The 64,932-nt window shown below is 39.4% G+C and overlaps 3 non-coding genes and 1 pseudogene across 3 annotated transcripts; 3 read left to right on the plus strand and 1 right to left on the minus strand.

The window, feature by feature from the left end:
- The first annotated feature begins 3,788 nt into the window (after nt 1-3,788).
- On the plus strand, nt 3,789-3,862 carry TRNAI-AAU (transfer RNA isoleucine (anticodon AAU)). Its single transcript has one exon. It is a non-coding gene; the product is annotated as a tRNA-Ile (tRNA).
- A 14,157-nt stretch (nt 3,863-18,019) lies between these two features.
- On the plus strand, nt 18,020-18,093 carry TRNAI-AAU (transfer RNA isoleucine (anticodon AAU)). The gene has a single exon. It is a non-coding gene; the product is annotated as a tRNA-Ile (tRNA).
- Nucleotides 18,094-41,636: 23,543 nt separating this feature from the next.
- Nucleotides 41,637-41,710, plus strand: TRNAI-AAU (transfer RNA isoleucine (anticodon AAU)). Its single transcript has one exon. It is a non-coding gene; the product is annotated as a tRNA-Ile (tRNA).
- Nucleotides 41,711-42,128: 418 nt separating this feature from the next.
- Nucleotides 42,129-44,251, minus strand: LOC135680333 (sphinganine C4-monooxygenase 1-like; annotated as a pseudogene).
- Between the last annotated feature and the right edge of the window lie 20,681 nt (nt 44,252-64,932).

Genomic DNA, 64,932 nt, shown 5'->3' on the forward strand with positions numbered 1-64,932 from the left:
GTCCTTAGACTTGAGACACCAAGGATGTCCTGTATGAGTGCTCCACTCTTTGATACCAGACTTATAGGTTTGGCTGTCCCAGATCTAGTACAACTGGTCATTGAGAGTGGTAGTCGACCTTACGAGGGCTATTGAGTGTCGATAGAGGATCATCCACTCTCGGCATCATGAGAGGAATATCCTATGTGTTCTTGCTCAGACAAATCCCTGGCCAGGGTCATTCGGGTTGAGAGAGAAAGAGTTCTCCGAGAGAATCTGATTAGAGCGAGACTCGAGTAGAAACCGTATGGGTCTGACAGCACCATGCTTGATATACGGTCTCTGGGATATTAGATGGATGAGGGATTATAGGTACACGGTAACTTAGGACAGACAGGTCCAATGGATTGGATTCCCCTGTATCGTTTGGGGACTACGGCATAGTGGCCTAGTACTTCCGTAGTCGATGAGTCAAGTGAATTATTACAGAGATAATAATTCACTGAGTTAGAAGGAGTTCTGACAGGTATGACTCACGGCCAGCTCGATATTGGGCCTAGAGGGTCACACACATATGGTAGGCATTGCGATGAGTAGAGGTTCGGATATGAGATATCCGACGGAGCCCTTGTCTTATTGGATGCAGATCCAATACCCACTAGGGGAGGACCCATTAGGGTTTGACAGAGGACCTCTATAAATAGGAGGGATTCAGAGCCTCATAGGCTAGAGCCTTTGCTTGCCTTTCCTATTCTCCTCTTCCTCTCCACCTCAGAGTAGGCATGGAGTCTTGAGGAGCGTCGTCCCAACCCTACTGTGTGGATCACCGCTAGAGAGGAGGACGCTTGACCTCCTTCACCCTCTCTTAAGGATCTGCAAGGAAATATAGATATACGATCTCCCTAGGTAACACAATCTACTCTTTACGTAGTTTCATATTTCACGGATTTTTGCGCACCAATCTTCGCACGACGACGAACATCTTTTGGGAATCGGGGATTTTGTTTTCTTGTTCTTCCGCTGCGCATGTGATGTCGCCCCCAAGATTTCCCAACAAGTCTGGCATGTCATCTATTTATATAGCCGTGAACAACAAGGGCTTACCCTTGCATAAGTCAAACATCAACCTTGACCTATCCCCTCTTTTCCTTGAATAAGATCGGGAACTTCGAGGACCCTTTGAAGGTGCTAATGCTATGAAGGTAGGAGGCTCCTTCTCTAGACCTGGTTCCTCGGTTTCCCCACCCCTTTGGGGGTGAGGCACCTTTCTCATGATAACCTTCTACTTCTTTCTTGGCTTGTCAGTGCTACCATGGTAGTTATACTAAGTCAGACTCGAAGCCTTGAGCGATGACTCACAAATAGTGGCCGAGGCCGAAGAGGCCACCGCCATGCCCAAAGAGGATCCAAGCATCTTCCTCTTCAAGGAATGTATATTCATGTCCATAGAAGATCACAATCACAAGGCTATAGTGGATTAAAAAGATAGATGAAGTAAAGTGATATGATGTTTAGGTTATACCCTAAGGAATCGAGAAAACCTAGCCTACATGATGAGAAATCCATCACGATAGAGGCATAATATCAAATGTGCCTAAGGCTTGTGAGTCCGGAGAACTTTACTTGCATGAAGAGAAATTCATCATGGCAGAGGTATGAGGCTAAATATGCTCGAGGTGCGAGTCTAAAAAACCTAACCCACGTGAAGAAAAATCTATCACAATGGAGGCACGAGGTCAAATGTACCCGAGACATGATTCGAAAAAACTCAACCCATATGAAGAGAAATCCACCATGGCAGAGGCATAAGGCCAAATGTGCTCGGAAAAACCTGACTTGAGTGAAGAGAAATCAACCATAATAAATGCACAAGGCTAAATATGCCTGAAGTGCGTAATTCAATAAAACCCGACCCACATAAAGAGAAATTTATCATAATGGAGGCAAAAGACCAAATGTGTTCGGGGTGCATTTATAATCAGAAAGGTAATTGGAAGCATCCTTCTTACTCTTTACGATTAGGTATAAAGGCTCACCTTTAATATAGAGGAAAGGGGGATTATTTGGACCTGCACTTATACACCTCGAGTCACTAACTTGGACATCGTAGGGATGGAAAATCTTTTCCAACCTCAATCTTCGTATAGGTAGCACCTTAGGAGCTCATCATTTCTATCTTAGAGGCACCTTATATAACCCTAAAAAAAGGGTAGATTAGGAGGTCGAGAGAAATAAAAGTAGGTGGCGCTACCTAATATCTTTCCAATGTAAGCAGATCCAGATATAGAAAATATGCCCAATATGGGTGTAACAGAACTCCAAGAGATCTCTTCCTAATGTGGACAAATTAGGAGAAAACAAGGGGAATTACTACAATCAATCATATTAGTTCAATGTGATTTCTCCAGCTCTATCATAGGCCCCACTTTCCCTGAGTAGGCAGTTTGATAGGTTGTAAAGTTCTCCCTACTCGATCCGTGTGAGTCAGTATTATCATAGTTAATTGACAAAAGTCTCACTAACCTAACGATCATCGTTCGGTTTTCCTTTGCAATGTGGACGGGTCAAGCGTGCTAAAAATCTCCCAACCTAATATTGGTAGGTTAGACTCAAAGTATAACTGATTGAGACCTAGCATAACAACACTTGGTCTATGGCCAATCCTCTCCTAAGAGGTATGAATATTGCATTTCGTTTGAAAAGTCTTCCACGATGAAACACAATGAGGGGACATGTGATATGAATAATGTGGACTGCCCAAGGACCAACACATGGACACCTCCACCTCATCAATGAGGGTCACAACTTCAACAATTAGGCAACATGCTAGCATAACAATTGATTGAGCCATGTCAATAGACATTACGCCACCTTAACAAGTGGTTGAGCTACATAAGTAGATGTTATGCCATATTTTTAAGTGGTCGAGCCATATTAACAAACGCTATACCACCTCGATAGATGGTTGAGTCACATCAACATATATTATGCCACCATAATGAGTGGTTAATCCATTTCATTGAGGGTTGTTCCACCTCAATTGCCATCTTAGTATGTGGTTATGCCTCCTTATAACTACCTAACGGTTAAAACTGTCACAAGTGATTGGGTTTAAATACCCTCTTTTCATAATTTCTTGAGCTTTTCCACATCCTTATTTTCGATATATATCATACAATACTAACTTTGACCATCAGATGGATAAGGGTCAGGCAACCTCGATATCAATTTTTTACGAGATTTCGGATAACACATTAAGTGATCAATCAAAATCCAAATTTATTGCGCCTTATTCCTTCTCCGACCATTCTTAGCTTCTCAGGATCACATGCATTGTCCATCATCGAGCCCAAATCGAGTTGGGTCATTCCTCCCTCTTGTCATAGGGCAACCAACCTCGAGTTAGGAAATTTGATGCTAAAAAAAACGCATACGCCATGGCTAATAAAAAATTTTAATTTTAGAATATTATTATATAAATAATATATTAAAATTTTCAATCTATTGAAAACAACAATCATTATACTTTTTATTTACAAAATGAACTTAGTTGGTTTTGGCTTAATGGGATATACAAAAATTTAATTTTAAAAATATCAAAGTAAGTTACATTTTAATCAAACCAAAATATAATTGAGGAATTATTATTTATTTAAGAAATATATCGATCTATTAGCTCATTCGAGGTGAGATAAAAATTAATAACTAAATAAATAAAATATTGTAAAAATAATGATATTAAAACGTAGACATCTAGTAGTCTATATTAATATTAGATTAATTAATTTAACTTACAAATAAAAAATATTGGCCTATTAGCTCAGTTGGTTAGAGCGTCGTGCTAATAACGCGAAGGTCGCAGGTTCGAAACCTGCATGGGCCATTAGTTTTAATTTCTATTTTATTAATATAATAATATATTTTTTAATAAATATAGTTTGGTAAAACAAAATATCTTATTAACAATGTAACTCGGTGTTAAACGATCACAGTTAGTGAAGCTTCGAATCTGCTTGATTACAGAATATTTGTATTAATATTTTAAAAGTTATAAATAAACTTAATAGATAAAGAATAAATAAATAAAAATATAGATTCGGACAATCTTACCCATTGATCCAAACATCAACTGTGAATGTCGAAGCTTCCAATCTGCTTGATCAAATCCAAACATCTTTTTTTTCTTCAAATTAAAATACAATAAAAATATAAATAAACTTATTATATTTAAAAAAAAAAAAATCTACAAACAAATAAATAATCTAGATTCATACGATCTTAATCATTAATCAAAACATCTTCTTCAGAACCTTTTATTTTTTTTCAAACTAAAATATAATAAAAATCATCCACTTGTCAAGTTTCCATTGCATTGACAATTTCATCCTATCATCAATTATAAAAATATAAAAACGAGGGACAATGGTTTACTATAAGAATCCGCATATCAATTATATCATTATCCTGGTTTGGTGATACACAAAAATTGATTGTAAAGGCAAATAAACGTGATGATTTGGTGATAGAAGAAAGATGATGGAAGACAATCGATAATTTGATATGCGAATCGGTGAAGGGATTATTACTTATAGTGAACAGGAGAAGGGAAACAACAATTTAGACACCTTACTACAATTATGAAAATACCCCTAGGAATTTAGAAATTCCGTATATGTCCATGATTTCAAAAAATATAATTAATTAAAAGGTTTATTTGATTATTATTTTATTATTATTATCTAGTAGTCCTACATGATAATGATTTATACATATAATGTTTGATATGTAGACGGATGATCATAGACCGTGTGATTTGTGTACTTGTGATTATTATTATTGAGATCTACGAGCCTCCATTATATTTCTCATCTATTATCGAGTCTGTGTGCCTATGATTAAGTTGTAAACACATGAGGAGGCACAGCGGGAGCGTGGATGCGATAGTGGGACCCACGAGACGGACGATCGCGATGCATAAAGATGCATCGATATATCGACGGAACCAACGAAGACGAGATTGATGATCATAGGGCATGGAGATGCACCGTTGCATACGTAGATTTTGATGTGAGTGATTAGGCATACTGGCTCGGGTCTGATCATATTAGGTTGTGGTCCATGATCATCTGGTGTGATTGCTTATACACATACTAGATATGTATATATATTTATATGCGATGTAGATATATATTAAATATGTATATGTGTGACATGTCATATTAGGAGACCAAATCATAAAAACCTCTCTCTCTCGATATTATTAAGTCCGTAAACGTGAGGTAATTAGATTGACCCACATGGCCTTCCATCGTTACTTGACTCTAACTGAACCAAAACAACTCAATAAACAATTGAACTAAACGGACTCAACAAATATTAAGTCCGTAAACGTGAGGCAATTAGATTGACCCACATGGCCTTCCATCGTTATAGGTAGGAACCGATTCCCGGTATATGTTGAGTTGATCGAGTCTCTCGAGACTCACCTATATCGCGATTCGCTATCTTGCTTACGACATAGAGATGTCACCGGTGACTTGAGGACATGGTATGCTTGGTCGAGTCCCTCGAGGGTATATCATCAAATTAGATTCATCTTGTAACGAAGGTGTTGACTTAACCGAACATCATGGTTGGTCAAGTCCCTTGAGACTATGATGATTAGGAGGCTAAATAAGACGGGAATCACAATGAGTTATGATTGACAAGAGTTACCTACCTTTTGAGATTAGTGTGATTGGTCCAGTTCTTCGAGGTTACACTAAGATGCTGATTGGATACTGATCCCCACTAGAAGTCTATCGGAGACTTCCGTTTCACGTGCTGAGGGTGTCGTATGACACGCTAGTAAAATAGTGGGAGCATATTAAGATAGAAGTCCATATCTTGATTGTTTATTTATAAAATCTGCATGTTATTTATTTTTATTATATTTTTATTTTCAGAAAATGTCGGTTTCAAATCCTAAATGATGGATATCTAGATCTATACGACTATGAGTCATATGCAATTTGCGAGCCTTGCCTTCGGGGAAAATTGACCAACTCACCATTTAGTGGAACTAGAGAGAGAACCACTGAGCTGTTGGAACTCGTACTTAGTGAAGTATGTGGACCCATATCAATTAATGCCATTGGTGGTTACTCCTACTTCATTATTTTTACTAATGATTTTTCAAGGTATGGATATGTATACTTAATGAAGTACAAGTCCAATATCTTTGAGAAATTTAGAGAGTATAAGAATGAAGTGGAGAACCAGACTGGAAAGAGTATCAAGACTCTTTGATCAGATTAAGGAGGTGAGTACTTAAGTACAGAGTTTACTCAATTCCTCGAGGACCATGGGATATTATCCCAATGGACACCTCCTTATACACCTCAGTTTAATGGTATCTCTGAAAGGCGAAATCGTATGCTATTAGATATGGTACGGTCCATGATGAGTTTCGCTAACCTACCCATCTCATTCTATGGATATGCCCTAGAGACCGTAGCTTACCTTCTAAACAGAGTTTCAACTAAGTCGGTAGTGTCTACACCATATGAGATATGAAAAGGGAAGATAGAGAACCAAGCTCATGCACCACTCTATAGCCCGAGTCTATTCAAGTACTTAACACACAAGTTTCAACTTTATATAAGTCTGGTAGAGTATCTCATCCTCTTGAGAGATATGTGGGACAAATTAGAGGAGAAGATGTTGAGGACATTGATCCTCAAACGTATAAGGAGGCTATTATGAGTATAGACTCCGGGAAGTGGCAAGAAGCCATGAATTCTGAGATGGATTCTTTGTACTCCAACAAGGTTTGGAACCTAGTTGATGCACTCAATGGTATTGTACCCATCTGTTGTAAGTGGATCTTTAAGAAAAAGATCGGAGTAGGTGGAAAGATAGAGACCTATAAAGCAAGGCTAGTGGCAAAGGGGTATTGTCAAAGACAAGGTGTTGACTATGACGAAACCTTATCACCCGTAATAATGCTAAAATCCATCCGAATTCTATTGGCCATTGTAGCATACTATGATTATGAAATCTGACAAATGGATGTAAAAACTGCATTCCTCAATGGGAACATCTAGGAGGAGGTGTATAAGATACAACCTGAGATATTCATGTCGAAGAAACTGCCCAGATAAGGTTTGCAGGTTGCTTAGATCCATTTATGGACTAAAAAAAGATTCCCGAAGTTAGAATATAAGATTTGATGAGGCAATCAGATCTTATGATTTTGTTAAGAATAAAGACGAGCCTTGTGTGTATAGAAAGGTAAGTGGGAGCGCTATCACCTCTTTGGTGTTATATATGGATGACATCTTGATCATTTGGAATGACATAGGAATGTTATCCGTAGTAAAGGCTTGGTTATTTATACACTTCTCCATGAAGGACTTAGGGGAAGCATCCTATATCTTGGGGATTCGGATCTATAGAGACAGATCCAAGAGGATGCTTGGCTTGTCCCAGTCCAAGTATATAGAAACCATTGTCAAAAGGTTTGACATGAAAAATTTCAAGAGAGGTCTCATACCGATGAGACATGGGATATCGCTTTATAGGAGTATGTCCCCAAAGACTCCAAAAGAAAGGGCGAACATTGATATGATACCTTATGCCACAACGATAGGGTCTATCATGTATGTCATGCTATGTACTAGGCCTAATATATCGCATGCTCTGAGTGTCACGAGCAGGTATCAAGCGGATCCAGGCTTGGAGCACTGGAAAGCAGTAAAGTGTATCCTTAAGTATTTGAGAAGGACTAAGGATCTTTTACTAGTATATGAAGGTAGTAGCCTTAGGGTTGAAGGCTACACAGACTTAAGTTTTCAGTCTGATGTCGATGATAGCAAGTCGAATTTGGGGTATGTGTACACCTTGAATGGAGTAGCAATGTGCTGGAAGAGTTCCACGCAAGATACTACTGCTGACTCGACCATAGAGGCAGAGTGCATTGATGCAGTAGATGTAGCAAAGGAGGGAGTCTAGGTGAAGAAGTTCATCACAGATCTAAGAGTCGGGCTAAGTAACGAGGAGCTAATTCCTTATATTGCGACAACTATGGGGAGATTACTCAAATAAGGGAACCCGGGTCTCATCAGAAGTGTTCTGAGGAGGTTCCAACTTATTTGAGAGATTATGACATGAGGAGATATAGTAGTGGAAAGAGTTAAATCTGAATATTACATTGCAGATCCACTTTCAAAGTCATTGTCTCAGATTATCTTTAAGCGTCACAAGGGTCTGTTGAGGATTAGACACATAAGTGATTGACTTTAGGTCAAATGGGAGATTATTAGTTATAGGTGCCTAACAAGCCAATCATGTGAGTGATGGCACGTGTGACTTGACACGAAATCATTTTGCTTATTATATTTTGATATTTATCACTTTATTTTAACTATTGCATATATGCATATATATATATATTATGATATTGTTGGATCTATATAATGGGAATCGGATCGTGATGAGATTATGTTAATGAGATCGATTAACCTTTAAACACAGATCCTAAATAATCCCGATCATAGGTTACACGAGAGGGACATCGTGATTACCGGATAGACTGGTGTGTTATATACCCATCCATATGATGGATGCAGCTGGTCTCATAGCTGCTCATGTGGGGACACTAAGGATACAGTACAGGTGCTTATTGAAGAATGAGTTCACTGATTGATTCGCTTATGGAATGTTGGATGGTTGATGATGCCTTATTATCAAACAACGACTCCGTAGTCCTAGTGGTGTATCTGGTCATTAGACTTGAGACACCAATGATATCCTATATAAGTACTCCACTCTTTGATACCAAACTTATAGGTTTGGATATCCTAGATCTAGTACAGCTAGTCATTAGGAGTGGTAGTCGACCTTACAAGGGCTATTGAGTGACGATAGAGGATCATCCATTCTCAGCATCATTAGAGGAATATCCCATGTGTTCTTACTCAGACAAATACCTAGCCAGGGTTATTCGGATTGAGAGAGAAAGAGTTCTCCGGGAGAATCCGATTAGATCGAGACTCGAGAAGAAACCGTATGGGTCTGTTAGCACCATGCCCAGTATACGATCTCTGGGATATTATATAGATGATGGACTATAAATATACGGTAACTAAGGACAGACAGGTCCAATAGATTGGATTCCCCAGTATCGTTTGGGGACTACAACATAGTGGCCTAGTACATCCGTAGTCGATGAGTCGAGTGAATTATTATAGAGATAATAATTCATTAAGTTAAAATGAGTTCTAACAGGTATGACTCACAACCAGCTCGATATTGGGCCTAGAGGGTCACACTCATATGGTAGACATTGCGATGAGTAGTGGTTCGGATATTAGATATCCGTCAGAGCCCCTATCTTATTGGATATCCAATAAACCCCTGAATTATTAGATCCCATAGATGAGATCCAATAAGAGCCCATGAGAGATTATTGAATAGAGATTCACTAATATAAAAGGCTTGGATAATTGGATGCAGATCCAATACCCACAAGGGGAGGATCCATTAGGGTTTGATAGGGGACCTCTATAAATAGGAGGGATTCAGTGGTTCATAGGCTAGAGCTTTTGCTTGTCTCTCCTATTCTCCTCCCCCTCTCCACCTCAGAGCAGGCCTGAAGTTTTGAGGAGCATCGTCGTAGCCCTACTGTGTGGATCACCGCTAGAGAGGAGAACATTTGACATTCTTCACCCTATCATAGAGATCTGCAAGGAAATAGGGATATACGATCACTCTAGGTAGCACAATATATTCTATACACAGTTTATTTCACGGATTTTTACGCACCAATCTTCGCACGATGACGAACATTTTTTTAGAAAATTGGGGATTTTGATAACCAAGCCTATTGTCGGGTCTACGTGCTAATGATTAAGTTGTAATCACATAAGGAGGCACGGCGGGAGTGTGGATGCGATAGTGAGACCCACAAGATGGACGATCGCGATGTATAAAGATACATCGAGATGTCGACGAAACTGACGAGGATGAGATGGATGATCATAGGGCATGGAGATGCACCATTGCACACATAGATTTTGATGTGAGTGATTAGGCCTATTAGCTCGGACCTGATCACATTAGGTTGTGGTCCATGATCATTTGGTGTGATTGCTTATACACATACTATATATATATATATATATATATATATATATATATATATATATATATATATATATATATATATATATATATATATATATATATATATATATATATATATGATTATATGCAATGTAAATATATATTAAATATATATATATATATATGTGTGATATGTCATATTAGGAGACCAAATCATAGAAACCTCTCTCTCTCTATAATATTAAGTCGGTAAACGTGAGACAATTAGATTGACCCACGTGGCCTTCCATCGTTATAGGTAAGAACCGACTCCCGGTGTATGTTGAGTTGGCCGAGTCCCTCGAGACTCACCTATATCGCGATTCGCTATCTTGCTTACGACATAAAGATGTCACCGGTGACCTGAGGACATGGTATGCTTGGTCGAGTCCCTTGAGGGTATATTATCAAATCAGATTAATCTTGTAACGAAGGTATTGACTTAACCGAACATCATGGTTGGTCGAGTCCCTCGAGACCATGGTGATTAAGAGGCCAAACAAGACGGGAATCACAAGGAGTTGTGATCGACATACCTTTTAAGATTAGTATGATTAGTCGAGTCCCTCATGGTTATACTAAGACACTGATTGGATCCTGATCCCCACTAGAAGTCTGCCGGTGACTTCCGTTTCACGTGCTGAGGGTGTCGTGAGGGTAGTTGGAACATAAGATTTGATGAGGCAATCAAATCTTATGACTTCGTTAAGAATAAAGATGAGCCTTGTGTGTACTGGAAGGTAAGTGGGAGCGCTATCACCTTTTTGGTGTTATATATGGATGACATCCTGATCATTGGGAATGACATAGGAATGCTATCCGTAGTAAAGGCTTGGTTATATAGACACTTCTCCATGAAGGACTTAGGGGAAGCATCCTATATCTTAAGGATTCGGATCTATAGAGATAGATCCAAGAGGATGCTTGGCTTATCCCAGCCCAGGTATATAGAAACCATTGTCAAAAGGTTTGGCATGAAAAATTTCAAAAGAGGTCTCGTACCGATGAGACATGAGATATCGCTTTCTAGGAGTATGTCCCCAAACACTCCAGAAGAAAGGGCGAACATAGATATGATATCTTATGTAACCACAATAGGGTCTATCATATATATCATGCTATGTACTAGGCTTGATATAGCGCATGCTCTGAGTGTCATGAGCAGGTATCAGGAGGATCCAAGCTTGGAGCATTAGAAAGCAGTAAAGTATATCTTTAAGTACTTGAGAAGGACTAAGGATCTTTTACTAGTATATGGAGGTAGTAGCCTCAGGGTTGAAGGCTACACGGACTCATATTTTCAGTCTGATGTCGATGATACAAAGTCAAATTCGGGGTATATGTACACTTTGAATGGAGGAGCAGTGTGCTGGATGAGTTCCAAGCAAGATACTACTACTGACTCGACCATAGAGGCAGAGTACATTGCTGCAGCAGATGCAGCAAAGGAGGGAATCTAGGTGAAGAAGTTCATCATAGATCTAGGAGTCGGGCTAAGTAGCGAGGAGCTGATTCTTTATATTGCGATAACTATGGGGAGATTACTCAAATAAGGGAACTCGGGTCTCATCAGAAGTGTTCTGATGAGGTTCCAACTTATTGGAGAGAGTATGACCTGAGGAGATGTAGTAGTGGAAAGAGTTCCATCCGTAGATAACATTGCAAATCCACTGACAAAGCCATTGTCTCAGATTATCTTTAAGCTTCAGAAGGATCTGGTGAGGATTAGACACATAAGTGATTGGCTTTAGGTCAAGTGGGAGATTGTTAGTCATAGGTGCCCAATAAGCTAATCATGTGAGTGACAACATGTGTGACTTGACATGGAATCTGATAAGACCCTAAGTTCTTAACGTAAAAGAAATCGAAGAAATGGGGATGCTCTGATACCAAATGATAGGACCCTAAGGTCTTATCTAGAAGAAATGAAAGATCGTAGAAGAAATGGAAGAAATGAGGATGCTTTGATACCAAATGATAAGACCCTAAAGTCTTATCGTCGCTCTGATACCAAATGATAAGACCGTACGATCTTATTGTGGAAGAAATGGGAGAAAAGGGAATGATAATGATAGCTTCGAGGGGATCGGCCTCCTTGATCGCTTCGAGGGGATCGACCCTCTTTGATCACTTCGAGGGGATCAGTCTTTCTTGATCAATTCGAGGGGATCGACCTCCTTGGGTTTGGCCACAGAGTGGAATAATATTTCATTGATTGATTGATTGATTTCGAAAAGAAAGGATTACATCACTATTTATAGCGTTCCACCCAAAGTCCACTTGGACTTGGACTCTAATAATAAATAAATATTAAATAAACCTCTACCTGTCTCTAATTGAACCAAAACAACTCAATAAACAACCGAACTAAATGGACTCAATAAACATTATTCAAAAGCTCAGAAAAAGGGTCCTAACAAAATTTTTTGCTTATTATATTTTGGCATTTATCACTTTATATTAACCATGGTCTGTAGTACCGGACTGTACCGCCCGGTACATACCGGTCCGACAGGCTTCCGGTACGCGGACCGCCTCGTACAGGTCCGATACTGTAGCAGCACTGTAGCACAGCTATAGTGCTCGGCACGCCTGAATATACCGCTCGGTACACCTGGGTGTACCGCTCGGTATACCGCACCGTATCGGTACCGAGCCCAGGTCGAAACTCCGGTACGGTACGGTATTGCGGACCTTGATATTAACTATTACATATATGTATATATATATTATGATGTCCTTGGATCTGTGCAATGGGAATCGGATCATGGTGAGATCACGATAATGAGATCGATTCACCTTTAAACACAAATCCTAAATAATCCCGGTCATAGGTTACTCGAGAGGAACATCATAATAACCGGATAGACTGGTGTGCTATATACCCATCCATATGATGGATGCAGCTGGTCTCATAGTTGCTCATGTGGGGACACTAGGGATACAGTGTTGGGAAATCTTGGGGGCGACATCACATGCGCAGCGGAAGAACAAGAAAACAAAATCCTCGATTCCCAAAGAGATGTTCGTCGTCATGCGAAGATTGGTGCGTAAAATCTGCGAAATTGAAAAACTGCGTATAGAGTAGATTGTGTTACCTAGGGAGATGGTATATCCCTGTTTCCTTGCAGATCCTTAGGAGAGGGTGAAGGAGGTCAAGCGTCTTCCTCTCTAGCGGTGATCCACATAGCAGGGCTGCGACGACGCTCCTTAAAACTCCAAGCCTGCTCTGATCTACATCCAATAACCCAAGCCTTTTAGATTACTGGATCTCTATCCAATAATCTCTCATGGGCTCTTATTGGATCTCATCCAAGGGATCCAATAATTCATGGGCATATTGGATATCCAATAAGACAAGGACTCCGTCAGATATCCAAGTGATATATGCCAAAATATAATAAGCAAAAAGATTCTTTATCAAGTCACATATGCCATCACTCACGTGATTGGCTTGCTGGGCACCTATGACTAGCATACAGTACAGGTGCTCATTGGAGAATGAGTTCACTGATTGATCCGCTTATGAAATGTTGGATGCTTAATAATGCCTTATTGTCAGACAGCGATTCTATAGTCCTAGTGGTATATTTGGTCCTTAGACTTGAGACACCAAGGATGTCTTGTATGAGTGCTCCACTCTTTAATACCAGATTTATAGGTTTGAATGTTCTAGATCTAGTACAGTTGATCATTGGGAGTGGTAGTCGACCTTACAAGGGCTATTGAGTGTCGATAGAGGATCATCCATTCTCGGCATCATGAGAGGAATATCCTATGTGTTCTTGCTCAGACAAATTCCTAGACAGGGTCATTCAGATTGAGAGAGAAAGAGTTCTCTGGGAGAATCCGATTAGAGTGAGATTCGAGAAGAAACCGTATAGGTCTGATAGCACCATGCCCGATATACGATCTCTGGGATATTATATGGATGAGGGACTATAGGTATACGGTAACTGAGGACGGACAGGTCTAATGGATTGGATTCCCCTATATCATCTAGGGACTATGACGTAGTGGCCTAGTACGTTCGTAGTCGATAAGTCAAGTGAATTATTATAGAGATAATAATTCATTAAGTTAGAAGGAGTTATGACAGGTATGACTCATGACCAACTCGATATTGGGCCTAGAGGGTCACACACATATGGTAGGTATTGCGAGAAGTAGAGGTCCGGATATTATATATCCACTGGAGCCCCTATCTTATTGGATATCCAATAAGCCCTTGAATTATTGGATCCTATGGACGAGATCCAATAAGAGCCCATGAGACATTATTGGATAGAGATTCACTAATCTAAAAGGCTTGGGTAATTAGATGCAGATCCAATACCCACTAGGGAGGATCCATTAGGGTTTAACAAGGGACCTCTATAAATATGAGGGATTCAGTGGTTCATAGACTAGAGCTTTTACTTGCATCTCCTATTCTCCTCCCTCTCTCCACCTCAGAGTAGGCTTGGAGTTTTGAGAAGCATCGTCGTAGCCCTGTTGTGTGAATCACCACTAGAGAGGAGGTCGTTTGACCTTCTTCACCCTCTCCTAGAGATCTGCAAGGAAACAGGGATATACGATCTCCCTAGGTAACACAATCTATTCTATACTCAGTTTGTTTCGTGGATTTTTGCACACCAATCTTCCACGACGACGAACATCTTTTTAGGAAATTAGGGATTTTGTTTTCTTGTTTTTTCGTTGTGCATGTGATGTCGCTCCCAAGATTTCCCAACACACTCTACACCTTCTGCTCCTCACGCAAACCCTCCCATCTCGGTTGTAGTGGAGCTCATAGGGCCAAGTCTGACATGTCATCTATTTATATAGCTGTGAACAACAAGGGCTTACCCTTGCATAAGTCAAACATTGACCTTGACCTATCCCCTCTTTTCCTTGAATAAGATCAGGAACTTCGAGGACCCTTTGAAGGTGCCAATGCTATGAAGGTAGGAGGCTCCTTCTCTAGACCTAGCTCCTCGGGTTCCCCACCCCTTTGGGGGCGAGGCACCTTTTTCATGATAACCTTCTACTTCTTTCTCGACTTGTCAGTCCTACCATGGTAGTTATACTAAGTCAGACTCGAAGCCTTGAGCGATGACTCACAAATAGTGGCCGAGGCCAAAGAGGCCATCGCCATGCCCAAAGAGGAGCCAGGCATCTTCCTCTTCAAGGAATGTATATTCATGTCCATAGAGGATCACAATCACAAGGCTATAGTGGATTAAAAAGATAGATGAAGTAAAGTGATATGAGGTTTAGGTTATACCCCAAGGAATCGAGAAAACCTAGCCCACATGACGAGAAATCCATCATGACGGAGGCATAATGTCAAATGTGCCTAAGGCTTGTGAGTCGGGAGAAATAAAAGTAGGTGGCGCTAACTAATATCTTGCTAATATCTCGGCTTGTCAGTGCTACCATGGTAGTTATATTAAGTCAGACTCGAAGGCTTGAGCGATGACTCACAAATAGTGGCCGAGGCCAAAGAGGCCATCGCCATGCCCAAAGAGGAGCCAGGAATCTTCCTCTTCAAGGAATGTATATTCATGTCCATAGAGGATCACAATCACAAGGTTATAGTGGATTAAAAAGATAGATGAAGTAAAATGATATGAGATTTAGGTTATACTCCAAGGAATCGAGAAAACCTAGCCCACATGATGAGAAATCCATCATGATGGAGGCATAATGTCAAATGTGCCTAAGGCCTATGAGTCGGGAGAACCCGACTTGCATAAAGAGAAATTCATCATGGCATAGGCATGAGGCCAAATATGCTCGAGGTGCGAGTCTGAAAAACCTGACCCACGTGAAGAGAAATCTGTCACGATGGATGCACGAGGTCAAATGTGCCCGAGGCATGATTCGAAAAATGCATAAGGCTAAATGTGTCTAAGGTACATGAGTCAGGAAAGCCTGATCCACATAAAGAAAAATTCATCATAGTGTAGGCACAAGGCTAAATGTGCCTGAAGTGCGTAATTCAAGAAAACCTGACCCACATAAAGAGAAATTTACAATAATGGAGGCATAAGGCCAAATGTGTTCGAGGTGCATTTATGATCAGAAAGGTAATTGGAAGCATCCTTCTTACTCTTTACAATTAGTTATAAAAACTCACTTTTAACATAGAGAAAAGGGGGATTATTTGGACTTGCACTTATACACCTTGAGTCACTAACTTGGATATCGTAGGGATCAGGTTGGGAAACCTTTACCAATCTCAATCTTCGTATATGTGGCACCTTAGGAGCTCACCATTTCTATCTTAGAGGCACCTTATATAACCCTAAAAACAGGGTAAATTAGGAGGTCGAGAGAAATAAAAGTAGGTGGCTCTAACTAATATCTTGCTAATGTAGGCAGAACCAGATGTAGAAAATATGCCCAATATGGGCGTAACAGAACTCCAAGAGATTTCTTCCTAATGTTGACAAATTAGGAGAAAAAAAAGGGGAATTACTACAATCAATCATATTAGTTCAATGTGATTTCTCCAGCTCTATTGTAGGCCCCACTTTCCCTGAGTAGGCAGTTTGATAGGATGTAAAGTTCTCCCTACCCGATCCGAGTGGGTTAGTATTATCGTAGTTGATCGACAAAAGTCTCACTAACCTAACGATCATCATTCGGTTTTCCTTTGCAATGTGGATGGGTCAAGCGTGCTAAAAATCTCCCAACCTAACATTGATAGGTTAGACTCAAAGTATAACCGATTGAGACCTAGCATAACAACACTTGGTCTATGGCCAATCCTCTCCTAAGAGGTATGAATATTGCATTTCGTTTGAAAAGTCTTCCACGATGAAACACAATGAGGGGACATGTGATATGAATAATGTGGACTGCCCAAGGACCAACACATGGACACCTCCACCTCATCAATGAAGGTCACAACTTCAACAATTAGGCAACATGCTAGCATAACAATTGATTGAGCCATGTCAATAGACATTACGCCACCTTGACAAGTGGTTGAGCTACATAAGTAGATGTTATGCCACATTTTTAAGTGGTCGAGCCATATTAACAAACGCTATACCACCTCGATAGATGGTTGAGTCACATCAACATATATTATGCCACCATAATGAGTGGTTAATCCATTTCATTGAAGGTTGTTCCACCTCAATTGTCATCTTAGTATGTGGTTATGCCTCCTTATAACTACCTAACGGTTAAAACTGTTACAAGTGATTGGGTTTAAATACCCTCTTTTCATAATTTCTCGAGCTCTTCCACATCCTTATTTTCGATATATATCATACAATACTAACTTTGACCATCAGATGGATAAGGGTCAGGCAACCTCGATATCAATTTTTTACGAGATTTCGGATAACACATTAAGTGATCAATCAAAATCCAAATTTATTACGCCTTATTCCTTCTCCGACCATTCTTAGCTTCTCAGGATCACATGCATTGTCCATCATCGAGCCCAAATCGAGTTGGGTCGTTCCTCCCTCTTGTCATAGGGCAACCAACCTCGAGTTAGGAAATTTGATGCTAAAAAAAACGCATACGCCATGGCTAATAAAAAATTTTAATTTTAGAATATTATTATATAAATAATATATTAAAATTTTCAATCTATTGAAAACAACAATCATTATACTTTTTATTTACAAAATGAACTTAGTTGGTTTTGGCTTAATGGGATATACAAAAATTTAATTTTAAAAATATCAAAGTTACATTTTAATCAAACCAAAATATAATTGAGGAATTATTATTTATTTAAGAAATATATCGATCTATTAGCTCATTCGAGGTGAGATAAAAATTAATAACTAAATAAATAAAATATTGTAAAAATAATGATATTAAAACGTAGACATCTAGTAGTCTATATTAATATTAGATTAATAAATTTAACTTAAAAATAAAACATATTGGCCTATTAGCTCAGTTGGTTAGAGCGTCGTGCTAATAACGCGAAGGTCGCAGGTTCGAAACCTGCATGGGCCATTAGTTTTAATTTCTATTTTATTAATATAATAATATATTTTTTAATAAATATAGTTTGGTAAAACAAAATATCTTATTAACAATGTAACTCGGTGTTAAACGATCACAGTTAGTGAAGCTTCGAATCTGCTTGATTACAGAATATTTGTATTAATATTTTAAAAGTTATAAATAAACTTAATAGATAAAGAATAAATAAATAAAAATATAGATTCGGACAATCTTACCCATTGATCCAAACATCAACTGTGAATGTCGAAGCTTCCAATCTGCTTGATCAAATCCAAACATCTTTTTTTTCTTCAAATTAAAATACAATAAAAATATAAATAAACTTATTATATTTAAAATAAAAAAAAATCTACAGACAAATAAATAATCTAGATTCATACGATCTTAATCATTAATCAAAACATCTTCTTCAGAACCTTTTATTTTTTTTCAAACTAAAATATAATAAAAATCATCCACTTGTCAAGTTTCCATTGCATTGACAATTTCATCCTATCATCAATTATAAAAATATAAAAACGAGGGACAATGGTTTACTATAAGAATCCGCATATCAATTATATCATTATCCTGGTTTGGTGATACACAAAAATTGATTGTAAAGGCAAATAAACGTGATGATTTGGTGATAGAAGAAAGATGATGGAAGACAATCGATAATTTGAGATGCGAATCGGTGAAGGGATTATTACTTATAGTGAACAGGAGAAGGGAAACAACAATTTAGACACCTTACTACAAAGGGAAACAACAATTTAGACACCTTACTACAATTATGAAAATACCCCTAGGAATTCAGAAATTTCTTATATGTCCATGATTTCAAAAAATATAATTAATTAAAAGATTTATTTGATTATTATTTTATTATTATTATCTAATAGTCCTACATGATAATGATTTATACATATAATGTTTGATGAGTAGACGGATGATCATATACCGTGTGATTTGTGTACTTATGATTATTATTATTGGGATCTACGAGCCTCCATTATATTTCTCATCTATTATCGAGTCTGTATGCCTATGATTAAGTTGTAAACACATGAGGAGGCACAGCGGGAGTGTGGATGCGATAGTGGGACCCACGAGACGGACGATCGCGATGCATAAAGATGCATCGATATATCGACGGAACCAACGAAGACGAGATGGATGATCATAGGGCATGGAGATGCACCGTTGCATACGTAGATTTTGATGTGAGTGATTAGGCATACTGGCTCGGGTCTGATCATATTAGGTTGTGGTCCATGATCATCTGGTGTGATTGCTTATACACATACTAGATATGTATATATATTTATATGCGATGTAGATATATATTAAATATGTATATGTGTGACATGTCATATTAGGAGACCAAATCATAAAAACCTCTCTCTCGATATTATTAAGTCCGTAAACGTGAGGTAATTAGATTGACCCACATGGCCTTCCATCGTTACTTGACTCTAACTGAATCAAAACAACTCAATAAACAATTGAACTAAACGGACTCAACAAATATTAAGTCCGTAAACGTGAGGCAATTAGATTGACCCACATGGCCTTCCATCGTTATAGGTAGGAACCGATTCCCGGTATATGTTGAGTTGATCGAGTCTCTCGAGACTCACCTATATCGCGATTCGCTATCTTGCTTACGACATAGAGATGTCACCGGTGACTTGAGGACATGGTATGCTTGGTCGAGTCCCTCGAGGGTATATCATCAAATCAGATTCATCTTGTAACGAAGGTGTTGACTTAACCGAACATCATGGTTGGTCAAGTCCCTTGAGACTATGGTGATTAGGAGGCTAAATAAGATGGGAATCACAAGGAGTTATGATCGACAAGAGTTACCTACCTTTTGAGATTAGTGTGATTGGTCCAGTTCCTCGAGGTTACACTAAGATGCTGATTGGATACTGATCCCCACTAGAAGTCTGTCGGAGACTTCCGTTTCACGTGCTGAGGGTGTCGTGTGACACGCTTGTAAAATAGTGGGAGCATATTAAGATAGAAGTTCATATCTTGATTGTTTATTTATAAAATCTGCATGTTATTTATTTTTATTATATTTTTATTTTCAGAAAATGTCGGTTTCAAATCCTCATGTGGCATACTTGATGTCAACCGCCTCACTGGTCTAAATTATACTGATTAGCTCCGCAACTTGAGAATTATTCTCATGGCGGAGAGAATCGCATACGTCCTTGATACAGTGATGCCTATGCCCGAGGAAGGGGTAAGTGAGGATGAGATCGCTCGCTACATGAAGTATATTGATGACTCTACTCTTGCTCAGTGCTACATGGTAGGCTCTATGACTCCTGAGTTATAGAGACAACATGAAAAGATGGATGCCAAATCCATTCTCCTACATGTCCATAAATTGTTTGAGGAACAGGGAAGGACCAGATATGAGATATCCAAGAGCCTCTTCTACGCTAAGATAACTGATGGGACACTAGTTCAGACCCATGTCTTAAAGATGATCGAGTGGATAGGGAAACTCATAGGACTAGGAATGGTCCTAGAGGATAACTTATGTGTGGACATTATGCTTCAATCCATAATAGATTCATTTTCACAGTTTATAATAAATTTTAATATGAACAAGTTTGAGGTGACTCTCATAGAGCTCTTCAATATATTGAGGTTGGCAGAGAGTACTATTAAGAAAGAGAAGCCAATTCTCTGCACTTGTGAGACCAGAAAAAAAAAGGAAAGCAGAAAAGTCCCTTAAGAAGGGTAAGGGCAAGGGCAGACCAGGTAAAAGCAAAGGTTGCTAAGAAAAACCCGACAAAGGACAAAGACCAGTGCTTCCACTATGGCAAAGATGAGCACTGGAAGAGAAACTACAAAGAGTATCTTGCAGAGAGGGTGAAACAGAAGCTTGGAGAAGCTTCAGGTATATTCACGATCAGTCTCCATTTGTTAGACTCTTATAATAACACATGGGTATTGGATACCGATAGTTCTTATCATATATGCAATTTATTGTAGGTTCTAGCAAGGCCTAGGAGACTAGAGAGAGATGAGATGGACCTCAAGATGGGCAATGGAGCAAAATTTACTGTAGTAGCTGTTGGCGAGGTCGCCCTACATCTGCCTGATTGAGCTTTTATTGCATTAGATGCATGTTATTTTTTTACTTCAATTATCAAAAATAATATCTCTATTTCATGTTTGATAGTTAGTGGATATAAATTAGTTTTTAAGAACAATGGTTGTTCGATATTATTAGATGATGAAATCATTATGAAAGGAATATTGCATAATGGTTTATTTATGCTAGACACTACTCCACATATCATGAATGTAAGTGTGTCTAAGCGGAAATGAGATGAGGTGAACAGTGCTTACCTGTGTCATTGTAGGCTAGGTTACATCCATGAGGAAAGGATTCAAAAGTTACTAAATGATGGGATATCTAGATCTATTCGACTATGAGTCATATGCAATTTGCGAGCCATGCCTTCGGGGAAAATTGACCAACTCTCCATTTAGTGGAACTAGAGAGAGAACCACTGAGCTGTTGGAACTCGTACATAGTGAAGTATGTGGACCCATATCAATTAATGTCATTGGTGGTTACTCCTACTTCATTATTTTTACTAATGATTTCTCAAGGTATGGATATGTATACTTAATGAAGTACAAGTTCAATGTCTTTGAGAAATTTAGAGAGTATAAGAATGAAGTGGAGAACCAGATTGGAAAGAGTATCAAGACTCTTCGATCAGATTGAGGAGGTGAGTACCTAAGTACAGAGTTTACTCAATTCCTCGAGGACCATGGGATATTATTCCAATGGACACCTCCTTATACACCTCAGCTTAATGGTATCTCTGAAAGGAGAAATCGTACGCTATTAGATATGGTACGGTCCATGATGAGTTTCGCTAACCTACCCATCTCATTCTAGGGATATGCCCTAGAGACCGTAGCTTACCTTCTAAACAGAGTTTCAACTAAGTCGGTAGTGTCTACACCATATGAGATATGAAAAGGGAAGATAGAGAACCAAGCTCATGCACCACTCTACAGCCCGAGTCTATTCAGGTACTTAACACACAAGTTTCAACTTTATATAAGTCTGGTAGAGTATCTCATCCTCCTGAGAGATATGTGGGACAAATTAGAGGAGAAGATGTTGAGGACATTGATCCTCAAACGTATAAGGAGGCTATTATGAGTATCGACTCCGGGAAGTGGCAAGAAGCCATGAATTCTGAGATGGATTCTTTGTACTCCAACAAGGTTTGGAACCTAGTTGATGCACTCGATGGTATTGTACCCATCTGTTGTAAGTGGATCTTTAAGAAAAAGATCGGAGTAGGTGGAAAGATAGAGACCTATAAAGCAAGGCTAGTGGCTAAGGGGTATCGTCAAAGACAAGGTGTTGACTATGACGAAACCTTATCACCCATAGTAATGCTAAAATCCATCCGAATTCTATTGGCCATTGCAGCATACTATGATTATGAGATCTGACAAATGGATGTAAAAACTGCATTCCTCAATGGGAACATCTAGGAGGAGGTGTATAAGATACAACTTGAGAGATTCATGTCGAAGAAACTACCCGGATAAGGTTTGCAGGTTGCTTAGATCCATTTATGGACTAAAGAAAGATTCCCGAAGTTAGAATATAAGATTTGATGAGGCAATCAGATCTTATGATTTTGTTAAGAATAAAGATGAGCCTTGTGTGTATAGAAAGGTAAGTGGGAGTGCTATCACCTCTTTGGTGTTATATGTGGATGACATCTTGATCATTGGGAATGACATAGGAATGTTATCCGTAGTAAAGGCTTGGTTATTTATACACTTCTCCATGAAGGACTCAGGGGAAGCATCCTATATCTTGGGGATTCGGATCTATAGAGACAGATCCAAGAGGATGCCTGGCTTGTCCCAGTCCAAGTATATAGAAACCATTGTCAAAAGGTTTGACATGAAAAATTTCAAGAGAGGTCTCATACCGATGAGACATGGGATATCGCTTTATAGGAGTATGTCCCCAAAGACTCCAGAAGAAAGGGCGAACATTGATATGATACCTTATGCCACAACGATAGGGTCTATCATGTATGTCATGCTATGTACTAGGCCTAATATATCGCATGCTCTGAGTGTCACGAGCAGGTATCAAGCGGATCCAGGCTTGGAGCACTGGAAAGCAGTAAAGTGTATCCTTAAGTATTTGAGAAGGACTAAGGATCTTTTACTAGTATATGGAGGTAGTAGCCTCAAGGTTGAAGGCTACACAGACTTAAGTTTTCAGTCTGATGTCGATGATAGCAAGTCGAATTTGGGGTATGTGTACACCTTGAATGGAGTAGCAATGTGCTGGAAGAGTTCCGCGCAAGATACTACTGCTGACTCGACCATAGAGGCAGAGTACATTGCTGTAGTAGATGTAGCAAAGGAGAGAGTCTGGGTGAAGAAGTTCATCACAGATCTAAGAGTCGGGCTAAGTAACGAGGAGCTAATTCATTATATTGCGACAACTATGGGGAGATTACTCAAATAAGGGAATCCGGGTCTCATCAGAAGTGTTCTGAGGAGGTTCCAACTTATTTGAGAGATTATGACATGAGGAGATATAGTAGTGGAAAGAGTTCAATCTGAAGATAACATTGCAGATCCACTTACAAAGTCATTGTCTCAGATTGTCTTTAGCGTCACAAGGGTCTGTTGAGGATTAGACACATAAGTGATTGACTTTAGGTCAAATGGGAGATTATTAGTTATAGGTGCCTAACAAGCCAATCACGTGAGTGATGGCACGTGTGACTTGACACGAAATCATTTTGCTTATTATATTTTGATATTTATCACTTTATTTTAACTATTGCATATATGCATATATATATATATATATATATATATATATATATATATATATATATTATGATATTATTGGATCTATATAATGGGACTCAGATCGTGATGAGATTACATTAATGAGATCGATTAACCTTTAAACACAGATCCTAAATAATCCCGGTCATAGGTTACACGAGAGGGATATCGTGATTACCGGATAGATTGGTGTGTTATATACCCATCCATATGATGGATGCAGCTGGTCTCATAGCTGCTCATGTGGGGACACTAGGGATACAGTACAGGTGCTTATTGAAGAATGAGTTCACTGATTGATTCGCTTATGGAATGTTGGATGGTTGATGATGCCTTATTATCAAATAACGACTCTGTAGTCCTAGTGGTGTATCTGGTCATTAGACTTGAGACACCAATGATGTCCTATATAAGTACTCCACTCTTTGATACCAGACTTATAGGTTTGGATATCCTAAATCTAGTACAGCTGGTCATTAGGAGTGGTAGTCGACCTTACAAGGGCTATTGAGTGACGATAGAGGATCATCCATTGTCAGCATTATTAGAGGAATATCCCATGTGTTCTTACGCAGACAAATACCTAGCCAGGGTCATTCGGATTGAGAGAGAAAGAGTTCTCCGGGAGAATCCGATTAGATCGAGACTTGAGAAGAAACCGTATGGGTTTGATAGCACCATGCCCGATATACGATCTCTGGGATATTATATAGATGAGGGACTATAAATATATGGTAATTGAGGATAGACAGGTCCAATAGATTAGATTCCCCTGTATCGTTTGGGGACTACGACATAGTGGCCTAGTACATCCGTAGTCGATGAGTCGAGTGAATTATTATAGAGATAATAATTCATTAAGTTAAAATGAGTTCTGACAGGTATGACTCACAACCAGCTCGATATTGGGCCTAGAGGGTCACACTCATATGGTAGGCATTGCGATGAGTAGAGGTTCGGATATTAGATATCCGTCAGAGCCCCTATCTTATTGGATATCCAATAAACCCTTGAATTATTAGATCCCATAGATGAGATCCAATAAGAGCCCATGAGAGATTATTGAATAGAGATTCACTAATATAAAAGGCTTGGATAATTGGATGCAGATCCAATACCCACAAGGGGAGGATCCATTAGGGTTTGATAGGGGACCTCTATAAATAAGAGGGATTCAGTGGTTCATAGGCTAGAGCTTTTGCTTGTCTCTCCTATTCTCCTCCCCCTCTCCACCTCAAAGCAGGCCTGGAGTTTTGAGGAGCATCGTCGTAGCCCTACTGTATGGATCACCGCTAGAGAGGAGAACATTTGACCTTCTTCACCCTCTCATAGAGATCTGCAAGGAAATAGGGATATATGATCTCCCTAGGTAGCACAATATATTCTATACGCAGTTTGTTTCACGGATTTTTGCGCACCAATCTTCGCACGATGACGAACATTTTTTTAGAAAATTGGGGATTTTGATAACCAAGCCTATTGTCGGGTCTACGTGCTAATGATTAAGTTGTAATCACATAAGGAGGCACAGCGGGAGTGTGGATGCGATAGTGAGACCCACAAGATGGACGATCGCGACGCATAAAGATACATCGAGATGTCGACGAAACTGACGAGGATGAGATGGATGATCATAGGGCATGGAGATGCACCATTGCACACATAGATTTTGATGTGAGTGATTAGGCCTATTAGCTCGGGCCTGATCACATTAGGTTGTGGTCCATAATCATTTGGTGTGATTACTTATACACATACTAGATATAGATATATATATATGTATATATATATATATATATATGGTTATATGTAATGTAAATATATATTAAATATATATATATGTGTGTGACATGTCATATTAGGAGACCAAATCATAGAAACATCTCTCTCTCTATAATATTAAGTCGGTAAACGTGAGGCAATTAGATTGACCCACGTGGCCTTCCATCGTTATAGGTAAGAACCGACTCCCGGTGTATGTTGAGTTGGCCGAGTCCCTCAAGACTCACCTATATCGCGATTCGTTATCTTGCTTACGACATAAAGATGTCACCGGTGACTTGAGGACATGGTATGCTTAGTCGAGTCCCTTGAGGGTATATTATCAAATCAGATTCATCTTGTAACGAAGGTATTGACTTAACCGAATATCATGGTTGGTCGAGTCCCTCGAGACCATGGTGATTAAGAGGCCAAACAGGACGAGAATCACAAGGAGTTGTGATCGACATACCTTTTGAGATTAGTGTGATTAGTCGAGTCCCTCAAGGTTATACTAAGACACTGATTGGATCCTGATCCCCACTAGAAGTCTGCCGGTGACTTCCGTTTCACGTGCTGAGGGTGTCGTGAGGGTAGTTGGAACATAAGATTTGATTAGGCAATCAGATCTTATGACTTCATTAAGAATAAAGATGAGCCTTGTGTGTACTGGAAGGTAAGTGGGAGCGCTATCACCTTTTTGGTGTTATATATGGATGACATCCTGATCATTGGGAATGACATAGGAATGCTATCCGTAGTAAAGGCTTGGTTATATAGACACTTCTCCATGAAGGACTTAGGGGAAGCATCCTATATCTTGGGGATTCGGATCTATAGAGATAGATCCAAGAGGATGCTTGGCTTATCCCAGCCCAGGTATATAGAAACCATTGTCAAAAGGTTTGGCATGAAAAATTTCAAGAGAGGTCTCATACCGATGAGACATGAGATATCGCTTTCTAGGAGTATGTCCCCAAAGACTCCAGAAGAAAGGGCGAACATTGATATGATATCTTATGTAACAGCGATAGGGTCTATCATATATATCATGCTATGTACTAGGCTTGATATAGCGCATGCTCTAAGTGTCATGAGCAAGTATCAGGAGGATCCAAGCTTGGAGCATTAGAAAGCAGTAAAGTATATCCTTAAGTACTTGAGAAGGACTAAGGATCTTTTACTAGTATATGGAGGTAGTAGCCTCAGGGTTGAAAGCTACACGGACTCATGTTTTCAGTCTGATGTCGATGATACAAAGTCAAATTCGGGGTATATGTACACTTTGAATGGAGGAGCAGTGTGCTGGATGAGTTCCAAGCAAGATACTACTACTGACTCGACCATAGAGGCAGAGTACATTGCTGCAACAGATGCAGCAAAGGAGGGAGTCTGGGTGAAGAAGTTCATCATAGATCTAGGAGTCGGGCTAAGTAGCGAGGAGCTGATTCTTTATATTGCGATAACTATGGGGAGATTACTCAAATAAGGGAACCCGGGTCTCATCAGAAGTGTTCTGAGGAGGTTCCAACTTATTGGAGAGACTATGACCTGAGGAGATGTAGTAGTGGAAAGAGTTTCATCCGTAGATAACATTGCAAATCAACTGACAAAGCCATTGTCTCAGATTATCTTTAAGCTTCAGAAGGATCTGGTGAGGATTAGACACATAAGTGATTTGCTTTAGGTCAAGTGGGAGATTGTTAGTCATAGGTGCCCAATAAGCTAATCATGTGAGTGACAACATGTGTGACTTGACATGGAATCTGATAAGACCCTAAGTTCTTATCCTAAAAGAAATCGAAGAAATGGGGATGCTCTGATACCAAATGATAGGACCCTAAGGTCTTATCTAGAAGAAATGAAAGATCGTAGAAGAAATGGAAGAAATAGGGATGCTTTGATACCAAATGATAAGACCCTAAAGTCTTATCGTCGCTCTGATACCAAATGATAAGACCGTACGATCTTATCGTGGAAGAAATGGGAGAAAAGGGAATGATAATGATAGCTTCGAGGGGATCGACCTCCTTGATCGCTTCGAGGGGATCGACCCTCTTTGATCACTTCGAGGGGATCGACCTTTCTTGATCAATTCGAGAGGATCGACCTCCTTGGGTTTGGCCATAGAGTGGAATAATATTTCATTGATTGATTGATTAATTTCTAAAAGAAATGGTTACATCATTATTTATAGAGTTCCACCCAAAGTCCACTTGGACTTGGACTCTAATAATAAATAAATATTAAATAAACCTCTACTTGATTCTAACTGAACCAAAACAACTCAATAACAACTGAACTAAATGGACTCAATAAACATTATTCAAAAGCTCAAAAAAAGGGTCCTAATAGTTCCTCCCTCTTCAAATCAGCCTTGTCCTCAAGGCTGAGCAGCATCAATCTCGAGGAGCTTCTCTTTCAGCGCTTCAATCATAGGCTATCTGCAATGCATCATAACCCATTGATCAAGTAAGTATAGTCTCCACTTTTTGACAGTGTAAGCAACAGGTCGGTCTTTCAGTATAGTAATCGTTGCAAGAATCTCTTAGCCTTTGCTATCACAAGTTAAAATCCATCCATCAGCAATCTTTACTTCGAATCTGTCACAGCCTTCAATGTGGTAAGCTAATCGGGCTACAACTTTCCTGTCCATAAAATTATTAGTGTTGCACATATCAATCAACATAGTGACTGGTTGATGCTTTAAAGATTCTCTGATTTTCATAGTTTGTGTGTTAGCATAGCCAGCCAATGCATGCACTGTATTTGTGATGGCTTCAATATCTTCATAAGTTTCTACACCTTCATAATCGAAGTCCAACTCTTCTGCTTTCGGTTCCTCTCCAATTGGCTCAATCATCTTATGCTGCCTTTATTTACATTGGTGCTCAATACTCCACTTTTCATCATAGTACAGACCCTTTGTTGATCTTTCCTTGAGTTCTTCTTGAGTTAGTCTTTGGGTGTCAAGGCTTTGGTTGGGAATAGATGGGGTGGGTGGCTTACTGATCATCTGGTTGTTGTTGTTAGTTTGGCAAGTCCCATAGTCCCACATCGGGAAAATCAGACTTGTTGTCTCGTCTTGGAACTATAAATAAGGGCCTGAGCTTTGATGTTAGACACACCACGAGAAGTACCACAGACACCACAAGAAGTACAGCAGGCATCACAAGAAAACCTGCTTATGGTTTGAAGTCTTCTTGTTTAGGAAGCTGAAGGTGTTTTATGGCCTAGGAACATTTCCTAAGGCATTTGTAAGTGTCCCTCTTTTATAATAGTAATTTGCTCCTCTTTCTTCCGTGGATGTACGTCAAAGTCATTTGACCGAACCACGTATATCTGGTGTTCTGGTGTTTTGTTTGTTCTTGTCGCTTTTATTATTTCCGCTTTATTGTCTTTGTTGTGTTGCCAAAATTACCCTTTGGTAAATATCCTGGGGCTAGCTCTAACAAACTGGTATCAGAGCCTGGTTTTGGGATCTTTTGGCAACGATGACAATAACAAAGATTGTTGTCGAGAAATTCGACAGAAATGTCAACTTCGGCATGTGGCAACTCAAGATGGAGGCCATTCTGGTTCAAGACGGAGTTGATTTGGCACTTCAGGGTGCTGAGAACATTCCAGATGGTACGTCAAAGGAAGATCTTGCGGGTATGGATAAGAAGGCCCGATCCAGCATCATTCTAAACCTCTCTGACGAGGTTTTACGGGAGGTAGCTACGGAGACTACGGCTAAGAGCATATGGGACAAGCTTAAAGCCTTGTACATAAAGAGGACAGTGGAGAATCGTCTCTACTTGAAGCAGATTCTATATATGCTTCGGATGACTGAAGGTACATCTATACTCTCGCATCTTGATAAGTTTGATTCTTTGGTTATGGATTTGGAGAATATAGATGCAAAAATTGATGATGAGGATAAGGCTTTGTTGCTCTTGTGTTCTCTTCCCCAATCTTTTAAGCATTTCCGTGATACTTTGATTTATGGAAAAGAAACAGTTTCTTATCAAGAAATTAAATCTGCACTGAAATCTAAGGAGCAGATAGACAAGAATATCACTGGGGAAAGTAGAGAGAATCAGACTGAGGGTCTGGTTGTTAGGGGGAGAATGGATAAAAGAGAATTTGACAGTAGTAGATCTAAATCTAGATCTAAATCCAGACATAGAAATTTGGAATGCAGATATTGTCATAAAATGGGGCACATTAAATCTGATTGCTTTAAATTGAAAAATAAATTAAAGCAAAAGGAAAAATTTGTTGAGAAAACTATTGAATCCGCTGAAGCTAGTGTAGCATCTGATGAGAATTTTGGAAATATTTTCTTTGCTATTGATGACAGGACAAAGTCTAAAAATGAATGGATTTTAGATTCAGGTTGTTCTTATCACATGTGTCCCAATAGGGATTTGTTTTCCACATATGAATCTTGTAATGGTGGAATTGTTTTGATGGGCAATAATGCCGCATGTGATGTTGTTGGTAGAGGAACAATCCGAATTAAAATGCATGATGGTATTGTGAGGACGCTCACTAATGTTAAACATGTTCCTGATTTGAAAAAGAATCTCATTTCTTTATGCACCCTAGAGGCCCTTGGGTGTAAATACACAGCTGAAGGTGGAGTTATGAAAGTTTCTAGAAATGCCCTTGTTGTTATGAAAGCTTGTAGGTCTGGTAGCTTGTATATTCTGCAGGGAACTACTGTCACAGGTTCGGTTGCAGTTTCGTCATCATCATTGTCTGATTATGACATCACCAAATTATGGCATATGCATTTGGGTCATATGAGCGAAAAAGGTTTGAGCATATTGAGCAAAAGAGGTCTACTTTGCGGATAGAGTACTGGGCCACTGGACTTTTGTGAACACTGCATTTTTGGAAAGCAGAAAAGAGTCAGCTTCAATTCTCCGGCAGTTCACAAAACGAAAGGTACTCTTGACTATATTCATTCAGACCTTTGGGGTCCAGCTCAAGTTTAGTCTAAGGGTGGTGCCAGGTATATGTTGACTTTCATTGATGATTATTCCAAGAAAGTTTGGGTTTATTTTCTGAAGCATAAAAATGATGTTTTTCTAACCTTTAAACAATGGAAGGCTTTGATTGAGAAGCAAACATGTAAACAGATTAAGCGGCTTCGAACAGATAATGGCATGGAATTTTGTGAAGGTGACTTTGAAGAATTCTGCAAAAATGAAGGAATCGTTCGGCATCGCACTGTTAGGATGATACCTCAGCAAAATGGTGTGGCAGAACGTATGAATAGAACACTCTTGGAGAGAGCGAGGTGTATGATCTCAAATACAGGGTTGACAAAAGACTTTTGGGCAGAGGCGATTAATATGGCCTGTTACGTTGTCAACCGCGCTCCTTCTGCAGCACTTAACTTTAAAACTCCAGAGGAAGTTTGGTCAGGTACTCCTGCTGATTATTCTGATTTTAAAATTTTTGGGTGCCCAGCATACATGCATGTAAATGAAGGAAAATTAGAGCCTCGGGCTAAAAAGTGTATTTTCCTTGGGTATGCTTCTGGGGTGAAAGGATACAGATTATGGTGTCCTGATCCCAAATCCCCAAAATTTATAATCAGTAGAGATGTTACTTTTGATGAATTATCTATGCTATCTTCTAAAGAGGAATCTACTAGTTGTACAAATGATAGTGCGCAGAAGCAGGTGGAGCTTGAGATTGGTAGTTCAGATTCTTTTAAGTCGAACTCTTCTACTCAAAGAATGCCAGTAGGTGGTCCCGAGTCTACTGATGTAGATGATCCAGAGGAAGAGCAATATTCCATAGCCAAGGATAGACCACGGAGAGAAATTCGACCACCACAAAGATATACAAATTTGGTTGCATATGCTTTGTCTGTTGCAGAAGAGACGAGTGAAGTTGGTGAGCCTACTTCCTACTCAGATGCAGTTTCTTGTGATAATTCCGCTAAGTGGTTGATTGCGATGAATGAAGAAATTGAGTCTCTCCATCGGAATAGAACTTGGGATCTTGTGAAGCCGCCTTCTGGTAAGAAAATTGTTGGATGCAAATGGGTCTTCAAAATGAAGGAAGGTATTCCAGGGGTTGAAGATGCAAGGTACAAAGCACGGTTGGTTGCAAAGGGCTATAGTCAGGTACATGGTGTTGATTTTAATGACGTATTTTCACCTGTTGTTAAACATAGCTCTATTCGTGTTTTGCTTGCTTTAGTTGCCATGTATGATTTGGAATTGGAGCAACTTGATGTCAAGACAGCTTTCTTACATGGTGAACTTGAAGAACAAATTTATATGGAGCAACCTCATGGATTTGAAGTTGATGGTAAGGAAGACCATGTTTGCTTGTTAAAGAAATCTTTGTATGGATTGAAGCAGTCTCCAAGACAGTGGTATAAGAGGTTTGATTCTTTTATGTTGGGTCATGGTTACACGAGGAGCATGTATGATAGTTGTGTTTACTTCCGGAAGTTAACTGATGGCTCTTTTGTGTATTTGTTGCTTTATGTTGATGACATGCTTATTGCAGCTAAGAATTTGTCAGAAATTCACATTTTGAAAATGCAGCTGAGTAGTGAATTTGAAATGAAAGATTTGGGAGCAACTAAGAAAATTCTTGGCATGGAGATCAAAAGAGATCGAGGAGTTGGAAAATTATTTCTGACTCAGAAAAATTACCTCAAGAAAGTCTTGGAGAGGTTTGGCATGAAAAATGCTAAGCCAGTTAGTACTCCTCTTGCTAGCCATTTTCGGCTATCTGCTGCTCAGTCACCACAGTCAGTTGAAGAGGAAGAATATATGGTGAAAGTTCCATATTCTAGTGCCATCGGTAGTATTATGTATGCAATGGTTTGTACTCGTCCAGATATTTCACAAGCAGTCAGTGTGGTTAGTAGATATATGTCTCACCCGGGTAAAACACATTGGCAGGCTGTGAAGTGGATTCTCAGATACTTGCAAGGGACTTCAGATGCTTGTTTAGAGTTTGGAAAAAATCGTGACACTTTGGTTGGTTTCGTCAACTCTGATTATGCTGCGGATCTTGATAAACGAAGATCTTTGACAGGCTATGTATTTTGCGTTGGCGGTTGTGCAGTTAGTTGGAAAGCTTCCTTATAACCTGTCGTAGCTTTATCTACTACAGAGGCAGAATATATGGCAGTGACAGAGGCGATCAAAGAAGTTTTATGGTTAAGAGGATTGTTCAGCGAATTATGTCTGCATCAAAGTGTTACTACAATTTACTGTGATAGTCAAAGTGCTATTCATTTGACTAAAGACCAGATGTATCATGAGAGGACAAAACACATCGATGTGAAGTTTCATTTTATTCGGGATATCATTGCTGAAGGAAAAGTCCTTGTTCAGAAAATTCATACGAAGGACAATCCAGCTGATATGTTTACGAAGCCTCTTCCGGTTTACAAGTTCAAGCAGTGCTTGGACTTGGTTGGTGTTCATTGTTAGTGATTGCCCGTTGGGGCTTTTGTGAAGAAGGTGGAGCAAGTTTTGTTGGGACATGCCAAGGTGGAGATTTGTTAGTTTGGCAAGTCCCATAGTCCCACATCGGGAAAATCAGACTTGTTGTCTCGTCTTGGAACTATAAATAAGGGCCTGAGCTTTGATGTTAGACACACCACGAGAAGTACCACAGACACCACAAGAAGTACAGCAGACATCACAAGAAAACCTGCTTATGGTTTGAAGTCTTCTTATTTAAGAAGCTGAAGGTGTTTTATGGCCTAGGAACATTTCCTAAGGCATTTGTAAGTGTCCCTCTTTTATAATAGTAATTTGCTCCTCTTTCTTCCGTGGATGTAGGTCAAAGTCATTTGACCGAACCATGTATATCTGGTGTTCTGGTGTTTTGTTTGTTCTTGTCGCTTTTATTATTTCCGCTTTATTGTCTTTGTTGTGTTGCCAAAATTACCCTTTGGTAAATATCCTGGGGCTAGCTCTAACAATTGTCACTCTTGTTTCCATGATTTTCCCTGTTGATTTTTTTCTCATGTAGATGTGCGAATAAGATCGCAACTATCATAGTGCGTCGTTGACGAACCTTAACTTCACATCGGATCTCTGGAATAAGCACTTCAATAAATGTATCCAGAAGTTGTCATTCCGACCAATCTCTAGCTTGATTTGACAATCATTTAAACCTACATTGATATTCCAACACCGTAGAAATCTAATAAATTTTGGCGAGCTGTCCATCCATCTTCATGTATGAGTAGATTGTGTCATAATCTTGGGGCCCTTTTCTAGTATTCCCAGATCTGTGCAACATAGAACTTGAGCTGCCACCTTGTTGAAATTTACTAAGGCTCCCCGGTAAGTCCTTTTTGAAATCATTAAGTATTTCTTGCAATTGGTTCTCAATTCTAATTTTCAATGCTTCCATTTGTGCTTTCACTGAGTTATCGTTGGCCATTTCGTAAGACTGCAAATCTATAATCTTAACTTTTGTTTTTGGTGTCAAGACTAGGGCATAAATCACTGCCCTACTCGATGGTGTTGTTGTGATGCAATCGGTGGTAGCACTATTGGAATGAAGGGTTGCTACGAGGATACGGGGATGTAGTTGTGTTCGCTGCATGGGAGGCAACGATGCTTGCTATGGTCGCTGCGTGGAGGGATCGCTACTACTGAGGGCTGGGAGGCAGCGATGGTGGTGCGGTTGGGGGCAGCGTCGCCAAGGGCCTATCGCTGTGGTGGTTGCGATGGCACAGATGGAAGGTTGCGTTGCTCTATCTCTACCGCACTACGAAAGGAGGCCTTGGTGATGCCGAGCGATCGCGTGCGGTTGAGGAAACAATGGTGTCATTGAAGCGACCGAGGTTGAGAAGAGGAGTCGGAGCGTGCGTTGCCGAGGTTAAAGCGGCCGCACAAGAGCTTGCTGCGTGTGCTATTGGAGGGCGGCTGTGGTGGCATTGCCGAGGTTGAGGCTGCAGTGGAAAGTAGGAATCGATGGTGGCAGGCTAAGCGGCGAGCGACGTTATCACTGGCTGGGCAGTAGCGGCGACGGTGGTGGCAACCGGCGTTTGTAGCAGCAAGAGGACCGGCGATTGCTTCGCAGCAGCAAGAGGATTGCCCTGTTTCGGTCACCAAGGGGGCAGAGCAAGGGGGAGTGGTAGTAGTCGTTCTCGCCCAAGCCAGGGGGAGCGGCGGCTGGGAGGTGAGCGGCAGTCGTCGCACGGTGGCTGGCAACGGTGGTGGGTCGGCTGGAAGGTGACGGTGCTCGAGGCGCGGCTGTGATCGACGAGGGGCTGCGGCATCAGAGGAAGCTCTGTTTCTCCAACCGCTGCAAGGAGGGGGGGGCGGCACGATGGCGGACTAGGGCAGAGTCGCCGATGGTAGAAGCGGCGATGGGGTGGTCCGCTGGCTGGGATCGACGAGGGGCTGCGGCAACAAAGGAAACTCTATTTTTACAACCGCTGCAAGGAGGGGCTGCGGCATCCAGCGGCTGCAGTTGCGACCCAAGGGGGCGACACAATGGTGGACTAGGGCAACGTCGCCAATGGTATAAGCGGCGATGGGGTGATCCGCTGGCTGGGAAATGGCACCAGTAGTCCTTCTCGCTCGAGCGAGATGAGGAAGCTAGGAGGAGAGGTCGATGGCCGGGTGGGGGCAGCGGCAACGGCGGCGGTGGCTGCTGGTTGGGCAACAGCGGCGATAGTGGTGGTCCCTCGGTCGGGAAGCAGCGGCAGCGGGTGGGCTAGCCGGAAGCAGGGGTCCAGCAGGGGAAGTAGGGGTGGCTGCGACTTCTTCTTCTTCTTCTATTTTTTTTTTTTTTTGTAGATGAAGATAACTGCAGCAAGGGGGCAGCGGCGATGGTGGCGATTGTTGGCTGGGTAGTAGCGATGGTGGTGGAGAAGGAGCAGATGGTCACTAACCAAGACACAAAGGTTCCTTCTTGGTTGAGAAAAATCGACGTTCGTGGCTGCTGGCTTCACCCTTCCTCACACAATTTTTTTTTTTTTTTTTTTATAGCTACGGCAACAATGTAGTGAGAACGCTAAGGATCGCCGCTTTGATACCAAATAGTAAGACCCTAAAGTCTTATCGTCGCTCTGATACCAAATGGTAAGACCCTAAAGTCTTATCGTAAAAGAAATCGAAGAAATAGGGATGCTCTGATACCAAATGATAATACCCTAAGGTCTTATCGTAGAAGAAATGGAAGATCGTAGAAGAAATGGAAGAAATGGGGATGCTCTGATACCAAATGATAAGACCCTAAAGTCTTATCGTCGCTCTGATACCAAATGGTAAGACCCTAAAGTCTTATCGTAAAAGAAATCGAAGAAATGGGGATGCTCTGATACCAAATGATAAGACCCTAAGGTCTTATCATAGAAGAAATGGAAGATCGTAGAAGAAATGGAAGAAATGGGGATGCTCTGATACTAAATGATAAGACCCTAAAGTCTTATTATCGCTCTAATACCAAATGATAAGACCCTAAAGTCTTATCATCGCTCTTATACCAAATAATAAGACCCTACGATCTTATCATGGAAGAAATTGGAGAAAAGGAAATGATAATGATCGCTTCGAGGGGATCGGCCCTCCTTGATCACTTCGAGGGGATCGACCCTCCTTGATCAATTCGAGGGGATAGACCTTCTAGGATTTGGCCATAGAGTGGAATAACATTTCATTGATTGATTGATTGATTTCGAAAAGAAAGGATTACATCACTATTTATAGCGTTCCACCCAAAGTCCACTTGGACTTGGACTCTAATAATAAATAAATATTAAATAAACCTCTACCTGTCTCTAATTGAACCAAAAAACTCAATAAACAATCGAACTAAATGGACTCAATAAACATTATTTAAAAGCTCAGAAAAAGGATCCTAACAAAATCTTTTTGCTTATTATATTTTGGCATTTATCACTTTATATTAACTATTACATATATGCATGTATATATTATGATGTCCTTGGATCTATGCAATGGGAATCGAATCATGGTGAGATCACGATAATGAGATCGATTCACCTTTAAACACAAATCCTAAATAATCCCGGTCATAGGTTACTCGAGAGGAACATCATGATAACCGGATAGACTGGTGTGCTATATACCCATCCATATGATGGATGCAGCTGGTCTCATAGCTGCTCGTGTGGGGACATTAGGGATACAGTGTTGGGAAATCTTGGGGGCGACATCACATGCGCAGCGGAAGAACAAGAAAACAAAATCCCCGATTCCCAAAGAGATGTTCGTCGTCATGCGAAGATTGGTGCGTAAAATCTGCGAAATTGAAAAACTACGTATAGAGTAGATTGTGTTACCTAGGGAGATGGTATATCCCTGTTTCCTTGCAGATCCTTAGGAGAGGGTGAAGGAGGTCAAGCGTCTTCCTCTCTAACGGTGATCAACATAGCAGGGCTGCGACGATCCTCCTTAAAACTCCAAGCCTGCTCTGATCTGCATCCAATAACCCAAGCCTTTTAGATTACTGGATCTCTATCCAATAATCTCTTATGGGCTCTTATTGGATCACATACATGGGATCCAATAATTCATGGGCATATTAGATATCCAATAAGACAAGGACTCCGTTGGATATCTAAGTGATATATGCCAAAATATAATAAGCAAAAAGATTCTTTATCAAGTCACATGTGCCATCACTCACGTGATTGGCTTGCTGGGCACCTATGACTAGCATACAGTACAGGTGCTCATTGGAGAATGAGTTCACTGATTGATCTGCTTATGGAATGTTGGATGCTTAATAATGCCTTATTGTCAGACAGCGATTCTGTAGTCCTAGTGGTATATTTGGTCCTTAGACTTGAGACACAAGGATATCTTGTATGAGTGCTCCACTCTTTAATACCAGACTTATATGATTGGATGTTCTAGATCTAGTACAGTTGATCATTGGGAGTGGTAGTCGACCTTACAAGGGCTATTGAGTGTCGATAGAGGATCATCCATTCTCGGCATCATGAGAGGAATATCCTATGTGTTCTTGCTCAGACAAATTCCTAGCCAGGGTCATTCAGATTGAGAGAGAAAGAGTTCTCCGGGAGAATCCGATTAGAGTGAGATTCGAGAAGAAACCGTATAGGTCTGATAGCACCATGCCCGATATACGATCTCTAGGATATTATATGGATGAGGGACTATAGGTATACGGTAACTGAGGACGGACAGGTCTAATGGATTGGATTCCCCTATATCATCTAGGGACTATGACGTAGTGGCCTAGTACGTTCGTAGTCGATAAGTCAAGTGAATTATTATAGAGATAATAATTCATTGAGTTAGAAGGAGTTATGACAGGTATGACTCATGACCAACTCGATATTGGGCCTAGAGGGTCACACACATATGGTAGGTATTGCGAGAAGTAGAGGTTCGGATATTAGATATCCACTGGAGCCCCTATCTTATTGGATATCCAATAAGCCCTTAAATTATTGGATCCCATGGACGAGATCCAATAAGAGCCCATGAGACATTATTGGATAGAGATTCACTAATCTAAAAGGCTTGGGTAATTAGATGCAGATCCAATACCCACTAGGGAGGATCCATTAGGGTTTGACAGGGGACCTCTATAAATAGGAGGGATTCAGTGGTTCATAGACTAGAGCTTTTACTTGCCTCTCCTATTCTCCTCCCTCTCTCCACCTCAGAGTAGGCCTGGAGTTTTGAGAAGCATCGTCGTAGCCCTGCTGTGTGAATCACCACTAGAGAGGAGGATGTTTGACCTTCTTCACCATCTCCTAGAGATCTGCAAGGAAACAGGGATATACGATCTCCTTAGGTAACACAATCTATTCTATACTCAGTTTGTTTCGTGGATTTTTGCACACCAATCTTCCACGACGACGAACATCTTTTTAGGAAATTAGGGATTTTGTTTTCTTGTTTTTCCGTTGTGCATGTGATGTCGCTCCCAAGATTTCCCAACACACTCTACACCTTCTGCTCCTCACGCAAACCCTCCCATCTCGGTTGTTGTGGAGCTCATAGGGCCAAGTCTGACATGTCATCTATTTATATAGCTGTGAACAACAAGGGCTTACCCTTGCATAAGTCAAACATTGACCTTGACCTATCCCCTCTTTTCCTTTAATAAGATCAGGAACTTCGAGGACCCTTTGAAGGTGCCAATGCTATGAAGGTAAGAGGCTCCTTCTCTAGACCTAGCTCCTCGGGTTCCCCACCCCTTTGGGGGCGAGGCACCTTTCTCATGATAACCTTCTACTTCTTTCTCGACTTGTCAGTGCTACCATGGTAGTTATACTAAGTCAGACTCGAAGCCTTGACCGATGACTCACAAATAGTGGCCGAGGCAAAAGAGGCCATCGCCATGCCCAAAGAGGAGCCGGGCATCTTCCTCTTCAAGGAATGTATATTCATGTCCATAGAGGATCACAATCACAAGGCTATAGTGGATTAAAAAGATAAATGAAGTAAAGTGATATGAGGTTTAGGTTATACCCCAAGGAATCGAGAAAACCTAGCCCACATGACGAGAAATCCATCATGACGGAGGCATAATGTCAAATGTGCCTAAGGCTTGTGAGTCGGGAGAAATAAAAGTAGGTGGCGCTAACTAATATCTTGCTAATATCTCGGCTTGTCAGTGCTACCATGGTAGTTATATTAAGTCAGACTCGAAGGCTTGAGCGATGACTCACAAATAGTGGCCGAGGCCAAAGAGGCCATCGCCATGCCCAAAGAGGAGCTAGGAATCTTCCTCTTCAAGGAATGTATATTCATGTCCATAGAGGATCACAATCACAAGGTTATAGTGGATTAAAAAGATAGATGAAGTAAAATGATATGAGATTTAGGTTATACTCCAAGGAATCGAGAAAACCTAGCCCACATGATGAGAAATCCATCATGACGGAGGCATAATGTCAAATGTGCCTAAGGCCTATGAGTCGGGAGAACCCGACTTGCATGAAGAGAAATTCACCATGGCATAGGCATGAGGCCAAATATGCTCGAGGTGCGAGTCTGAAAAACCTGACCCACGTGAAGAGAAATCTGTCACGATGGAGGCACGAGGTCAAATGTGCCCGAGGCATTATTCGAAAAAACTCAACCTACATGAAGAGAAATCCACCATGGCAAAGGCACAAGGCCAAATGTGCTCGGGAATACCTGACTCGAGTGAAGAGAAATCAACCACAATAAATGCATAAGGCTAAATGTGTCTAAGGTACATGAGTCAGGAAAGCCTGATCCACATAAAGAAAAATTCATCATAGTGTAGGCACAAGGCTAAATGTGCCTGATGTGCGTAATTCAAGAAAACCTGACCCACATAAAGAGAAATTTACAATAATGGAGGCATAAGGCCAAATGTGTTCGAGGTGCATTTATGATCAGAAAGGTAATTGGAAGCATCCTTCTTACTCTTTACAATTAGTTATAAAAACTCACTTTTAACATAGAGAAAAGGGGGATTATTTGGACTTGCACTTATACACCTTGAGTCACTAACTTGGATATTAGTTCAATGTGATTTCTCCAGCTCTATCGTAGGCCCCACTTTCCTTGAGTAGGCAGTTTGATAGGATGTAAAGTTCTCCCTACCCGATCCGAGTGGGTCAGTATTATCGTAGTTGATCGACAAAAGTCTCACTAACCTAACGATCATCATTCGGTTTTCCTTTGCAATGTGGACGGGTCAAGCCTGCTAAAAATCTCCCAACCTAACATTGATAGGTTAGACTCAAAGTATAACCGATTGAGACCTAGCATAACAACACTTGGTCTATGGCCAATCCTCTCCTAAGAGGTATGAATATTGCATTTCGTTTGAAAAGCCTTCCACGATGAAACACAATGAGGGGACATGTGATATGAATAATGTGGACTGCCCAAGGACCAACACATGGACACCTCCACCTCATCAATGAAGGTCACAACTTCAACAATTAGGCAACATGCTAGCATAACAATTGATTGAGCCATGTCAATAGACATTACGCCACCTTGACAAGTGGTTGAGCTACATAAGTAGATGTTATGCCACATTTTTAAGTGGTCGAGCCATATTAACAAACGCTATACCACCTCGATAGATGGTTGAGTCACATCAACATATATTATGCCACCATAATGAGTGGTTAATCCATTTCATGAAGGTTGTTCCACCTCAATTGCCATCTTAGTATGTGGTTATGCCTCCTTATAACTACCTAACGGTTAAAACTGTCACAAGTGATTGGGTTTAAATACCCTCTTTTCATAATTTCTCGAGCTCTTCCACATCCTTATTTTTGATATATATCATACAATACTAACTTTGACCATCAGATGGATAAGGGTCAGGCAACCTCGATATCAATTTTTTACGAGATTTCGGATAACACATTAAGTGATCAATCAAAATCCAAATTTATTACGCCTTATTCCTTCTCCGACCATTCTTAGCTTCTTAGGATCACATGCATTGTCCATCATCGAGCCCAAATCGAGTTGGGTCGTTCCTCCCTCTTGTCATAGGGCAACCAACCTCGAGTTAGGAAATTTGATGCTAAAAAAAACGCATACGCCATGGCTAATAAAAAATTTTAATTTTAGAATATTATTATATAAATAATATATTAAAATTTTTAATCTATTGAAAACAACAATCATTATACTTTTTATTTACAAAATGAACTTAGTTGGTTTTGGCTTAATGGGATATACAAAAATTTAATTTTAAAAATATCAAATTAAGTTACATTTTAATCAAACCAAAAAATAATTGAGGAATTATTATTTATTTAAGAAATATATCGATCTATTAGCTCATTCGAGGTGAGATAAAAATTAATAACTAAATAAATAAAATATTGTAAAAATAATGATATTAAAATGTAGACATATAGTAGTCTATATTAATATTAGATTAATTAATTTAACTTAAAAATAAAACATATTGGCCTATTAGCTCAGTTGGTTAGAGCGTCGTGCTAATAACGCGAAGGTCGCAGGTTCGAAACCTGCATGGGCCATTAGTTTTAATTTCTATTTTATTAATATAATAATATATTTTTTAATAAATATAGTTTGGTAAAACAAAATATCTTATTAACAATGTAACTCGGTGTTAAACGATCACAGTTGGTGAAGCTTCGAATCTGCTTGATTACAGAATATTTGTATTAATATTTTAAAAGTTATAAATAAACTTAATAGATAAAGAATAAATAAATAAAAATATAGATTCGGACAATCTTACCCATTGATCCAAACATCAACTGTGAATGTCGAAGCTTCCAATCTGCTTGATCAAATCCAAACATCTTTTTTTTCTTCAAATTAAAATACAATAAAAATATAAATAAACTTATTATATTTAAAATAAAAAAAAAATCTACAAACAAATAAATAATCTAGATTCATACGATCTTAATCATTAATCAAAACATCTTCTTCAGAACCTTTTATTTTTTTTCAAACTAAAATATAATAAAAATCATCCACTTGTCAAGTTTCCATTGCATTGACAATTTCATCCTATCATCAATTATAAACCATAAATTTTCTATCACAGAAAAAAATAATAAAGTTCCCTTTTATTTACTTCACATTAGCAACAAATGCAACACGAATCTGAACGCGAAACACCTTTAATCACGTGGCTCTTAAAGAACGATATTAAAAATTATAGATAAACTTATTATATCAAAAATATGAAAACATATAAATAAATAAATAAATAATCTAGATTCCTCTTAATCATTAATCATAAAATATTCTGAAGATTAAAATATAATAAAAAATCCACATTTCATGTTTCCATTTAAAATTTCTATTACAAAAAAAAAAAAAAGAAATTTGCCTTTTATTTGCTTCATATTTGCAACCAATACAACACGAATCAGAACACAGCGGGCACCTTTAATCACGAGAATCTTAAACGCAAGATATGGATGGATCCATTAGCTCTTGGGTTTGATCGGCCCGGCTTCGAACCCTCCCCTCCTTCCTCGTCTCCAGCGAGCAGGGCATGTAGGTTCGCATAATCCTATCCCACATCACAAAGAAGGGCTGCGAGAAATTGTACTTGCTGCCGTTAAGCTGGTGGTGGACGTCATAGTCGGCGCTGTTGTTGCTGAAGAACGCATGCAGCAGGTTGTCCGGGAGCCACAGCCCGCAGTGGTCGTCCACCGTCTTCACGGTGGCAAAGGAGAAGAAGAAGGCGGACGTCCGCGGCGTCATGCCGGAGACGAGGAAGGCGGCCCGCAGTGGTCGTCCATCGTCTTCACGGTGGCGAAGGAGAAGAAGAAGAAGCCCGTCCGCGGCGTCATGCCGGAGACGAAGAAGGCGAGCGCGCCGCCGACGGTGTCGAGTAGCAGATCCTCCAGTGGATGGTTGTACCGCGCGCCGAAGGCGTAGGGGACGACCAGCGTGTGGTGCTTCGACTGCACGTGCTTGTACACGGACTTGTTCGCGTGCATGTACGTCTGCATGAAGCACTGCCATGTGTCGAGCACCAACATACCCGCCAAGAACTGGGCGGCGATCACCACCGGCGACGGCTGTGGCTTCGCTATCCCGCTCTCGTCGCTCACAACATGCAAATTAATGTATCACCTGTTTCATAAGCTCAAGTCGTAACCAATGGTATTAAGATTGACATGGAGCTCAACTAAAATTGAGCTAGAGGATATGTCATGTGGACTCAACGTCATATTAGTCCTCTTATGTACTATTCTGGCTAGGTGATTTAGACTATATTGATGCCCGAAGTAATTTGGAGTATATTGATGCTCAATGAAAACATCATAAGGGAGACAGTTGAAACAAAAGAATTACTACCTATGGATCGGACAATAGGATGAATCTGTCTAAGCCAAGATTCACATTGTTATTACCTTGTTTTTGGCACCTTCATCGAAATATTATAAACATATTTAAAAATATTATAATTGAGATAAATTGACTTCAAACTTAATAAAATTATACAAAAATATAATTTTAAATAAATATCAATATTGATTTAGGAACAAAAATAATTAAATAAAAAGATTTTTATATCAGTTATAATGTTTTTATATGAATTGGACTAGTTCAACTATGATCCATTGAACCGGAGTTGTGTATTAGCTGGTTAGAGATATGGTGGGAAATATGAAGAAAAAAATATAAAAACGAGGGACAATGATTTACTATAAGAATCCATATATCAATTATATCATTATCTTGGTTTGGTGATATACGAAAATTGATTGAAAAGATCATATAAACGTGATGATTTGGTAATACATGAAAGATGATGGAAGACGATCGATAATTTGAAATAAATACGAATCGGTGAAGGGAGTGTTACTTATAGTGAACAGGAGAAGGGAAACAATAATTTAGACACCTTGCTGCAATAGGACGCCTTTGATGACGGTTCATTTGGAGATGATGTTCTTCGCCTTCTCTTCATCCTTGGTGCGCAGTCTGTACTCCTCTAGATCATCGAGCAAGATGTAGATTCCCAAGTACACCCAATAGACTACGATGGTGAAAAAGGTGTACAACACCTCATCTGCGAAAGCCATGGCGAAAAGTGTTAGGATCGAGAGCACTAAGAGGGGGGGGGGGGGGGGGGGGTGAATATTAAGCACAGTTTTACTTCTAAACGCAGTTTATGTCTAAACCCAGTTTGCGTCTAAGCGCAGTTTACGTCTAACTGCAGATTTACGTCTAAACGTAGATTTACGTCTAAACGCAGATTTACGTCTAAACTCAGTTTACGTCTAAAACGTCTAAACACAGTTTGGGCAGTTTTACGTCTAAACGCAATTTTACGTCTAGATGCAGTTTCAAAGGGATCTGAACTTAGAAACTCATTCGTAAAAGCGCAGAAGACAGTTTTGCAGAATCAAGGCGTAAACGTAAACTGCAATGTAAATATCGTACGAAAACACTGATTTACGTCTGAAAGCAGATTCGGACAAATCAGCACTTAGAAACTTGTTCGTGAAGGCGCAGAAGACAGTTTTGCAGAATCAAAACGTAAACATAAACTGTAATGTACGAAAACATCGATTTACGTCTGAATGCAGATTCGGAAAGAACAGCACTTAGAACTTGTTCGTAAAAGCGTAGAGAGCAGTAGTTATGAAGGAGGTTTGCAGTAATGATAAAGTGCTCAAAAATAAACGCAAACCAGAGATTTAGAGTGGTTCGGTCAGTCTTGACCTACTCCACTTTTGGCTTCCTCCACCGACGAGGTTACCGACGTCAACTAGAGGCCTTCCTTCAATAGGCGAAGGCCAACTGCCCTTTTACAGTTTCTCTCCTTTTGACAGGCTCAGGAGATAACCTTTACAGACCTTTCTCTCCTCACTTTACAACTCAAAACTTGAAGAACATAAGGAGGAGACTTAAAGGCTTTACAACACTTTTGAGCTCTTAGAATCACAAAAAAGATCAAGATTTTGGTGTAGGTCTGTATCTTTTCAGTGCTGAATAGGTGGGGTATTTATAGGCCCCAACCCAATTCAAATTTGGAGCTCAAAACGATCAAATCCCGGAATTCCGGGATCAGGCGGTTGCACCTCTTGACTGGAGAGGTTGCACCGCCTGGCAGAGCTCGAAGACTGAGCCCAGGCGGTTGCACCTCTCTGTCAGGGGCGGTTGCACCGCCTGAGTCTGGCTCGGAGACTAAGCCCCAGGCGGTGCCACCTCTTGACTGAGGCGGTTGCACCTCTCTGCCAGAGCTCGAAGACCGAGCTCAGGCGATGCCACCTCTCTGTCAGGGAGGTTGCACCGCCCAGTCTTGCTCGAAGACTGAGCTCAGGCGGTGCCACCTCTCTGTTAGGGAGGTTGCACCGCCCAGTCTTGCTCGAAGACTGAGCTCAGGCGGTGCCACCTCCTGGTTGGGGAGGTTGCACCGCCCAGTCTCGCTGGGAGACTTAGCCCAGGCGGTGCCACCTCCTGGCCTGGGCGGTTGCACCTCCTGGTGCAATCAGGGTCCGAATGGTTAGCTCCATTCGGCCCAATTTCAGTCTTTCAAGGGCCCAATTGCCCCAAGATTAAGCCAATGGGATCACCTCCCATTTTCCAACTTAATCAACATGCTAACTACGATTAAATCTAAGACAATTTCTGCAGCTTTGCTTCGGTGCGTCAATCGCTTCTTCCGGCGAGTTTCCGGCGAACTTCCGTCGATCATCCGATGAACCCTCGGTGATGCTCCTGCGGACTTCCGGCAAACTCCTGGACTTTGCGACGATCCACTTGGCGAGTTCCGACGAGCTTCGCTTGGCAAGCTTCTGGACTTCTCGGATCTGTTCTCGCAGAACCTCCGACGACCGTCCGAACTTCCGTCGAACTCTCGAACTCCCAACGTGATCATGAACTTGACTCCGGCGCAACTCCTGCTGCTTGTCTAACTTTCATCGTAGTTAATCCTGCACACTTATCTCAACACATAGATTAGACAACAAATGACAATTGACTTCATCATCAAAATCCGAGATTCAACAATCTCCCCCTTTTTGATGATGACAATCAATTGATAATGGAGTTATCCTTAACTCCCCCTGTCTATATGCCATAGTTGAGATAAGTCAACCTTGAATTCAAGACCCAAGAATTCAAGTGACGTATTGATAAGTTTGATCAATTAAACTTATCAATACTCCCATCATGATACTCATGATGTATCTCTTCAAAGATGATGTCAAGGCTTGACATACATCATCAAGTTTGTATGATTGTGTTTGTAACTATTCATCATGTAGTTTGAACATTATTATATAAAGCTATGAAGCACTATTACATGATGCACACATTTGAAATATTCTAGCAAGTTTTGCATTTTTTCACATGATAAGATATCAACTCAGGGCATAATGCAAACTTTAGCACATGTTCATATATTTCTTGGTGATGCAAGGATGGCATAATCATAGCAGTGTTTATAGTATCACTCATAGTATTTCTAATCATAGCAGTGTTTATCATTTCATATATTTCTCCCCCTTTGTCATCAACAAAAAGCATAGTAATTATGATACCAGGAAAATAAGCTTATAGAGGAATTTTATATAGATTGCTTTAAATACTTCTTCCCCTTTTTGTTATATACGTAAAGATTTTGCAGGATGGAATACATACACATCACTTCATCAAATTTATTCATGAAAGTGTATGAGAAAATCTGTTTTATAGCATTCGAATAAATAAGATGCATTTGGGCAAGATTTTATTGCAGATTTTCACATAGAAACATGGCAATCAAGTGATTTGATAATTCAATATAGTCCGAAAAATAATTTTAGCAAGTTTATCTATTCGGACATATCAACATTCTTAATTCTCTTCTAATGAAATCAAATTGTTCTTCACTTAGAGGTTTTGTAAAAATGTCAGCTAGTTGATGTTTAGTATCAATGAACTCTATGGTTACGTCATGATTAGTGACATGATCTCGTATAAAGTGATGTCTAATATCAATATGTTTTGTTCTTGAGTGTTGTATAGGATTCTTGGTTAAGCAAATTGCACTCGTGTTATCACATTTAATGGGAATATCTTTAAGATTAACTTTGTAATCTTCTAAAGTGTTTTTCATCCATACAACTTGTGCACAGCATGCACTTGCTGCAATATATTCAGCTTCGGTTGTTGATAGTGCAACCGAGTTTTGTTTCTTTGATGACCAGGAAACAAGGGCATGTCCTAAGAATTGACATGATCCTGATGTGCTTTTTCTATCTAATCTACAGCCAGCAAAGTCTGCATCAGCATAAGCAATTAACTCAAAGTTCTCTGATTTTGGGTACCATAATCCTAGATTTGTGGTACCATTAAGATATCTAAATATTCTTTTAACTGCTTTGAGATGAGATATCTTAGGGTTTGATTGAAATCTAGCACAAAGTCCTACACTGAACATGATGTCTGGTCTGGTTGCAGTGAGGTAAAGTAAACTTCCTATCATACCCCTATAAGTTTTTTGATCAAAGCTTTCTCCACTTTCATCAATTTCTAACTTAGTGGAGGTGCTCATAGGAGTGTTACTAGCCTTTGAGTTGTTCATATTAAACCTTTTTAATAAATTCATGGCATATTTAGTTTGACTAATAAAGATGCCATTGCTTAGTTGTTTGATTTGTAAACCTAAGAAGAATGTTAATTCTCCCATTAAGCTCATTTCGAATTCAAGACTCATAGTTTTAGCAAAAGATTCACAAAGAGATTCATTTGTAGAGCCAAAGATAATATCATCAACATAAATATGAACAATGAGAAAATTATTTTCAAAATTCTTGATAAATAATGTAGTATCAACCTTGCCTTTTGTAAAGTTATTTTTGATAAGAAAAGAGCTAAGTCTCTCATACCAAGCCCTTGGGGCTTGTTTTAAACCATAGAGAGCTTTAGTTAATCTAAACACATGATTAGGGAGGCTATTATTTTCAAATCCAGGAGGTTGTTCAACATAAACTTCTTCGGAAATAAAGCCATTTAAAAAAGCGCTTTTAACATCCATTTGAAATAACTTAAAATTATTACTACTAGCGTAGGCAAGGAGCATCCTTATGGCTTCCAATCGAGCCACAGGTGCGAAGGTTTCTTCGTAATCGATACCTTCTTCTTGATTGAAACCTTTGGCCACTAATCTAGCCTTGTTTCTAACCACGATACCATTTTCATCTTGCTTGTTTCTGAAAACCCATTTAGTACCAATTACTAAATGGTCATTTGGCCTAGGAACAAGCGTCCACACCTCATTTCTCTCAAATTGATTCAATTCATCTTGCATTGCGATAATCCATGAATCATCTTTCATGGCTTCATCAACACATTTGGGTTCAATTTGGGAGAGAAAGGCGGCGTTGGCACAAAAATTTTTAAAAGAAGATCGTGTTTGAACCCCCTTTGATGTGTCTCCTAATATTAGCTCCTTAGGATGAGCATCTACATACTTCCAATCCTTGGGTAAGGATGTTTCAGAAGTGGATGCATCCAAGTTGCTAGTTGGAGAAGGGGTTTCATTTAAATTTAAGGAATCAAAATTAACATCATCATCAAGATCATTTTTCTTAATTTCGGAAATCTCATTAAAAACAACATGAATGGATTCTTCAATAATTAAAGTTCTTTTATTGAAGATACGAAAAGCTTTAGAAACCGAAGAATAACCAAGAAAGATTCCTTCATCGGATTTAGCATCAAATTTTTCTAAGTTATCCTTTTCATTTAAGATAAAACACTTACACCCAAAGACTTTAAAATATGAAACATTGGGTTTTTTGTTATTCCATAACTCATAAGGAGTTTTGGTGAGTAAGGGTCTTACTAGTACTCTATTCAAAATATAACATGCAGTGTTTACGGCTTCGACCCAAAAGTATTTGGGTAGGCTGTGTTCATTCAACATGGTTCTTGCCATTTCTTGTAGATTTCGATTTTTTCTTTCTACTACCCCATTTTGTTGAGGATTTCTTGGAGTAGAGAAATTATGGTTATATCCATTAAGTTCACAGAATTCTTGAAAATTATGGTTTTGAAATTCTCCACCATGATCGCTTCTTATTGACGAAATCATAGAACCCTTCTCATTTTGAACAAGTTTACAGAACTTGGTAAAATATCTAAAGCATTCATTTTTTTGTTTTAAGAAGTAGGTCCATGTATATCTGCTATAGTCATCAACAATGACAAAGGCATATTTGCTACCTCCTAGACTTGATGAAGAGATTGGTCCGAACAAGTCCATATGGATCAATTGTAAGGGCCTAGAGGTGCTTATTTGATTTTTAGTCTTGAAACTACCCTTAATCTGTTTACCTAATTGGCAAGCATCACATACATTATCTTTGATGAACTTGATATGAGGAATTCCTCTTACAAGTTCTTTAGATGATATTTGAGTGATTAGTTTCATACTAGCATGACCTAATCTTCTATGCCATAGCCAAGCATCCTCATTTAAAACTGAAAAACACATTTCATTACACAAATCATTGATGTCAATAGTGTATACGTTATTTTGTTTTAATGCAATCATAGACATGTTTTTATGGGGTTTTTCAATGATACAAGCATTGGATTCGAATTTGACAATGTATCCTTTATCACATAATTGACTAATGCTCAAGAGGTTATGTTTTAAACCATCAACTAACAAAACATCTTCAATAAAGAAGTTGGATTTGTTACCTATGGTTCCTTTGCCAATGATTTTACCCTTGTTGTTGTCTCCGAAGGTAACATAGCCTTCATCTATGCTAGTGAGCTTAGAGAATTGAGATGGATCTCAGGTCATATGCCTTGAGCATCCACTATCAAGGTACCATCTCTTGCTCTTAGCTTGGGATGGTGTGGGTTTCTACAAGAAAGGATAATTTTTAGGTACCCATTTGCTTTTGGGTGCCTCACAAATAGATCTACACTTCTTATCATGTTGCATAGAATTTGTCATGGTTCCTTTAGGAACCCAAATCAATTTGTTTGGACTTATTTTCTTGAATGGACAACAATGTGTCTTGTGGCCAAATTTACAACAGAAGTTACATTTTGCTTAGTGTTGAACATGTAAGATGGAGCCTTTTATAAAAGTGGTTGGATTTAGGTGAGGACTTTTCACAAATCCAATTCCACTTCTTTTTGGAACGTGACCCTTGTTTGCAAGGATCATGTTCAATAACTTGCTACCAACCTCGAATTTCTTCAAGGTGTCCTTGAGTAGCAGGTTTTCTTTTTGGAAAGTTTCTAAATCATGACATTTGATACATGAATTTAAACTATCATGATGTTCAACTTTTAACTTGTCAAATTCACAAGTAAGACTATCATGCACCTTTTTCAGCAATTTATATTTTCTACTGATACTCTTACATTCGTCAAATAAGTCATTGAAAGCATTTAATAATTCATCGAAAGATAAATCAGCATTTAATGAATTCGTTACCTCCTCTCCGATAGCCATTAAGGCGTAATGAGCAACTTGCTCGGTGTTGGACTCCTCTTCCTCAGATGCGCTCGAATCATCCCATGTTGCTTTGAGCGCTTTCTTCTTTGTTGTTCTCTTTTTGGCTTGGGGACAATCACTCTTGTAGTGTCCCGGCTTTTTGCACTCATAGCAGATAACTTGATCCTTCTTGGGTTCAAGTTTATTTTTAGTATCATTCTTAAACTTGTTTCTTTTAATGAATTTTTTAAATTTTCTAGTTAGAAGTGCCAAGTCATCGTCACAGTCCTCATCACTTGAGTTTTCTCTCAAGTGATCTTCAGAAGTTTTGAGTGCCATATCCTTCCTGTTCTTTGGAAGGATGTCTTCTTGCTCTTCATGAGCTTTACAAGTCATTTCGTAGGTCATTAATGACCCGATTAATTCTTCAAGAGGGAAATTTCGCAGATCTTTTGCCTCTTGAATAGCCGTGACTTTAGGATCCCAACTCTTAGGAAGGGATCTTAGTATCTTATTAACAAGCTCAAAATCCGAAAAGCTCTTTCCGAGTCCTTTTAGACAGTTGACGACATCCGTGAAACGGGTAAACATGTCGCCAATGGTTTCACTCGGTTTCATCCGGAAAAGTTCGAAAGAATGTAACAGCAAATTGATTTTTGACTCTTTTACTCTACTTGTGCCTTCATGGGTCACTTCGAGTGTGTGCCAAATATCAAATGCAGTTTCACAAGTTGAAACACGATTAAACTCGTTTTTATCAAGTGCACAAAATAAGGCATTCATAGCCTTTGCATTAAGAGTGAAAGCCTTCTTCTCCAAATCATTCCAATCGATCATTGGAAGAGAAGACTTCGAAAATCCATTTTCGACAAGATTCCATAATTCAAAATCCATAGAAATAAGAAAGATCCTCATTCGGGTCTTCCAGTAGGTGTAGTCCGTCCCATTGAACATGGGTGGACGCGTAATAGAATGCCCCTCTTGGTTTCCGGCGTATGCCATTTCTCTTGGGTTTTAATCCGTTAGAGAGTTAACCTTGCACTGATACCAATTGTTAGGATCGAGAGCACTAAGAGGGGGGGGGGGTGAATTAGTGCAACGGAAATCTTTGAGCGATTAAAAATGAAAGCTGCGTTCGTTCGATAAAAACGATTTCGATGTAAAAGCCGATTTTAAGATCACTTAAGATTAAGCGTAGTTTTACTTCTAAACGCAGTTTATGTCTAAACCCAGTTTGCGTCTAAGCGCAGTTTACGTCTAACCACAGATTTATGTCTAAACGTAGATTTACGTCTAAACGCAGATTTACGTCTAAACTCAGTTTACGTCTAAAACGTCTAAACACAGTTTGGGCAGTTTTACGTCTAAACGTAATTTTACGTCTAGACGCAATTTCAAAGGGATCTGAACTTAGAAACTCGTTCGTAAAAGCGCAGAAGACAGTTTTGCAGAATCAAGGCGTAAACGTAAACTGCAATGTAAATATCGTACGAAAACACTGGTTTACGTCTGAAAGCAGATTCGGACAAATCAGCACTTAGAAACTTGTTCGTGAAGGCGCAGAAGACAGTTTTGCAGAATCAAAACGTAAACATAAACTGTAATGTACGAAAACACCGATTTACGTCTGAATACAGATTCAGAAAGAACAACACTTAGAACTTGTTCGTAAAAGCGCAGAGAGCAGTAGTTATGAAGGAGGTTTGCAGTAATGATAAAGTGCTCAAAAATAAACGCAAACCAGAGATTTAGAGTGGTTCGGTCAGTCTTGACCTACTCCACTTTTGGCTTCCTCCACCGACGAGGTTACCGACGTCAACTAGAGGCCTTCCTTCAATAGGCGAAGGCCAACTGCCCTTTTACAGTTTCTCTCCTTTTGACAGGCTCAGGAGACAACCTTTACAGACCTTTCTCTCCTCACTTTACAACTCAAAACTTGAAGAACAGAAGGAGGAGACTTAAAGGCTTTACAACACTTTTGAGCTCTTAGAATCACAGAAAAGATCAAGATTTTGGTGTAGGTCTGTATCTTTTCAGTGCTGAATGGGTGGGGTATTTATAGGCCCCAACCCAATTCAAATTTGGAGCTAAAAACGATCAAATCCCGGAATTCTGGGATCAGGCGGTTGCACCTCTTGACTGGAGAGGTTGCACCGCCTGGCAGAGCTCGAAGACTGAGCCCAGGCGGTTGCACCTCTCTGTCAGGGGCGGTTGCACCGCCTGAGTCTGGCTCGGAGACTGAGCCCCAGGCGGTGCCACCTCTTGACTGAGGCGGTTGCACCTCTCTGCCAGAGCTCGAAGACCGAGCTCAGGCGGTGCCACCTCTCTTTCAGGGAGGTTGCACCGCCCAGTCTTGCTCGAAGACTGAGCTCAGGCGGTGCCACCTCTCTGTTATGGAGGTTGCACCGCCCAGTCTTGCTCGAAGACTGAGCTCAGGCGGTGCCACCTCCTGGCTGGGGAGGTTGCACCGCCCAGTCTCGCTGGGAGACTTAGCCCAGGCGGTGTCACCTCCTGGCCTGGGCGGTTGCACCTCCTGGTGCAATCAGGGTCCGAATGGTTAGCTCCATTCGGCCCAATTTCAGTCTTTCAGGGGCCCAATTGCCCCAAGATTAAGCCAATGGGATCACCTCCCATTTTCCAACTTAATCAATATGCTAACTACGATTAAATCTAAGACAATTTCTGCAGCTTTGCTTCGGTGCGTCAATCGCTTCTTCCGGCGAGTTTCCGGCGAACTTCCGTCGATCATCCGATGAACCCTCGGTGATGCTCCTGCGGACTTCTGGCAAACTCCTGGACTTTGCGACGATCCACTTGGCGAGTTCCGACGAGCTTCGCTTGACAAGCTTCTAGACTTCTCGGATCTGTTCTCGCAGAACCTCCGAACTTCCGTCGAACTCTCGAACTCCCAACGTGATCATGAACTTGACTCCGACGCAACTCCTGCTGCTTGTCTAACTTTCATCGTAGTTAATCCTGCACACTTATCTCAACACATAGATTAGACAACAAATGACAATTGACTTCATCATCAAAATCCGAGATTCAACAAAAAGCATGACATGCACCATGACCAAGGGTTTGATCTCTTTCTTATAGAATGGCATATTGACTTGGGATTGCAGTCTTCAAAAACAATGACGAATGGGAATTGGACAAGCTTGACTATTAAGGTCTCCAAGTCACGAGAGAAAAAAGTTATGCGTAGCATTCACATGTTTTTGCATGAATGTGAAGTTATGCGAATGTCTCATGTTGGCCTTGGAAAGCATATGTGGAAGATGGAGGCATATGGTATTCAATTCGATTTGATCAATTCAAATCAAGGACTCGACCAATTGAACTTGGACTCGCATGCCACAGTTTAATTATGATGTGACCAAAAGATTAGTGATCAATTGGAATTCGAGGAAGTCAACACAAATCTTAATAAATAATATTCTTTCATTTGGAGTTAGTTTTTGTTTGAACCATGCCTAAAGATTAAGAGAACCCCCCAACTTTTTTTTATGAAATAATAGAAAAATATATTAATTTAAAGAGTTCGCATACAGAATATTAGGAGATAAGATATTTTTTCAAAAATTACATTATTTTGTCTATAAAAATTTTCTAGATTATGAGAAAAAAATATTATTGATATGTTAATGTGCCTTCATTGGGTGACTTGCATTTCAACAGTTATGCTTAAGATATCATGGCAGATTAGGTAGAGAGCCCAAAGGGATATTTGCTTAGTTAAATAGCATGTTGACTATATTATTAGAGTTAGTGTAGACCGTGAGAAGAGTGAGTTAGCATTGTTGTGCCGCTTCAAGTTTATCAAGGATTTAGTAGCACTCGGCCTGTAAGATACTATTGAATCTCAAATTTTGATGATGAAATCAATTAGTAAATTATTGATTTAATTCATATGTTGAGATAAGTGTTGTAAAATTAACTATAATAGCAATATAGGCATAAAGTAGATGTTGGGCTGGAGTCAAAGATCAGACGATACGTCGAAGATTCGGACGATGTGCCGGAAGTTTGGTAGAAGCTCGTTGAGAGTTGTCGGGAGCTTGCCGAGAGTTCTTTGGGAGTTCATTGAGAGTTCGTTGGAAGTTCATCGGAAATTCGTCAGAAGTTCACTGAGAGAACAATTGACGTACTGGATAGAGATTACTTAGTTAAATGTCTTAATTATCATAGTTAGACCATAAGTTGAGTTAGGATTAGGAGATAATCCTATTAACTTAATTAGGGGCTAATTGGACCCTTAATAGGGTTGAATTGGGCCGGTTGAACAGCCCATTCAGTACTTGAATTCATAACCGATGGTGGCACCGTTAGGGGACTCAGTCTACCAAGTGGTTTGAGCGATGGTACCGTCAGCAATTAATGCTGCCAAGTAGTCGTACCACCCTGTCAAGCAGTGGTACCGCCAGAGCTCTGTCTCCAAGCTCTGTTAGGCAGTGGTACCACCCAGTATCAGTTTGCAGGTGGTAGTATCGCCCAATAATGACGGTAGTACCGTCATTACCCTAGAAATCTAGGATGAGACACTTTTTGACTCCAATTTTGAAGCCATTATGGCCTATAAATACCGCACCCTTTTTTGTATGAAAGGGCATGAATGTGTGAACAATATCTTAAAGTCTTGGGGTGTTAAAAGTATTGTAAAAGAGCTAAGAGCCCTCCTCCCTTTCTAAGTCTTGTGATCATTCAAGAGAGGTGTGAGGCTTGTAAGGGTTAGCTCCTAAACCCGTGAAAAGGAGAAAGTGCTATAAAAGAGGGTGGTTGGTCTTCACCCATTGAAGGAAGACCATTAATGGACGCCGGTGACCTCAACGGAGGAGGAATCAGAAGTGGATGTAGGCCACAACGATCGAACCACTATAAATTCCGGTGTGCTCATTTCCATTCTACTTTTTATTACTACTATTACTTTCTAAGTTAATTGCTAGTTCATTTACTCTAAAGTCAAGTACTTTCCGAGATTGATTTTTAACGAATGAATATATTACAAAATCAATGATTTTTCTGCTGCACTAATTCACCATCCCCTCCCCTCTTAGTATCGCTCTTGATCCTAACAATTTGTATTAGAGCTCGGTCACTCTCATTTTGGTTTGAAACCCAAGAGAGATGACATTTACCGACAATCAAGAGGATCACTCAATTACACATCCACACATGTTCAATGGGACGAATTACACATATTGGAAGACTAGAATGAGGATTTTTCTAATTTCTATGGATTTTGAGTTATGGAACATCGTGGAAAATGATTTTCAAATGTCTTCTCATCCAATGAATGATTGGAATGAGTTGGAAAAGAAGACTTTCACTTTAAATGCCAAGGCTATGAATACATTATTTTGCGTTTTAGATAAAAATAAGTTCAATCGAGTGTCTATTTGTGAAATGACTTTCAATATTTGTTACACACTCGAAATCACTCACGAAAGTACTAGTAGAGTAAAGGAGTCCAAGATAAATCTTTTAGTTTATACTTAAGAATTATTTCTGATGAAGCTAAGTGAAACTATTGTTGAAATGTATACCCGTTTTATGGATGTCGTCAAAAGTTTAAAAGCTCTTAGCAAATGGTTTTTGAACTTTGAACTTATTAATAAAATATTAAGCTCTCTTCTAAAGAGTTGGGACCCTAAAGTAACGGCTATTCAAGATGCCAAGGATTTGAATAATTTTCCTCTCGAAGAACTTATCGGGTCATTAGTAACCTATCAGATGACTTGCAATGCCCATGAAGAGCTTGAGAACAACCTTCCAAATGATAAGAAGGATATGATACTAAGAGCTCATAAAGACCACTTGAAAGAAAATTCAAGTGATGAGGACTATGATGATGACTTGGCACTCTTGACAAGAAAGTTCAAAAAATTTATAAAAAGAAATAAATTTAAAAATGATACTAAAAATAAAATTGAACCCAAGAAAGAATAAATCATTTGCTACGAATGCAAGAAGCCAGGACACTTCAAAAATGAATGTCTCTAAGTGAAGAAGAAGCAACCAAAGAAGAAGAAAATATTTAAAGCAACCTAGGATGACTCAAGTGCATCCAAAAATAAGGAGCCAACCAACAAGGAGATCACCAACTACGCACGTCTATTGGAGATAAGGTAAATAGTTTTTTAGATGTAAATTTATCTTTTGATGAGTTTTTAAGTGCTTTTCATGATTTATTTGATGAATGTAAATTAGTTAGTAAAAAGTATAAACTATTAAAAAAAGAGCATGCTTCTCTTGTTAGTGATTTAGATATATTAAAAATTAAGAATGATGATATTTTAGCTTCTTGCATAAAATGTGATAAATTAGAAAAAAAGGAGAATTTACAACTACATGAAACCTTAGAAAAATTTGAAATAGGTAGCAAATCCATAAACATAATCCTTGCAAGTAAGAATCATGTTCATAGAAGATATGGAATTGACTTTGTGAGTAACACTCATAAAAATCCAACCATCTTTGTTAAAGGCCCAACTTTGTATGTTTCACTCTAAAACAAATGTAACTTTTGTTAAAACTTTGGACATATTGCTTATAAATGTTCATTTAAGAGATATAATCCATACAAATTGATTTGAATTCCTAAAGGAACCGTAAAGAACTCTATACAAAATGATAAGTTTAGTCGATTGATTTTTGAGGCACCCAAGGTCAAATGGGTACCGAAAAATCATCCTTTTTTGTAGAAATGTTTACCATCACAAGCTAGGAGCAAGAGATGGTACCTTGATAATGGATGCTCAAGACACATGATTAGAGATCCATCTCAATTCTCTAAGCTCACTAACCTAGACGAAGGGTATATCACCTTCGGAGACAACAACAAAGGTAAAATCATTGGTAAAGGAACCATAGGTAATAAATCTAACTTTTTAATTAAAGATGTATTATTGGTTGATAGCTTAAAGCATAATCTTTTATGCATTAGTTAATTATGTGATAAAGGATATGTCATTAGATTTGAATCCAATGCTTGCATTATTGAACAACCACACAAAAACACCTCTATGATTGCCCTAAAACAAAATAATGTATATACTATTGACATTGATGATCTTTATAATAAAATATGTTTTTCAGTTTTGAATGATGATGCTTGGCTTTGGCATAGGAGATTAAGTCATGCTAGCATGAAACTAATCTCTTAAATCTCATCCAAAGATAGATGTCAAATCCATTCTCCTACATGTCCATAAATTGTTTGAGGAAAAGGGAAGGACCAACGATATGAGATATCCAAGAGCCTCTTCCATGCTAAGATAACTGATGGGACACTGGTTCAGATCTATGTCTTAAAGATGATCGAGTGGATAGAGAAACTCATAGGACTAGGAATGGTCTTAGAGGATAACTTATGTGTGGACATTATGTTTCAGTCTCTGCTAGATTCCTTTTCATAGTTCATAATGAATTTTAATATGAATAAGCTTGAGGTGACTCTCCTAGAGCTCTTCAATGTAATAAGGGAGGCAGAGAGTACTATTAAGAAAGAGAAGCTAGTTCTCTACACTGATGAGACAAGAAAGAAAAGGAAAGTAGAAAAGTCCCTTAAGAAGGGTAAGGGCAAGGGCAGACCAGGTAAAGCAAAGGTTGCTAAGAAAGACCCAGCAAAGGAGAAGGACTAGTGCTTCCACTGTGGCAAAGATGGGCACTGGAAGAGGAACTGCAAAGAGTACCTTGCAGAGAAGGCGAAACAGAAGCTTGGAGAAGCTTCAGGTATATTCACGATTAGTCTCCATTTGTCAAACTCTTATGATAACACATGGGTATTGGATACCGGTAGTGCTTATTATATATGCATTTCGTTGCAGATTCTAGCAAGGCCTAGGAGACAAGAGAGAGACGAGATGGACCTCAAGATGGGCAATGGAGCAAAAGTTGTTGTAGTAGCTATTGGCGAGGTCGCTCTACATCTGCTTGATGGAGCTTTTATTGCATTAGATGCATGTTATTTTGTTACTTCAATTATCAAAAACATTATCTCCATTTTATGTTTGACAATTAGTGGATATAAATTAGTTTTTCAGAACAATGGTTGTTCGATATTATTAGATGATAAAATCATCATGAAAGGAACATTGCATAATAGTTTATTTATGTTAGACACTACTCCATATATCATGAATGTAAGTATGTCTAAGCGAAAATGAGATGAGGTGAACAATGCTTACCTATATCATTGTAAGCTAGGTCACATCCATGAGGGAAGGATTCAAAAGTTGCTAAATGATGGATATCTAGATCCATTCGACTATGAGTCAAATGCAACTTACGAGCCTTGCCTTCGTGGAAAATTGACCAACTCTCCATTTAGTGGAACTTGAGAGAGAACCACTGAGTTGCTAGAACTCATACATAGTGATTTATGTGGACCCATGTCAAATTAATGTCATTGGTGGTTACTCCTACTTCATGATTTTTACTAATGATTTCTTAAGGTATGGATATGTGTACTTAATGAAGTACAAGTCTGATGTCTTTGAGAAATTCAAAAAGTATAAGAATGGAGTGGAGAACCAAACTGGAAAGAGTATCAAGACTCTTCGATCAGATCGAGGAGGTGAGTACTTAAGTACAGAGTTTACTCAGTTCTTCGAGGACTATGGGATATTATCCCAATGGACACCTCCTTATACACCTCAGCTCAATGATGTCTCTGAAAGGAGAAATCGTACGCTATTAGACATGGTACGGTCCATGATGAGTTTCGCTGACCTACCCATCTCATTCTAGGGATGTGCACTAGAGACTACAGCTTACCTTCTGAACAGAGTTCCAATTAAGTCGGTAGTGTCTACATCATATGAGATATGAAAAGGGAAGAAGCCCAATCTTACGGTTGTTAAAATTTGGGCTACCCTGCCCACATTAAAAGAAATAACCCCGATAAGTTAGAATCGAGGATAGAGCGATGCAATTCTGTGGGATACCCCAAGGAAACTTATGGGTATTATTTCTATCATCTCGAGGACCAAAAGGTCTTTCTAGCTAAGAAAGCAGTGTTCCTTTAGAAGGAACATATTTTTGGCGGAGATAGTGGGAGCATGATAGAGTTGAGCAAGGTTAGAGAACCAAGCTCAAGCATCACTCTACAGCCCGAGTCTGTTTAGGTACCTAACAAACAAGTATCAACTTTACATAGGTCTGACAGAGTATCTTATCCTCTTGAGAGATATATAGGACATATTAGAGGAGAAGATATTGAGGACATTGATCCTCAAACTACGAGGAGGCTATTATGAGTATACACTCCGGGAAGTGGCAAGAAGCCATAAATTCTGAGACGGATTCTATATACTCCAACAAGGTTTGGAACCTAGTTGATGCATCCGATGGTATTGTACCCATCGGTTATAAGTGGATCTTTAAGAAAAAGATCGGAGCAGGTGGAAAGGCAAAGACCTATAAAGCAAGGCTAGTGGCTAAGGGGTATCGTCAAAGATAAGGTGTTGACTATGACGAAACCTTATCACCCATAGCAATGCTAAAATCCATCTGAATTCTATTGGCCATTGCAGCACACTATGATTATGAGATCTGATAAATGGATATGAAAACTACATTCCTCAATGGGAACCTCGAGGAGGTGTATATATGATACAACCTGAGAGATTCGTGTCCAAGAAACTACCCTGATAAGGTGTGCAGGTTGCTTAGATCCATTTATGGACTAAAACAAGCTTCCCAAAGTTAGAATATAAGATTTGAAGAAGCAATCAGATCTTATGACTTTGTTAAGAATAAAGATGAGCCTTGTGTGTATAGGAAGGTAAGTGGGAGCGCTATCACCCTTTTGGTGTTATATGTGGATGACATCCTGATCATTGGGAATGACATAGGAATGTTATCCGTAGTAAAGACTTGGTTATCTAGACACTTCTCCATAAAGGACTTAGGGGAAGCATCTTATATCTTGGGGATTTAGATCTATTGAGATAGATCCAAGAGGATGTTTGGCTTGTCCCAGTCTAAGTATATAGAAACTATTGTCAAAAGGTTTGACATGGAAAATTCCAAGAGAGGTCTCATATCGATGAGACATAGGATATCGCTTTCTAGGAGTATGTCCCCAGAGACTCCAGAAGAAAGGGCGAACATTGATATGATACCTTATGCCATAGCAATAGGGTCTATCATGTATGTCATGCTATATACTAGGCCTAGTATAGTGTATGCTCTAAGTATCATGAGCAGGTATTAGGCGGATCCAGGCTTGGAGCATTGGAAAGTAGTAAAGTGTATCCTTAAGTACTTGAGAAGGCCTAAGGATCTTTTACTAGTATATGGAGGTAGTAGCCTCAGGGTTGAAGGCTACACAGACTGTTTTCAATATGATGTTGACGATAGCAAGTCAAATTTGGGGTATGTGTACACCTTGAATAGAGGAGCAGTGTGCTGGAAGAGTTCCAAGTAAGATAGTACTGCTGACTAGACCATAGAGGCAGAGTACATTGCTGCAGCAGATACAGCAAAGGAGGGAGTCTGGTTGAAAAAGTTCATCACAGATCTAAGAGTCGGGCTAAGTAACGAGGAGCTAATTCCTTATATTGCGACAACTATGGGGAGATTACTCAAAAAAGGGAACCCGAGTCTCATCAGAAGTGTTCTGAGGAGGTTCCAACTTATTGGAAAAATTATGACCTAAGGAGATGTAGTAGTGGAAAGAGTTCCATCCGAAGAAAACATTGCAGATCTACTGAAAAAGTCATTGTCTCAGATTGTCTTTAAGCATCACAAAGGTCTGGTGAGGATTAGACACATAAGTGATTGCCTTTAGGTCAAATGAGAGATTGTTAGTCATAGGTGCCCAACAAGTCAATTACGTGAGTGATGGCACGTGTGACTTGACACAAAATATTTTTGCTTATTATATTTTGGCATTTATCACTTTGTTTTAACTATTGCATATATGTGTATATATATTATGATATCCTTGGATCTGTATAATGGGAATCAGATCGTGATGAGATCACGATAATGAGATCGATTCACCTTTAAACACAGATCCTCAATAATCCCGGTCATAGGTTACTCGAGAGGGACAACGTGATAACCGGATAGACTGGTGTGCTATATACCCGTCCATATGATGGATGCAGCTGGTCTCATAGCTGCTCGTGTGGGGACACTAGGGATACAGTATAGATGCTTATTGAAGAATGAGTTCTCTGATTGATCAGCTTATGGAATGCTGGATGGTTGATGATGCCTTATTATCATATAGCGACTCTATAGTCCTAGTAGTGTATCTAGTCATTAGACTTGAGATACCAAGCATGTCCTGTATTAGTGCTGCAAGGAAACAGGGATATACGATCTCCCTAGGTAACATAATCTATTCTTTACGCAGTTTCTTTCACGGAGTTTTGCGTACCAATATTCGCACGATGACGATAATCTTTTTAAAAAATTGGGGATTTTGATAATCAAGCCTATTGTCGGGTCTACGTGCTTATGATTAAGTTGTAATCACATAAGGAGGCGCAGCGGGAGCTTGGATGTAATAGTGGGACCCACAAGACGGACGATCGTGATGCATGAAGATATATCGAGATGTCGACGAAACCGACAAGGATGAGATGGACGATCATAGGGCATGAAGATGCACCGTTGCACATATAGATTTTGATTCGAGTGATTAGGCCTATTAGCTCGGGCCTGATCACATTAGGTTGTGGTTCATGATCATCTGGTGTGATTGCTTATACACATACTATATATATATATATATATATATATATATATATATATATATATATATGTATGTATGTATATATATATATATATATATATATATGTATGTATATATATATATATATGTATATATATATATGTATGTATATATATATATGTATGTATATATATATATGTATGTATATATATATATGTATGTATATATATATATATATATGTATATATATATATATATATGTATATATATATATATATGTATATATATATATATGTATATGTATATGTATATGTATATATATGTATATGTATATATATGTATATGTATATATATATATATGTATGTATATATATATATGTATATATATATATATGTATATATATATATATATATATATGGTTATATGCGATGTAGATATATATTAAATATGTATATGTGTGACATGTCATATTAGAAGACCAAATCATAGAAACTTTTATCTCTTAATAATATTAAGTCGATAAACGTGAGGCAATTAGATTGACCCACGTGGCCTTCCATCTTTATAGGTAAGAATCGACTCCCGATGTATGTTGAGTTTGCCGAGTCCCTCGAGACTCACCTATATCGCGATTCGCTATCTTGCTTACGACATAGAGATGTCACCGGTGACCTGAGGACATGGTATACTTGGTCGAGTCCCTCGAGGATATATTATTAAATCGGATTCATCTTGTAACGTAGGTGTTGAATTAACCGAACATCATGGTTGGTCAAGTCTCTCGAGACCATGGTGATTAAGAGGCCAAATAGGATGAGAATCACAAGGAGTTGTGATCGATAAGAGTTGACTACCTTTTGAGATTAGTGTGATTAGTCGAGTCCCTCGAGGTTACACTAAGACGCTGATTGGATCCTGATCACCACTAGAAGTCTGTTGGAGACTTTAGTTTCATGTGCTGAGGGTGTCGTGAGGGAAGTTGGAACATTAGATTTGATGAGGCAATCAGATCTTATGACTTCGTTAAGAATAAAGATGAGTCTTGTGTGTACAGGAAGGTAAGTGGGAGCACTATCACCTTTTTTGTGTTATATATGGATGACATCCTGATCATTGGGAATGACATAGGAATGCTATCCGCAGTAAATGCTTAGTTATCTAGATACTTCTCCATGAAGGACATAGGGGAAGCATCCTATATCTTGGGGATTCGGATCTATAGAGATCGATCCAAGAGGATGCTTGGCTTGTCCCAATCCAGGTATATAGAAACCATTGTCAAAAGGTTTTGCATGGAAAATTCTAAGAGATGTCTCGTACCGATGAGACATGGGATATCGTTTTCTAGGAGTATGTCCCCAAAGACTCCAGAAGAAAGGGTGAACATTGATATGATATCTTATGCCAAAACGATAGAGTCTATCATGTTTCTCATGCTATGTACTAGGCCTGATATAGCGCATGCTCTGATATACACCTTAGCTCAATGATGTCTCTAAAAGGAGAAATCGTACGCTATTAGACATGGTACGGTCCATGATGAGTTTTGTTGACCTACCCATCTCATTCTAGGTATATGCCCTAGAGACTACAGCTTACCTTCTGAACAGAGTTCCAATTAAGTCAGTAGTGTCTACATCATATGAGATATGAAAAGGGAAGAAGCCCAATCTTAAGGTTGTTAAGATTTGGGCTGCCTTGCCCACATTAAAAAAAACAACCTCGATAAGTTAGAATCGAGGACAGAGCGATGCAATTTTATGGGATACCCCAAGGAAACTTATGGGTATTATTTCTATCATCTCGAGGACCAAAAGGTCTTTCTAGACAAGAAAGCAGTGTTCCTTTAGAAGGAATACATTTTTGGCGGAGATAGTGGGAGCATGATAGAGTTGAGCGAGGTTAGAGAACCAAGCTCAAGCACCACTCTACAGCCCGAGTCTGTTCATGTTCCTAACACACAAGTATCAACTTTACATAGGTCTGGCAGAGTATCTCATCCTCTTGAGAGATATATAGGACATATTAGAGGAGAAGATATTGAGGACATTGATCCTCAAACCAACGAGGAGGCTATTATGAGTATATACTCCGGGAAGTGGCAAGAAGCCATGAATTCTGAGATGGATTCTATATACTCCAACAAGGTTTGGAAACCTAGTGGATGCATCCGATGGTGTTGTACCCATCGGTTGTAAGTGGATCTTTAAGAAAAAGATCGGAGTAGGTGGAAAGGTAGAGACCTATAAATCAAGGCTAGTGGCTAAGGGGTATCGTCAAAGACAAGGTATTGACTATGACGAAACCTTATCACCCATAGCAATGCTAAAATCCATCTGAATTCTATTGGCTATTGCAGCACACTATGATTATGAGATCTAGCAAATGGATGTGAAAACTGCATTCCTCAATGGGAACCTCGAGGAGGTGTATATATGACACAACCTGAGAGATTCGTGTCCAAGAAACTACCCTGATAAGGTGTGCAGGTTACTTAGATTCATTTATGGACAAAACCAAGCTTCCCGAAGTTAGAATATAAGATTTGATGAGGCAATCAGATCTTATGACTTTGTTAAGAATAAAGATGAGCCTTGTGTGTATATGAAGGTAAGTGGGAGCG

The sequence above is a fragment of the Musa acuminata genome, chromosome BXJ1-8, assembly GCF_036884655.1.
Source record: "Musa acuminata AAA Group cultivar baxijiao chromosome BXJ1-8, Cavendish_Baxijiao_AAA, whole genome shotgun sequence".
In the NCBI taxonomy this organism is placed as follows: domain Eukaryota; kingdom Viridiplantae; phylum Streptophyta; class Magnoliopsida; order Zingiberales; family Musaceae; genus Musa; species Musa acuminata.